Source organism: Vanellus vanellus (assembly GCF_965231255.1).
Source record: "Vanellus vanellus genome assembly, chromosome: 1".
Classification (NCBI taxonomy): Eukaryota; Metazoa; Chordata; class Aves; order Charadriiformes; family Charadriidae; genus Vanellus; species Vanellus vanellus.
Genome location: NC_138905.1, coordinates 104,515,748 through 104,587,836, shown reverse-complemented (window position 1 = coordinate 104,587,836; position 72,089 = coordinate 104,515,748). Strand labels below are relative to the sequence as shown.

General features: G+C 42.3%; 3 protein-coding genes and 1 long non-coding RNA gene across 4 annotated transcripts; 1 reads left to right on the top strand and 3 right to left on the bottom strand.

The window, feature by feature from the left end:
• Nucleotides 1–4,385: 4,385 nt before the first annotated feature.
• On the bottom strand, nucleotides 4,386–7,294 carry LOC309673182. The gene is made up of 3 exons (XR_014269297.1): nucleotides 7,229–7,294; nucleotides 5,755–5,801; nucleotides 4,386–4,504 (listed from the first exon to the last, which is right to left on the bottom strand). It is a non-coding gene; the product is annotated as an uncharacterized lncRNA (long non-coding RNA).
• A 25-nt stretch (nucleotides 7,295–7,319) lies between these two features.
• LOC309676355 (cell surface glycoprotein CD200 receptor 1-A-like) lies at nucleotides 7,320–12,058 on the bottom strand (the record flags this gene model as incomplete). Its single annotated transcript, XM_082488893.1, has 4 exons — nucleotides 7,320–7,324; nucleotides 9,217–9,465; nucleotides 10,863–11,171; nucleotides 11,992–12,058. Coding segments are annotated over 4 exons (630 nt in total), but the record flags the coding sequence as incomplete, so codon positions are not given.
• A 32,410-nt stretch (nucleotides 12,059–44,468) lies between these two features.
• Nucleotides 44,469–51,503, top strand: PDZK1 (PDZ domain containing 1; the record flags this gene model as incomplete). Its single annotated transcript, XM_082498415.1, has 8 exons — nucleotides 44,469–44,678; nucleotides 44,989–45,241; nucleotides 46,204–46,340; nucleotides 47,639–47,834; nucleotides 48,088–48,284; nucleotides 48,796–48,990; nucleotides 49,798–50,097; nucleotides 51,096–51,503. The coding sequence occupies 8 exons, from the start codon at nucleotides 44,469–44,471 to the stop codon at nucleotides 51,171–51,173; spliced, it is 1,566 nt and encodes a 521-aa protein (XP_082354541.1). The 3' UTR covers nucleotides 51,174–51,503.
• Nucleotides 51,504–52,085: 582 nt separating this feature from the next.
• GPR89B (G protein-coupled receptor 89B) lies at nucleotides 52,086–71,368 on the bottom strand. The gene is made up of 14 exons (XM_082492385.1): nucleotides 71,283–71,368; nucleotides 67,687–67,746; nucleotides 66,702–66,805; nucleotides 65,096–65,202; nucleotides 64,048–64,149; nucleotides 60,758–60,878; nucleotides 60,423–60,503; nucleotides 57,008–57,117; nucleotides 55,633–55,721; nucleotides 55,147–55,239; nucleotides 54,706–54,801; nucleotides 54,042–54,131; nucleotides 53,331–53,396; nucleotides 52,086–53,168 (listed from the first exon to the last, which is right to left on the bottom strand). The coding sequence occupies exons 1-14, from the start codon at nucleotides 71,322–71,324 to the stop codon at nucleotides 52,962–52,964; spliced, it is 1,368 nt and encodes a 455-aa protein (XP_082348511.1). The 5' UTR covers nucleotides 71,325–71,368; the 3' UTR covers nucleotides 52,086–52,961.
• Between the last annotated feature and the right edge of the window lie 721 nt (nucleotides 71,369–72,089).

The window sequence follows — 72,089 nt, the reverse complement described above, 5'->3', positions numbered from 1 at the left end:
AGACGTCATGACTATTGCCAAGAGTGCCCTATAAACATTACGAGCGAAAGTTCACACAGTAAAAGAGGAGCGTTTTCATCTATAATCACATCTAGTGCTAAAAAGCACAAGTGACATGCAATCAACTGTGGATTTGACTAAATAGTCAGTCTGAAACAGCAGTGGCAAGGCAGAGATGTGGCAACAGCCCTGGAGCAGGAGCTCGACCTCTCAGCCTTTTTTTTTTTTATTTTTTTGTCAGTGTACACAAATAGCTCACACCAACACCCATCCCCTTCCAGTAACTCTCTCCCAACAATTATTCAATCCACAGTCAGCATTTTCCTATCCATTTTGACAAGGCCACAGAAGAATCTGTGGAGGTTTGCAATCCAAAATATTTGCCTTGCTTAAATTTGCTTTCGGTGCAAATAAAATCACCAAAAGTGTTCTTGCAATTAAGGAAAAAAGCATGGCAATATACTCATAAAAACATCCTCAAGTTGGTTATTTTCCAAGAGACAAAATGCACAATTTGGGTCATTCTTGGGATTACACCAAGATGCCTATCCCGTTACAAAATCAGCATGACGGAAAATATTTAAGCGATTTTCATCTCATTCTCAAAACACTCAACAGATCAAGTGCAAAATTAAATCCAGGTGGGAAACGGGCACTTTCTCAGCCGGCAGCCCAGGAGAACACAGCTCAGGCAGGAGCCAGCAGCTACCAGCCCCTGTGGGCAGCTCTCAGGCAGCGTGGGGAGGGCTCCCGCACCCACCCCGCGCCGCTGGCCCAGCGGCCGGGCACTGCCGCCCACTGGTCCCTGCTGCTGGGTGGGAGGAGGGAGTAGGCAGAGGTGGAGCAGGCTGCAAGCCCAGGTCCAGCCTTTCTGACAGAGGAGGAGATAAACCCCTGGTGAGCCAACTCAAGCAGTGCCAGGCCCTTCCCTCCTCCCCCTCGTTCCCCTGAGGTGTGTGTCTCATGGCTTTTAGCCCTTCGGTGTGCAGGTCATCAGACCAAGAAGCGCGATGCTTCTTACAGACTGCCCAGAGAGGTTGTGGAGTCTCCCACACATTCAAAACCCGCTTGTGCAACCTGCTGTAGGTGAACCTGCTCCAGCAGGGGGCTTGAACTAGATGATCTCCAGAGGTCCCTTCCAACCCTAACCATTCTGTGATGCACACCGCTCTTTAGTGATGGCAGGCAGAGAGGGCACCATCCAAGCCCATGCCTAGTTTTCCACCCTGAAAGAGTGCAGAGAGCTTCCCATAAGACCAAAGCCTGTCCCTCATCACTCACGATCAGCAGTGTAAACGGAAAAAGTAATTAATCACACTATTAAGTATTAAGCTGCAATGACCCAACAATCATGCTCACTCTCTTAAGTCTTATCGTTCTCCTCTGTCAACCCCCTTCTCCAGTCTCCCATTTTCCTCTCTCTGTTTCCATACAAAACCATTCAACTCGCAGATCTCTGTGTCTTATCCCAAGCACCAGCTTCCTCTCTCAGCATACGCAGGGGCCCACTGCTTGGCTAACCTCATCTTCCTCCTTTCAAAGACGATGCTATTAGCAGAGCTGACAGGCCCACTAGAACAGTTATCACCTCTCGGCAGCTTGGATGTAATACACACTCCCGTGGTCAAAAGCTCCGGTGAATTGCAGAGAGCTAAAAAAGAAGCAAACTCTGTGTCTGAAACTACCTACCACTTGTGCCGGTATTATAACGCATACAAAAGATGAGCAGAAAATGAACTGAGCTTGTTCAATTATTATGTTCTGCCTGGAAGCATTATTCACGTCCCGGCCTTTCTTACAATCACCCCCACTGGCCACATTATTCTCTTTGGCCTAATAAGTTTTATTAATCATACACAACGAGCTTGAAGAGCATAAGGACCAATTTTATTGCAGAAGGAAGATACAACAATTAGGCAGCAGAGGCCTTTTAGTGCCTGCAACACGTGGGTTTGCCGGAGCCGGGGGTTGATAACTCAAGGTTTTTGTTGGCAGTAAACAGGTGATGATCAAAGCCTGATCAGGCTACAATGCTGTAAGCTAATTTTCTGAGAGGTTGCAGCAGGACTTGCTCTTTAAATGAGAAATCAGGCAAACCATAGTCCACGTGGTTGTTAAGAGCTGCGGAACTGCCAGGAGAGCCCATTTCACTGAGTACCTGCAGCACAAAGGGACCTATCTCATTGCCAGAGCACCTTGTTCCAGCACATCAAACAGTCTCAAAATTTCTAGGAAATGCGGACACACTGCGGGTGACTGGACCAATTCCACCAAATACAAATTAAAGGGGAAAATAAAATCACAAGCACAGAAGCCAGGCTTTTCACCCAGGGCTAATTATCACAGTGATGTTTCTCCAGAGGGTTTTACCCCCTGCACTATCATCTCCCTGTCTGTCTGCATTTCATCTTACTTTTCAACATTTCATTTGGTGCAAAGGAATTATAAAAAGTTCTTGCTTTGCACCCTAAAAATCACAACACAGGTGCACCATGACCACCAAAAACAGACTGCTCCACAGCCTAACTCTCTTCATTTTGACAGCCACATCATCCTTCAGTCTGGCTTCAATGGTCCAGCTTCCGAATAAGACAGACCCAAATTGCTGTAGTGGTCCACGGGAACGATCCACGCTCACTTTCACACTGAGCATCACCAGCCTAGGAGCCCAGGATTAGACGGAACTGGGCAGTTCCCTAAGAAACAAGAGATTTTTTCCCTATTTCAGAGGCTTCCAGTCACAACCAACTCCTTGACAGCACTGTGACTGAGAAAGGTCCTGCTGACAGAACAAAAAAAAAGGATGCTGGATGGTGCCCACCACACACTGCCAGCTGCAGGCCAGCAGAACTGGGAAACCACTTCTTGACACTAAGGTGCTGCTGCGGATTTCACTAGAGCTACAAAACACCTTTCCTAGCCAGCATCACTGAAAACCTGTTTTCACTAATTCTGAGCTATCCGTCACTTATTTCTCCCAGAGGCTGTATACGTGGAATGGTGCATCTCCTTCCCTACAGATGACATGAAGAAGCTGTACATAGGTGTGAGATAGTGACCCATCATTGACATTGAACACCACAAGAAAGGCTCTGCTCAGTTACCTGCCAGGCGTGACGGACTGCCTTTTGTAGGCACTTTTCACTAAGGCAGAGTCGCTCTTCATGCCTTTCTGACTAAAATGAAAGGCTGGAGAGATGTCAGTAGATGCCCACCACCCATGTCTATTTAGAAGTGCTAGAGTGAAGTGCAATTAGAAGGCACTGGGAGATCCTCATGCCTAAGAACACTGAAGGAGCAGAGATTAATTCCTCCAGCAACAAGCAGGCAAAGGCTGTTCAATACACACATTTGAGTACACCCATTGCTGCATGAGTGTTTGGAGGGTTTGAGAAATCTGACAAATGAAAACAGAAATGAACAACCAGTCGGGGGTGGGGGTGGGGTGGGAGTTCAGCTTGGGGGCATGAGCATGAGAAGAAATAAATGATTTGGTTAGAGGTTTTTTTTGTTTGTTTGTTTTAAACAAGCACACCACCTGCATTTTTCACAACTTAACACTTCTGTTCTCAGTAAAACCATGCTGTGATCTCAGCTTCTAAAAAATTAGTCAATAAACACTTACCCAAATAGCCCCAGAAATCATTTAGGTAAATATTTGCATATTTGCACATTTACTTTAAAATGAATCTTAGAAAAATGCCCATTGCTATTTCTCATTTCCATATCAAGTACGATTTCAAATTGGCTTTTTTCTTCTTCCATTATCAATGCAAACAGAAAGTTTAATTGAAAAAGAAATACATTAAAAAATAAAAAATACACAAAGATGACAAATACCAGATTATCATTTGCCACATGTAATTATCTACCCAGAAAGAAAAACCTCTTTTATTTCTTCATTTCTGCTGGATGCATTTCTTTGACCTTCTATGTTTTGGGTCCCCTGTGTCACTTCCTGGCTTCCACCACAAAATTGCAAAGAAAATGCAGCTGTGAAAATGGAGAAAAGTGCTACATATTCACCAACAGTCTGTTGCTGTGGCACAGAAATATGTCAATTGTTGATTTGAGGGAAGACAGCACATACATCTGGGTCCACTTTCAAACAAAATTCAGATATGTATTTCCCCAGCTCGGTCTTTAAAAATGTCAAATGTTTCAAGAGCTGATCTTTAGAGAAAGAGAGAAATAATTTACTAAAAGAGGTTGCTCTCCCCCACTGTCTTCAGGTCAGGAAGGACAAAGGCTTTCGTGGGGCAGTTTTGAGTGTTCTTTTGGCCTGCTATGCCGTAAAGTCTGAGATTTGCTAGTTGAAGTATAAGTTCAAGTAACTGAGTATCATTAGTAGCTGAGCTGGTATTAGACTGCTTGTGCCTACACTGTTAATAGTTCATATATATATCATTCTTGGATTGTAATTCTGATAGATACTCTCTGATAGCACAGGAGGCTTGACCGCTCCTGTCTTCTCACATGATGGTGTGGACCTGAAGTTCTTAGTCTGCAATATAAAGAAAAACATGTACCATTATATTAGATTGTAGAGTTTCGTGGAACCATACCTACATAGTCCAAACAAAAAACAAGACCAGAAGAAACCGGGTAGGTAACATTACTTTTGCAAAAGAACTGTTATTTCTCTAAATTCTGCAAGCACAGAGGGTGAAACCTGAACTGACAGAGATGCAACAACCGCCTTCACAAAGCCTAAACAGGACGGCCTTGGCATATTTTTTTCTTAACGTGATTGAAAACAAATTTTGAAATGTTGGTATTTTCAGCAAAATAGATAATAATGAACAATGTTAACTTCTCTGAAAAAAACAGGCGGGCCACAGGCAATCCAATTTAGGCACCTAAAATTACTGGAAGCTTTTGACTTCGATCTCTGCAACTCCCACTCCCGTCAGTCAAATCTTCCTGAATGCCATAGAACAGCATATCAGGAAATTAATCATTCCAACTTCAGAGCATTGTTTGACTGGTTTGCAACAAACAAGACACACGGCTATAAATTTAAGCGTGAGCAGAAAACAAATTATGAAATAATTGCTCTTTCAATGTACATTAAATGACGCAGAAGCCCTGAGAAAAGAGCAGTATATTATCATGCTGTTAAATATGTATCACGACACACTGGAATTAGAGAGGAAGTAAAAGTTGCGGTGGCAAATTTATCACTGCTCTTTTCTAACTTCTGAGTGTTTGAACCGCAACTTAAAAAATAAAAGTTTCATAGCTGTGTTTGTCTCTAAGGATGTGCACACTTTCCCCTCATTGTAAAATGTGTGCCTGTTTTCATCCGATCTCTAATCAGGCAGGTTTCTGCCATCAAGTGCAATACACATTCTTAAGCAAAAGATCAGAGTTAGGATTACTCTGTGAAGCAGAAATGTGAAAACATTAACTTTTGGAAGATTTAAAATTCAGCTTAACCACTGGCATTTTAAATATAATTTATAGTATTCTTGGGCAGGAAATGCACTACACCACTCTCAAGCTAGTGCTTAAGCAATGTCTCGGATACTCTGAATATACATGAAGATAGGGCCATCCAAACAAGAGGCACCCTCCCAGACACACTGTTCCTCATTCCCCCCTCCAAGAAAACACAGAGGTAAATGGGAGTTTTGTCAGAGCAGACACACTGCAATGAAATCGCATGTTTTAGTGAAGAATACACACACACACACACACACACACACACACACAAAAATGCAAAGCACGCACACACAAAAAAAGCCCACTTACTGCAAATGGTACTGCCACCCCACGTGCTGATTTACGTAACCTGAAAGCTAAAAGTAGGATGTCAGGAAATTAAAATGGTTTGACAGGGCAAGGTGCTGTTATGTCTACAGTCCTCCTCTAGCTGCCCTCAGCTGTTGAAAGATTCTCTTCAAAATACAGTTACATTCATAGGTTAAGTTCTTATTTTTTATGACCTGCTCTTGAACACACTGTTGTTTTATTTTTCCCTTCGTTGGCAATTTTGGTCAACTTGGGAGACGTGACTGAATTGACTCAGGTGCATATTTTGTCAGTTCTGCAGAGACACGCTGGGCCAAGGAACCCGTCTGAGCACATTTTCTCTTCTCCTCACCTGTCCCAAAGACGCACATCACACTGTGACAGGGACAGGCTACCCTCAGAGTGCTGCAAGCACTGGTCGGTACTGCCACCACCAATGACAACTGTCCTTCTGTTTTCTTCTCCTGTCTTTTTTTTTTTCTTCTTACCCTGCCTTCTCTGCTCTTCTAGTGCACACCTGGCCTCATTGTCACCTCTTGCCAACCCTCTTTCACCCCTTTTGTTCAGATGTGGTTCATGAAATACATCTGCAATGTAATGTGCCCAGTGCGGGGGAGGATAATCTGAAAGCCACTGAGCACAAAGAAGAAACCCAGAGAAGCAATAAAGCTAGAGCAGCACCAAGGCAATGGAGGGGAGTAAATAAGGCACTCCGATTCTCTGCAAATTCCCTCCATTTACAGTTCACCCGCCTTTACGTTGCCTTCTCCCGGTGCTTCAACTCCTGCTCTCCTGAAAACACTTTTGCCTTCAGCCTGTTATTCTCTCTTCCTCCCATTTTAAGACTCCACTTGGGCTTCTACTACCTTCATACCCCATCACAGCCATCTTACTCGACTCCAAGAATAGCAAACCATCATCTGAGTTCTCAGTATCAAATTCTTCAGTAAGAGGCTGGCCCAGTGTCAGTGAACTCTATAAGGCCTGAGAAACTGAGAGTGTACCAGAGGGAAGTATGTACATTTGCCCTATTCTTACACATGCTCAAGGGAAAACTTATGATTCCTGATAGAAATGGGGAGCTTGTTTGTGTCTAGTCATTTGACTAATTTGTGAGCTGTCATTATTATGTATAGAATATTATGTCGGTAAATGCAGAACAAGCAAATTAGTCCTAAAAACTCAAAACCTACCCTACTCTCAGAAAGAATCTGTTTCATCCTGGATGACTCTCTGCCATATATATAATGCATTAATATAATAATAACTATGGCTCATACAAAACTCCAGACTTGTTTTAATGTTCCACCCCTTATTTTTTTAGGACTTTTCCAAAAGGGCAATGCATCATATATGGACATTTTCCTCAATCTTTGCCTCCCACCCCACTCTCGGCAATAAAGTACACGTCCTTGTACATGCACGTGGTCAGCAATGGAATTGTAATACATTTCAGGCTTATCGAATGACTTACCCCTGCACCCGAAAATCAAACATATAGTCACACCACTGACAGCAGCAACACTTGCAGAGCCTCCTATCATGAGATAGGGAAGGCTGGGGGAAGTGTCTGAAAGACGAGAAAAGAAAGCTAGTTACAGAGCTAGACGTCAGTGTGCACTGACTACATGATGTTACTACCTGCCTTAACCAGAGGAGAGAGCTAATCCACCACCCCCGCAGCTCAAAAGAGCTGAGAGACACAGATGAGATGTCTGGGGACCAACCAGCAGTAGGAAACCGCCTCTGCCACCCAGTCAATTCTGTGTACAAACACGCTTTCATTTTCAATTCGGCTGCCTGCACGATCTCCTTTTCTTCCAATGCTATTAGCCCTGCAACAACAGAACTGACCAGCCAGCCCTGCAAAATGCTGTTATTAATGACTGGTCTACGCCAACTTGTGTCCTTCATGCCTCTACTGAGATATTTTGGTGATATGAGCACTTGTTTAGCTGTTCTTACAAATGCTACTGGAACAGACTTCTAACAGGTCTGGCACAGTCAGCTGAGAAGCTGAATTTTACCCTTTACTACCTTTGAGCCTGGGAAAGATCACTTTAAAGACACAGACAGACATTTTCCAAGGAATTTTTCTCCAGACCATCACCACTGTGGGCAGCTGGACAAAATTCAACCTCTGGGGTTCAAAACTTGACATCAAAAATTAGTATTAGCTGCTGTATCACAGCAGCTGCTGAAAGCAACTTTTCTGTCATCGGTGACTAAAAAGGTCACTGAAGCAGTGTATCAGGTTTGCATGGCAAGGTTTTGGTAGCAGGGGGGCTGCAGGGGTGGCTTTTGTGAGAAGAAGCCAGCACTTCTGTGGTAACATATTTAAGAAAGGGTAAAAACTGCTGTGCAAGAGCAGCTGGGAGAGAGGAGTGATAACATGGGAGAGAAACAGCCCTGCAGACACCAAGGTCAGTGAAGAAGGAAGACCGTGGTGAGGCAGGCTGTCCCCCTGCAGCCCATGGAGGACCACAGTGGAGCAGATATCCACCTGCAGCCCATGGAGGTCCACGCCAGAGCCAGTGGATGTGCCCTGAAGGAAACTGTGACCCAGAGGAGAGCCCCTGCGCTGAAGCAGGCTCCTGACAGGACCTGTCACCCTGTGGAGAGGAGTCCATGCATAAGCAGGATTTCTGGCAGGAATTGTGACCCCGTGAGGGACCCATGCTGGAGTAGTCTGTTCCTGAAGGACGGCATCCCAGGGAAGGGATCCATGTTAGAGCAGTTCATGAAGAACAGCAGCCCATGGGAAGGATGCACATTGGAGAAGTTCATGAAGGACTGTCTCCCATGAGTGGGACCACACGCTGGAACAGGGGAAGCGGTGAAGAGGAAGGAGCAGCACAGACAAAGTGTTATGAACTGACCACATACCCCATTCCCCTGCGCCACTCAGGGGGCCGAGGTAGAGAAGCTGGGAGTGAAGCCAAGCCCAGGAAGAAGGGAGGGGTGGAGGGAAGGTGCTTTTAGATTTGTTCGCATTTCTCACTATCCTACTCTGATTTTATTGGCAATAAATTAAATTAATCTCCCCAAGTTGAGTCTGTTTTGCTCACGACAGCCCATGTCCTTTTGTTGACCCATGAACTTTTTGTCATAGTTTTCTCCCTTTGTCTTGTTGGGGAGAGGGAGCGATAGAGCGGCTTGGTGGGCACCTGGCAGCCAGCCAAGGTCAACCCACCAAAAGCAGAATGAGGAACTCTTGTAAAACAGATCGGGGATAGAGAGAAGTGTACATTGAAAGTTTCTCCATACAATGCCAAGAAACATTTGGTTTCAACTGACTAACTCAAAATTATTAATTTCTCAGTCAACATGCACTAGGACTTTGCCTTATAACCCCACTAAACAATCTGCAGAGCCCTGGCATTCAGTGGGAACAGCTGCACAGAACAGCACAAAGAAGCCCAAGAGCACGATGAAGAGCAATTACAGAACAATGTTATTTACATGACAGGTTTAGGGACAGAGTCTGATTTGTAGCTGGGTGGGTAACCAGGCAGGTGGCAGTGGGAAGCATGCTGTTGACCCAGCCTAGGTAGCTCACTCTGGTCACTGTTCCGTTGGGGTGATGGACTTCTTCCTCGATGCTGTGATTACTTGCAGGGATCCAGGAGATGTCAGCAGCTGGCTTTCCAGCAGACGCTTGACAGGCAGCCACCCTGTTCTCATCACAGGTCAGAGTCACTGTAGGAGGGACTACAGAAGGAAAAATAAACAAGGCCACAACCATAATTTCTAGTTCAGTATAAAATCACCAACTGCAAAACAGGTGGCATTTTTTAGTTTGCCTGACCAATTCAAGAGATTTTTAAATAATTTGGAATATTAGCATCAACGACCTTTTAAAAAAAAAAAAAAAAAAAAAATCAAAAGTCCAAAGTGAATATCTCCAAAACTAGCTAGCTGCATCTAAAAATACTGTTTCTTCATGTTTCCGAAAGATGACTCCAGTAGTAACAGGAGATGATGAGATGACAGAGAAGGGTGGATTAAACGAAGACTTATAAGTACGGAAGTGCACATACTGAAGAAAACACATCTTGCTGAAATTCCAGCTAAAATATTAAGGAGATTGGGTAGGTAGAATCAAAAATTTGCTAGTTGGGAAGTAAAGGAGGAATCGGACAATACTGTTCTGCATAAAGACCCACAACTCATATTCTGCGTTTGACAAAACAGGCAAAGGCTCAGACAACACCTAAGCCATTGTCAGAAAGGCAAGACCCTGCAGGGAAGAACAAAAAAGATAAAATGACAAAAATTAATAATAGCAATTATAGAGTTCCAAAATTGATTTCCCATAATTTTTATTTATATTCAGAAGGCTTAACTAGTATGTCCAGAACACAAAATCTTCTCCTATGTTTGGTTTGGTTTTTTTTTTTTTTAATTTATGGAAACCTTGAGATAGTTTACCTGACTATCTGAAAAAGATGATTTGATGTATCCCTTATATTCTTTTGTTCCTGCCTATGTTGAAAATAAAGTAATTTCACTTTTATTTTAGAGATGCAGTCTTATAGACAGCTTTCAGTATTTCTGGAATAGTGAAATATTTCCAGATAGTGTCTGAAACTTTTGCTTCCTTCCTATTCAGCTTTTACCCAGAAAAAACACACATTGACCTCATTGTGAATTTTGGTTCAGCACCTTTTGCTCAGCTTATAGTGGCAATATTTATTTGATATCTTCTGTATGCATTAACTTAACCTAGAATGTATACTCCTGGTTGTATGAAAATTCACACAACATTCAAACCCCATGTTACACCCAAAGAACTCTCTCAGAAACTGTGCAGACTGTTGGATTTGTGTATTTAAAACCCGGCTCATGAGTCAGAAGTTAAAACACAAACACAAAACCCCCAGTTTATTTCTCCATAGAACCACCAAGTCCTATTGCATAACTCTTTTTCCCCCTCTCCAAATAGCGACACTAAATCAGCTTACCTCTTTATTTTCAATTTCAGCATGCATCCAAAATTAAGCTGGTCTTTCACCACCAAATCAAATCATTTTGATCTACACAAACAGAGAAAAAAACAAACCAAACAAACAAAAAACCCACAAACAAAACCACAAGGTGTGTCTTACCTATCACAGTCAGAGAATAGAAAAAAAGAAAATTCCCTTCACTGCTGACAATTTCACACGTGTAATTTCCCTCATCACAAAGGCTGACAGGGTAGATACGAAGAGCAGGGTCGCTGTCAGGTGAATATTTCCACGTCACCATCTCACTGCAGTTTAACTTCCTTGTCTCATTGTGATCACTTCTATAGGCCAACAAGCAGCAACTGCTGCATTCCATCTTCCATGTCACCATTAGCAAAGACATCTTGGAGACGTAAGGGCAACTCAACACAGCCTCATGACCAACCTCCACACTCACCATTTTGTAAGCTACATAAGAAGAAAAAAAAAAAAGACATTAAAAATGATGCTACAGCCACCAAAGTATAGGAAACTCTTGGCTTCATCACACTTAAAAATTTCTACTTCCTACTGTACTGACAGCCTTGGGGACACATTGCCCTGTACAGACACAAGTAAGCAGTATTCAATTTCCAGGTCCAGCATCCTGCTGTCACTTTTTGAAGTCTGGAAATGTGGTGGAGATAGTGTGTTTCCACTGTGGATGCTGTGCAGGTATGCACGCTGATGCGCTGCAACTCCTCCATCTTTTTTTTATGCAAAAGATGTCTATCACTTTAATATGGGCTTTGAAAAACTGATGGGAAGGGCAAGATTCATCCTTAAGGGAAAGGAAACTACTTTAAAAAAAAAAAAATATATTGTGTTATTGAATTAGGTGCCTTGGTTAAAGTGCAAGTAAAACCAGAGACAGCAGTGGAACATGCACCTGTAACAAGGTTAAAACCCAAGATCACTTGGTGCAGTAGTTCACCAGGCATATTTAGTAAGGGGCATACGGAGATCCCTTTTCTACCAGAAATCATAGCTCTCCTGATATTGTCCCAGTTGAAGAGGAGATGGGTCTTCAGGTGATCTGCATTGGATTCTGATCAGATATATCATCCTGTGCCACTCTGAAAGGCACACGATTATTTTGCCAGCTGAGGCAACATCATCACTCTTTGCATTCACGTTCAACAATATGCAAAATTTCCCCTGGCCAACAGCAAAGTTTCAATGTACTGGTCAGTTGGAAATATAGAGTACCAAAGAGTGCTGCATGTAGTTCTAGATCTTTCTCACTTACCTGTCCCTTCAGCCAGATTGATTAGCAAGAAAAGGAGTGCAGCCAGAACCACCCACGTCTGAGCCATCTTTACCAAAAGGAATCAGCACTGCAGAAAGTGAAGGCAAAGAAAATGGTATGTCACAAATTTTTGTGCAAATTCCTTCAAAGAGAACACGTAGTAAAACCTCTGTCTCCTTTGAAAACAGAAGTTCTAAACAAGACCCCAGGTCAAGTATCATTCTCGTACTGAAGAAAGTAAAGCAAAAAGGGGGTTGAAAATAAATAAAACACACTACTGTTTACAAAACAAGTTTTAAAAATCCAGGATCTCTGATACCATTTTACTGGCATCTCTGGCTGCTCACTATTCATGCCCAACTAGCTAGCGCAAAGATAGCTACAGACCTCTTATCGCCACTTCATAAACTTACCTGCAGCATATGAAAGCAAAAAATGTTTTTGCAGGAGCAAACACGCACGCATTACAACTCTTTCTGAAAAATCAAGGTACCAGCATTTACAGAAAAATTCAGGATCTAGACTTTATCAACTATTTGAGAAAGAAATTATTCCTAACCCTTGCGTGCTTTTAATTTCTTGAAGGGTAACTCCACTTCTGTAGTGGAACAAAAAGAGCAACCGTCCAACTGCAAGAGATCAAAAGCATGTGAGTTTGTTTCCTGCTTTCATAGACACAGTGAACTAAAAAGGCCTCTAGTAATTTATGCTATTCTACAGCTATATATACTTTATGACAAACCATACCTTATAAATTGCTAGCTCCTTTTTGGCAAAAGGGCAGTGGTAAGATTGAGACAGTGCTGTCATCCCAACACATTGTTTTCTGGTTCACAGGAAAAAGCAGAACTCCATGCTATCCGAAAGCTTTCCAATCAAAATATATATGGTTATCAGTGGAGAATTTCGATGTAAACCCATTCAGCTCTTACTTGAACATGGATTTGGCCAAGAACTTCACTGATACTTTCCTACGGTCACATATCATGCATAAATGACCGCAATTTGGCAAGGCAAACTTGCACTACACTGTACTGCAACATATTCCTGTGTATTCTCACAGTCAAACTCCCAACCTTTTCTGCCCAGGTCTCAAGGACGAGCACCCTACTGCATGGTTCTGTCACAGCAGAAAGGTTCACAACCAATGCACTGCTGTGTCCCCAGCCAGCTGGGGGATAAAGCCCAGTGTATGCCTGTTTCCACAACACTACAGTAGCCATATCCTGACTGCAGTTTTCTGATGTTGCAGTCAGAAAACAGTGGCCGCGCTTTTGTCTTGAGCCCCCCTGCAGCCTGCCCACAAAGCTATCTCATTTTCCATCCCTCGCCTCTGCATTCCCTCAAAGCGTCTTCTTGGTAGACCTTTTGTCATCCTCTCCTTTATGCCGTCATTGGTATCTCTTTAATCTTTTACTTTCTGAATCAGTCACCCGCCGCTAGAGATGACTGGAAAATTGTTTCCATCCCATGGGAAATAGTAATGTGTTGTTTTCATTCCCAAGTCAAAACCCAATAGGCACCAGACAAGCAAATATCTTTGTGCAACGGCTAATTCAGAAATGTCGCATGTGTTGCAACAGGACTTTCCTTCTGGGCTATTTAGATCACGCACTGTTCACACCCATATTTAAATACAAGCATGCTTCTCCATACGTGCCAAGAGAAGGAGGAAATACAGACAGGGTTCACTGCGCACACAGAAACCTAAATCCTCATCTGACATCTATTACTGTAAAAGTAACAGGTTTCAATTATGCAGCATTAAAAATTTCATTTTAAATGTAAAACGTATCAAGTGAGGACACCTGGTGCCCAGAAGAAAAACCAGAACATCGCCACACTTGTGGCACAGAAAGAACAAATGCTGCCACATTCGTGAGCGGAGTGCAAGAGGCAAGAGTATTTTCTTAAACACAATGCAATACGTATGCACGTTCAGAAAACAGCCTGATGGTTTTCTTCACCGTTCTAACAAAGCACTGATGCATCTGGATGAAAAGCTTTCATTGCAACCTGGAAACAATGCCAGTGCAACCACATTGATCAGTATTCTGCTACTAACGTGCACGAGGCAATGAAACTCTTACATTAAAATAATCACAAATTTAATTTTTGTTCACTTAAAATCTTTGCCACAAATGAAATATTTTGTTTTGTTTCATGTTATTCAATGCTGTCGAAAGGTTTGGGGTTGGGTTTTCTTTGCAATTTGTATAAATTATGTATGCAAAAGTTGCTTTCAAACAAAAAGTTTGAATTTTTTTTTTAACCAAAGAATAAAAAAAGATGCTTTTTGACCAGAATTATGTACTGAATTTGACCCAATTTGCAAATAATTTTTCAGTCTCTTTCAAAAGAAAAGTAAAAAAAAAACTTCCACAATGTTTATCAGCAAATTCAGTATTCACCAATTTTGATGGATCTATAAATATTCATAACCAGAATATTGTCATATTGGAACTTGTCCCAGAGAACTATCTTATTTTAAAATGCATACAAATCTCATATATGAGGTTTATTTGCTCAAAAGAACAGGCATTAATGATTAGAAATGGTGCCTCACAGAAAGAACAGAGCATATTACTCTGTTTAAATATTCATGTATGAAACGCAGAATTTAGACTGCAATTTTTAAGGTTCACAATCCTTGAATACTTGTGCCTGTAAGTGAGAAGTAAGTCTCAAAGTAAAACTCAAAAAGGAGAAACCAAGCACAGCTGAATCAAATTCATTTAAAAGTAGCAAATGAGTATTTGTGGATTGTCTTGTGTTATTTCCTTTGATGGAATTAAAACGCCTCAATAACTACATTAAAATAAATTAAAATTTTTACTCAGCCTTGACGGCGGTGGCTGGCAAAAAAAACCCATGCGATCTGCGCGTCACTCTTCCATTAGCTTCAGCCTTCCAGCTGGAGAACGGCACCGCTCACGCTCGGATTCCTCCCAATGAATGCTGAGGCTGGAGGAAAGTTACCCGGCTGTCAGCCTGGAGAAGAGCCCTCCGGCCACGGGAGCATGGGAGACAAACAGCAGCAGTGCCAGCGTGCTTCGGTCTTCTGAGACTCGTTGTCCTGGGGATGAGCAGAGAGACGTTAGCGCACGCAGACGGTCCAACGTGGACGCCGGTCCTGGTGGCTGCTTATGGGGTGGCTCCTGCGCACCAGGGGACTGCAGAGATGCACCTGGAGCTGCTCTCCCACTCTGTCCTCACGAGGGGCCCGGAGAGAGTTACAAAGGAGTGAGAACTATCTCCGTTCAGGACTCTCCATCCCAGATAGTCCCTCTTTTCAGCTGTACAGGTCATTGATTTCTTTTCATTGATGCTCCCAAGATCTTAACAGTCAGCTGATTTGTCTCACAGACAGACACAGCCTCTTCCCTCTCGGAAAGCGCTCAGTGAAAACAAAACATTTGCTTGTGCACTCCCTTGAAGAGGATGTGACACAGTTAAGCAAACTGCTTTCTGACATGAAGAACAAACCACAACCTTAAGCTGTCTGCTTTTACACATCAAACGCAAGCTACAAGCCTTGAGCTATGCGAAGCACCAACTTAAAATCAGATAAATAGAAGTCCAACAAAATAAAAATATGTTAACACAATCTGACGGAGGAAAAGGTGCAGATGATAAAGTACCCAGTATCAATCAGTGCATCAGTCCTCACCACAACTTTTTAAAACATAACCAATATGCCGCATAGCCATTCCCATCCCGAACTCAGCAAAACATGGCTCTTCTTTGCAGTGGAAGACCCTGCCTTAAAAGCCTGTTCTCTATAACACCTGGTGTCTTTGGGCAGGGGAGGGCTGGAAGGGGCGGCAAGAAGGGTAAAGCAGTTGCACGCAGCTGTGTCAACTCTCCCACTTCTCGTACAAGGATAAGGTAAAGACTTACTATTCAAAGCAAGGCTACATTATTTAAAATCCAAATCCATGCTTTTAACGGTCAGAGCCTTCATGCAGCAGCACCATTCACTACAAGGCACTCGATGTTTCCACCTCACCACCAAGGCCTCTCCTCAAAGCCACACTCCTCTGCCATTCAGCTCTCAGGGGCGGACATGGTTCCTGCAGGTGTGAGTACTTGCACCCTGCAGAGGGCTGGCTGCCATCTCAGGCACCAGGAAACCTTACGCTGAATACTCGCCAACCACACAGCAACCTGCTCAGAAGCCTGCAGGCAGCCAACACCTTTTCTGAAGCGAGCGATGCTGGTTATCTTCAACATCCCCAGGTCAGCCTCCACTTTTCGCTGTCCTTTTGAGTGCGGGAAACTCTGGAAGCTGGGCTTATCTACTGGTAAGGCATTTGCGATAAATAACTGGAGCAATTCAAATGGCAGTTTGAGAGGCTCTCCCATTTCTCCCTAAAGTTTTAACATGAGCCACTAGACACCTGAGTGCAAGAGGGACCTGAAGAAACGTAGCAGCAGATGTGTCCATGGGTCTGCATTCCCCGTGCACCTCAGGGGCCAGGCTCCGGGGCTGCTGTTGTGCAGCCTGTTCACTGCTTGCAAAGAGTTTTGCACCCAAGTCCGGGAGCATCCTGCAGTCCCCATGCAGGAGACGGATTTGTCTCGACTGCTGCCCCTGGTTCCTCCCGAGCAATAGCCCTCTCCTGGGAATTCCTCAAGTGGAAATGAAGTTACAAAATATAGAAAGACATTTAATGCCCCGGGAGGAAGGATGAATCACATCAAAAGGGGCAGCAGGTAGATATACCCAAAACTGTTCATTCTCAGAAATGGAAAAGTTTTGGGGGGAGAGGAGTGGTTGTGCTTGCTCTGTTCTTAGCCATCTTCCTTAACCATCTGCAGCTGGCCACTGCAAATGCTACTGGGCTAATGGACCTTTGGTTGGACTCTATAGCCTCCTGGTATTTTTATTCTCTGAAAGATGCCCTAGCCTTGAAAACACATCCATGAAGCCCTGTACTAGCACAGCAGAAGACTGTTAGCACTGTTAGCGACTGGAGGAGCTGTACCTCCATAGCGCATTTTCTTCTCAGGCTCCCTATTTGTCCTACACTTGCTGGCATCTGTGGAAGCCAAAGGTGGTTTGTAGCTGCAAAATTCAACCCATCCAGTTCGTGAGCCAGTTTCTTTCAGATCCAAATATGTAAAACTGTAAAGCTTTCTCTGCAAACTGGGAAATAGAGGGTAGATGGCTTTCTGAAAGGGAGAGGACATTTGCTTTACATTTTCCATTGCATGGGTATGGGGGGGGAACAACTGGTCCATGTAGCTAACAGCTTGAATTTCCTGGGTATAAGCCACCTGCAGCTCTCACCAATGTCAGCAAACATGGGGGAAGCACTGCTGATAATGAAGCCTTTAAACCTTGATGCTTCCAGGTTAAAATGTCCAGAGGCAATTACATTGCGATTTCCAGAAACCAAGAAAAAGGATTTCTTTTTTAACTGCAGATAGTTTTCCCCTAATTGCACAGTCACTGGACTCAGCAACTTCTGCTCCTGGCCCTACAGAATCCCCTTACCACTTGTGGGTCATTAACCTCAGGGGCTTCTCACTTATCCCAATATTCCAGCAACCAAATCTATCACAACAGGGACGTTTGTGATCCCAACTGCTTTAATTCCTGCCTCTTGTGGACCTACTGCACCTTGTTGACGGTTTCCCAGGAAGACCCAGGGAACCAACAACCCGCAAGTACAATTACTGCCTTCGGAGTTGTGGATAATCCAAGAAAAAGTCCACCATACAAGTACTCAAAGATGAACAGAAAAGAGATGGTTTATAGGTGGACACTTACCACCACTTCAGTAAGGATCGGTACGTATCTCAGAGTCCCCGGATGGAAGCTTCCTCCCCGTCTTTCAGCCAGAGGTATTGGCCTCCCACTCCACAGCCAAATGTGATGGAATTGCACCACACATCCCAAAATGCATGTAAAGAAGCTGCAAATCTCAAATAACTCCCACTTTAAAAAGAACAGAAACAACAGAAGAACTGGTGTATAGCAGAAATAAAACCTCAGGTCATCCTTCCTCACCCATGAGTCAATCGTAGGCGTAACAACTGCTAACCATAGTTTAGGCAGTGCCAAGCAGGGTAGAGATACAGTACTACCAGGCTGCTCTCCTTCGGCTGTTCAATGCTTATCCTACTCCACACCCCATGGAAGATGTTCTTTGAAAGCTGCATCTCCATCCTCCCATGGAGAGCTGTGAACATCCTGCAAGAAGTCCCAGGAACCCCCAACAGACCTAGATAGGAGTCAGCTACTCCAGCCTCAAGGAGTTACATATTCGGTCCTCCCCAAACTCATCACATAGAAGTTGATTAATTTCTTATTTTATTTTATTTTTTAGGAAGGAAAAACCTTGTCTCCTCTCCTGTGTTTATAGAGCAACTAGATCAACACTTCCAAATATGAAATCCATACTGTTATCACATGGCAAAGGAGAAAGCTCAATAATTTTTTTAGGGCTTCCATTTCTGTGATTTTTACATCAAGTGGAACAAATCAGTTGTATAACAAAGCATACCTGAAATCGAAACCTGTGTCTATATTGGAAAAAACTACACATCCCACCACTCAAATGCAAACTAAAGCCGTGACACCAGTGTCAGGATGGCATTTATCACTGCCTACAATCTTTTGGTGCAGTGTAATAAACCAAAGGGGATGCTTCTGCTTTACCTGTTTCCTTCCTCACCATACAGGCTTCTTTGCTGTCAAAAACTCCCTTCCTTATGAGCCAGCTTAACACCTATAGCTCTGCGTCACATAGCGGTTTAGAAAAATTCTCCATAGTGGTTTCCAGTCAAACCTCTCGCCCCATTTCTTTCCTGCGTTGCAGCTGGTTAGCAGCATTTCTGGCAGGTTTTATGTTCAATGCAAGGGAGTATGATGCAGAAGGGTAGACTTGCCGGGGGAAGTCCAGTCCTATGGCATGTCCTTATTCAGGTTTGTGCTGCCTAAACTGCCTGCTCTTTTTGTAGACCAGTGATCTGCAGGTGAAAAATGTGGCATGAAGTCAGATAAGCTCTCACAAACATTGATGTTGTCATGGGATTGTGGGCATTGCTGGTAAAAGGTCTTCATTTCCTTATCTTCCCAGAGTGGCTTAAAATACAGCCCTGAGGGAAGCTCCTGAGGACAGGGTGGCAGAGCAGTGCTCCAGGCTGGGAGAACATGGACATCAGGACTTTTGGCTCCTTATTCCATGCCCTCAGGTGCTGTGTGAAAAGTTGAGAACAAGGCACTACAAAACAAGTAAGAGAGAGGGAAATAAGATGCAAAAAAAAAGTCAACTAGCACAGAGTGTGCAGGATGTGTCAGAAGCGAGCTCAGGAAGCCTCCTGCTCCCACCACGAGGTCTTTGCTGCATGCATTGATGCCACAGACCACAGCCTTCTTCCCACCCCCTGCCCTCAGGCCTGTACAGCCCACGCCAGAGTGCACAGCTATGGACCCACTTAAAATACATGTAAGACATCTCAATTTGCTAAAAGTATCTGTGCTGTGGCTGTGCCTACGTGTGCATGTTGCGACATATATGTATATTTATAAAAATCAATATATAGAGCTACAACATTATGCGTACAGTTTTAGAGCTGTTGCACTTAAGTGGCAAGGTATCTAGGGATGCTCAGCTAATGAAGTTGCGTCACTGATTATATACCATTTTCCATACAACTCTTGTTAAAGTGGACCCTTTCAGTAGAGCAGCTGCCAGGGGCGACACTCCCGAAGAGTCCAGCTTGCACAGGCAGACGCAGCCCTCCCTCACCCTTGGCAGCCCCCCCACAACATGACATCCAGCCCCATGGTGTAGCCCAGGTGCAGCCCCATCACCGCCTTCCTCCCCTCTCAAAGAGATGATGCTTCCAGCCCCGGCACCCAGAGTCAAGCAGCTGTCTTCAAAATGGAGATGGGAGAGCAAACCAGGTGCTGGCAGCCCTGCCTCACCAGTTTTCCTCACTTCTTTTCCTCCTCAGCTCCCTGCTTGGAGAGCCAAGAGCTACGTACCTCACAGCCCTCCTACACAGCAGGAAAAGTTATTTGGCCTGTTTGCAAAGTCTCCATCACTAGAAATCTGGGTTGCATATTGCTTCTACGTGGTTTATTGTCAAAGCTAGTTTACGACTTCTGTAATGATAAATAGCCTCAACTAAAGCAATTAAAAAATGCATCTAAAGGGATACACCAGAGGCACTTTCAAACTATATAGGCTTCCAACAAACCCCTTTGAAGAAGATGATTTTCCTGAGTGAGGCAATGCGCCATGTAAAAGAAGATAAGCTGAGGATGCTGACTGCAATTTACACAGGAGTCCCTGCAACTGAACAACAAAGAAAATGACCTTATTCAAAGTCCAAAGTCAATACTCTGAAGTCCAGCACCTCTACTCAACCAGGCTTATGTAGATGTCTTACAAAACTTTGCCAAACTAGCTCTAATGCAGTTAACAAGGGTACAAGGAACAGTGACTTCATTATGCCTGTACAGGATGTTGGCTGAATGCACACTTGGACAACTAGCTTGAAAATCAGTTTTCACTGAAAAAGACATTTTCATCGGGAAGTTTTGGTCTAGCAGTCTATATTTCTTTATAAGTTCTGGAAATATGTATTTCACTATCTACTCAAACTTGTCATTTTTCTGTTCACACAGGGCAGTTCTGAGACGGCTACCAAAAAGACTTTTGGTCTTTTGTGTGAAATAGGGAGATGGCATTGACCTGACAAAGGGCACTTACCTCACAGGATGCCTACAGTCTTGACTACGTGTCTTCTGTAACCGTATGTACCTCTGTAACAACTGTTGTCTTTAATAGACACAACGTATGGGCATTTTAGAGACTGGAGTTTCACCAGGTGTGTTCATGTCCTCATTTACCACGGATATGCACCCATGCTCCCTCCCTCAATATAAAATGTCTGTCTGGTGTCTTATTACTTACAGTCCTGCTGCAAGCACCTTGTATTTATGACCTTTCAGCTCAAGCACTCATTTTCACAGTAGTTACAAAGCAAACTATTTGGAAACAGCTTCTATGTTTATACATAGTATAGAATACCGAACTTTGAAGAGTTAAAAAATCTCTTTGAGCTCAAGAGAAATGTCTCTGTAAAATTCCTACTTCGTCTTCTGCTGCCTCACAAAAATAAAAACATAATTCTCCTTAGTCTCTTTTCAGCTATTCCTTATAGTTGCCAGGAGGTGGAAACATAGCTACACCGACCTACAAGAGAAGCATCATGTTGATGTGTAATTGTACAGCACGCTGCCTGCTGAAGAAGAGTGCTAAAAATATCTGCAGTCTGAATTGGCCCAAAACATAGGATCATACAATGCCCTTCCTGGGTTCCCCCCAGCTAGCAGGACATCTATACTGCTTGTTACTGCTTCTCAGCATCAAGGACGCCCTTTAAGCAGCTGGTTCTGTCAGATGTGACATATACGTTTATTTCAACAAGCATCCGAAATCAGGCTGCCTTTGATGGAAAGGCTCACAAAGCAGCAGCAATTGCAGCCCTTCAGAGCTGATAAACAATCAGAGACCTGGCCAAGTGATGAGGAGATAAATGATCACTTATTTATTTAGAAGATGTCTGCTTTGACATTCAAAAACATTACACACATGCCCAAGTATGAAAAACATGGCAGAGGTCAGAAGCACTCATCAGACAAGCTTTAGTAACCACAGAAACAGATGCAGATGTAACCATCTTTGCTTCATCATTTGGTACCAAATTTTAAGTCTCAAGAGAGAACTCCGTACACAAAAGGCAAATTTACATAAATACTTGGAAAAGGGGAGAGGGACACAACACAGTTAAAAGACTGTTCACAAAACAGCCTTCCAAAACATCCCACATTAGGGTAAAACACTGAGCCTGGGTTTTGTTTCTGTTTGCAGAACAGTGAGTTTGACACTGACTTTGTGTCTGCTTCCTGTGCATCCCACCACTTGAGCTCATACTGCTGAGCATTGAATAATGGCCTCAAGCTTTCTCAGAGGAAATTGGAGAGCACAGAGAATAAACTAGAAATATGTCAGAAGACATTTCAGAGGAGAGAAGAACCCAGGAAATCCTTCTTTACATGGAAAACCATAGCAGAAAGGGAAAACCTCCCCGCATAGGAGGCAGGTCCCAGAAAGTACAGCTGGAAAGAAGCCATCTCTTCATTTCAAAGAAAACAACACTAAGAAATCTGTTGCCTCAATGAAGACAAAACCTGGAAGAACTGACATTAGATGTGAGAGACTTTAAATTCTAGGACTAGAAAAGGCATGAAGAAATACTTCTCTACTTAGGAGGTAGATGGGGTTAACAGGTAAAGTGAATAATGCCAATGAACCAGTACCAAGAAGTCCAGAAATCAGTCCCCGAAACCTTGAAGTGTGCCACGAAACACATTGTGAATCCCAGATGTTCATGATGCACAATAAAATGAAGTTGTTCTTACAGCATCTCAGGAATATGATTTTGTATTAAGGAAAGCAGCTCAGATTTCACAGTGTCTTCATGGTATGAGTCCTTGGGTGGAAAAAAAGATGAACACACACACACACACAAACAAAAAAAAAAAAGAAAGAAAAAAATCTGCTGGTGTTCAGGAGCAAAATGTACCAATCCAAATTAATAAAACACAAGCTTATTGAAAAAGTGACTAATGCAAGACCACATCTCAGAGGTTATATTGACAGGTCATCTGGCCACGAAGAGAGACTTTCACACATCTAAATCAACTGCCTGAGCTCAGGCTCAGCATTTAATTTGCAAGATACCTTACGTCTGATTAGCACACAACTATATATTCCCAAAAGGCCATACAGGAGGCATCTGAAGTCCATAAAACAATGGTCCTGTGCTCATTCAGTGCACTCTGGTTTGGCACGACCAGGAATTGGATACTGAGCCAGGTGACTTCTGTGGATGTTGGCCAGAATCCAGCTCAGTTGCACCTTCTGCAAAATTGCTTAAACCCAAAACCAATGCAAGTTAGTTGGGATCATTTCACTTCCTGCCTGGGGAGTTATAGCCTGCTAACCTCTATGGAATTATTACAATAGGAAAGGGAGAGTCATTAAATATATGGGTCATGCCAGAAATCCACCTGCGAAACTCGTGATTTTATAGAATCAATCATAAGCTCTATCTTCGGAAAAGAGAGCAAGAGAGAGAGATCATCTTACCTTTGACATACACAATTATCCAGGATATCATGAGCACAGCCCACATCTGCTCCAGCCCAGAATCCACCCTCAGAGCTCTGTTCTGTTCCAGGTCACTCTGTCTTCTCTGTGGTATTGACAATGCTCACACGTGATATAACGATGACCAAGATGCAAATAAAAGTCTGCAGAACTGCATCTTTCCTTACCTAAAATTTAGTGGAAAAAAGGTGACTGAAGGTGTAATTTTTATTTTATTTTTAGTCAAAATACGTTGCAGAAAACTTTAAGAAGGCAAAAGATTAATATAATCCCTATATCTTAACAAAGCTGAGAGAACAGCTTGGAAGGAATATGGGCTGGTTTCTCAGCCTGCCCCTGATCAGAACCAACCTACAAAGCTCTAGTAGCTCATCGCCACCACCACAACCACCAGATGAGAACCTTGGTTAGTTAGGCCAAATAGATATTCCTTTCTGCTGGAGGCTTGGAGCTGAAGTCACTTGGCACAAGTAGAGGACACAATACCATACGATCAGTTAAGACCTGTAGAGAAATGATTGCACAGGGGCACTGCCACTGTTATGTTTCAGCCCTCCCAGTCTTTCCACACAATATTTTTTCTCTTCTAAGTAGTGAAGCAAGAGAAAAGCAATTCACTTCAATAATAATCAAAATATCAAAAATATCAAAATAATTCACAGTGGTGGCTGCCATATCTCAACTCCCACTCCCTCTAAGTGCCCGGCCTCCCCAGGGTCTACGTACATTACAATGAATTCAAGAGGCGATAAGGCTAGACTGTTTGCACACACAAAGGTCTCCATTTAAGAAAATACACAGATCTCCATTTTAGAGAAAATAACTTTACTGCCTGTGAATGTAGCTATGGCTATAAACCCAGAACAGATGCTAGGTGAACTGGGGCAGGCCTGCATCTAACTCGAGACAAACATACATTTTCCCACACTGCTTTTTCCACCCAGTTCCTTTCAGCTGTAGTAACAGGCCTCAGAGTAGAAATCCCATGGGAAACTATCCCCACTAGCTCACAGAGATCTGCAGCCAATCTAAAACAAATCCCCAAAATTTTCACGTGTCAGTCTTGCATTTAGCGTGCACAGACAAAGAGACAGAGGAGTATGAAACTTATTCCATGCGGCATAGTGTGGCAGCAGTAATTTTCGGTTTCACACCCTAGGAGGAGATGATACATCTTCACAAACACAGTTTCTATCATGCAGAAATTTCGCTTCAGAGACAACCATGTGATCTCCCGACTCCCTCTGCAAGAAAGCTCCTGGACACACAGGGCTTAGCTGTTACATTCACTCTAATGAAGTGGCCCACAGCAGTAAGGACAGTATTCTTTATTTTGGCCCTGCACTGATAACGGCCACTGTTTGACTGGTTGACTTCCTGAATTTTCAGAAGCAGAGAGGACATGACTTTCACCTTGGGGTCTGAGCTTTGTGAGAGGTGCAAGCTTTCCATCTCCTTTCCAAACCCAGTCTCGTTTTGCTTCTGTGCTTTTTTATACCAGTGAGCCTCAATTTGTGACGACTGATTCTATTGATGCCTGATGAGGCAATGCAAATTCAGGTGGTTCTTCCAGGTATTTTGTGGTAGATGGATAAATGATTTCCAGCATACAGCATTCCGTGGTGGATGAGAGCAGACATTAACTGAACTGACCTTTGCGCCAAGCCGACTCCCCCTCCCCTCACAAGACTCCATTTGTTTGTGCACTGTAAAATCAGGGGCTATCTGATGCTCCAGACATGCACAGAGCACCCAGGGTAACAGGTACTACAATAAAAACAATACTTTTTCCCTCATGTGAGAGGAAGAAAAATCTCTGTTTCCTATCATAGATCTTGCAAAGGCATTGTGCAAACAGATTATTCTCTACAAGCTTTGCTGTTTTCATCAAAATGTAAGATGAGAAGAGCGTCCTTTCTTCAAAAAAGAAAGCAAAAGCAGCAGGGGAGAGGGATATTGGGGGGTGGGGGTGTTTGTTTTTTTCTCTTCAACTTTGTCCTTAAAGGTTTTTGCTTTCAAACATTGAAATATTCCATGGGAAGATAATATAAAAATACTGATTGTCTCAAAATACTGCTCCTTTGGGATCGCATTTCACCTCCCTAGCTCCCTGGGCAAAATTCAGCATGGAGAAAACAAAAGGCTGAAAAACATCATGCAGAGCATGCCCTGCTGGAAGTTTATTGCAATATTCTTTTTTTCCCATCTCTCGGACACACCAAGTAACCCCTACACAGGATTTGAAAAAAAAGTGTCAACAGCATGCTTTTCCTTACCAGGGACATTCTTACCTGATACCAACATTGCCAGAGCTGCCATTTGGAACACCAGAAGGGGGCTGCTGCCTCCAGCCCCAGCGAAGACCTCTGTGATCAGAGTCATCTTCTGTACTAAAAAAGGAAAGAGAAGAAGAAAAACATCATAGGCAGTTATGCATGAGTTCTTCTCATGGTACAGAGGAGAGCTACTATCACTTAGCTTGGTACTGCACGCCTGTCCTAGGGCTTACAGCGCAGTCAAAAGTGCACAGACCTTCTGAAACGACGAGCTTGTAAATGACAAAGTAACATTCTGCATTCAAATAAGACAGAGACATGAAATCACATATCTCCTTAAAAAAAAAAATAATAAAAAACACCAAATGACAAACCGACAAGATGACAGATGTCGCAAACCAGAACACCCACACCTGTACTATCTGTAAACTCAAATTGCAGGCAATAGGCTTGTTGAGGCTCAGAGTGCACTAAAACAGCTGAAAGTTAGGACTTAGACCACAATCACACAATTATTGCTGCAGTCTACAGTGAATTGAACAACTGTCAACAAATTCCTAAAAGCTAGCAGAATTTCTTTGTAATTGTTTCTCCTCCTCAAGAGGGCACCTGCATCAAATTATTTGTCTAGCACAGGCAAGAGCCCGGCTCCCAGTAAACTGTCTCAGGACATTAAAATAAATGTACAGAACAACAGACTACTGGCATCTCTTTTGCAATGGTGAAAAAAAGAAAGAAAAATCAATTCTTGTTATTAACGTTACTGTGTTTGTGCTCTGAGTAGGAGAATTTTGATGTGGGCATCAGGAAAAAAAGAGAGAAATTCTGAAGAAAAAAAAAATAATACTTACCACAACATCCTCCTGTTTCAGACTAGTGTTAAGAGGCAGAGCTTCTTTCTTTACCTCAGAATATAGATTTTCCTTTTCCCTAGAAAAACAAAGCTGTCTTTTAGAAACGTCTCTAAGTGCCAGACCAGCATGTGGAGCTTGGCACACTGCTGGGAAGGAGGAAACAGAGTGGTTTGCTTGGCCTCCATTTTCCAAATGGGTAGGTGCCTTGAAAGATTCTGAGGTTAAATAAGTAACCCAAAATCAAAAGCTTTGGTTTTGTTTGCTTGGGGTTTGGTTTCTTTCCCCTCTCACCTACCACCTTGGGCCAAGACATGGAAGAAAGCCATGGCAGGACTTACAGTTGTTTCACATTGTCCAGTGCTTGTTGTAATCTGTGTACTTGTGAGTTAAATCAGTTCTTTTGGGTATGCTCTGATCTTCTTGTTGGTAGGGGAGGACAACAAAACGATGGGAGTGGAAACGACACCCAAGCATTTATCTGCACTTTTCTATACTGCAAAGAAATTCCTATGTGGGCTTTACTTGCAAGAAGTTGAATGTCTTGTTGGTTTCTGTGTTATTTTAACTGCAATATATATTCTTCACTGGTTATCTTTCAGGTCTTCACTGGCTTTCTAAAAGGGTCCCCAGACACTTTCTGGCATCAAGCTTTCAGTTATGGGGCAGCTACCCAGGACCACGAGATTTTACTGGCTTTTTCAGCAAAGGCCAGCTTAGCTAACATTTCCTCTCTTAGATGAGCCAGTAATTTTTGGACACTGAAAAGACTGAGAAGAGGTTTCATTTTCAGAGTGCAGACAAGAAGCATAAGTTCAGTTGCTATTTTAACAGCTTTTGAGATGCTTAGAGCACAGTGGTTAATATAAGGGGAGCTCCCAGTTCACCAGCTTCTGCAACTCATTAGAGCAATCAAAATCCTTGCTATTAGCAGAAAGCAGTTCAGTGTCCCAGACACATTTACTGAAAATGTGCGCTCTGTGTGCAAAGTCACTAGTTTCCAGAGTTGCTTCCAAACTTCCTTAGGAAGACACCACATCCATGAAAGGTGCTGACTTGAGAGGTCACACACAAACATCAGCCATTCACAAAGCATGCACAATTCAGAGAACAAAGCAAGATACTTTTTTTTCCTCTTCTCCTTCCACTTTGTCTCATATCTCAGGCCAATCCCAAAGCAATCACTTCTCCTGCAGAGCAAGCAATGTGCTCTTTGAAGTCCATTCAGCATCAGGTCTGTCAGTGGAGCGTAATCCTCATTACTCAGCCTTCACGGGGGGGCCTGTGGATACATATTCACGAGCAAACAAGACTGAAAGTCTCTGAGGTTTCTCCTCAGAAATAGGGCAGTGAACAGCCATTTTATTTAAGAAAGGCTTTGGGAGGCTTTAAGCCAGCACCATGAGCTGTGCCTACATTCTCAACTGACATTTGAGATGAGTAATATAGGAAAATACTGAGGGTGCAATGGAACACCCATGAGCACTCCCACCATGTTACTACAAACAGGGCTTAAAAAAGGAAAAAATCCCCTGTTTCAACCATACAAAAAAAAAAAAAAAGGCAAGTAGCAAAGTTCTACATGCTGAGTAAATCTGAATAGGTGCCCATTTGTTTTAAGGCAAGTGAGATCTCCTCAGATGTCTCAGCGTTAGTAAATCCATCAAATCCAATACAACGGTTAACAAATTTCCATTACAAGATTGCAAGGCAAGAATATATCAGGGCTGGGAAAAACATAGATCACAAGATAAGACAATATATTCTACAGTGTCCTCATGTATCCTATGTATTTCCAGCTTTAGGAAAGAAGCTTTCATGAAGCTTAGCTTCATGAAAGAAGAAAAAAAATAAATACACGTTCAGCTCTTGAGTGTGTTTATATTGAATCAAAAGATAAAACCAATGATTGATTTTAGCTATTGAAAGCCTGATATTTTCATCCTACTTTGTTTAACTGAAAAAAAAAAAAAAAAAAAAAAAAAAGGCAGCATCAGATAAATACATACCCTAAAAAAAATGTGTCCTGAAGCTGCTTTGGACTATCACCTTCATATATACATACCCATGATAATGAAAGAAAAATTTCAAATAAGGCAAATTCCAGGATTTGTCTTAGTAGTATGCAAATCATATTCAGATAGCAAGAGAGAAAGTAAAGTTCAGTTTCACCTAAATCATCTGTTACAAATTAAAAAGTATAGTCATGAGGAAAAACATACACAGGAGATAACAAAGTCAGATTAAGCAGTTCACAGCAACTGATATTTAACAAGGTAACACCATATTCTGTATTTGCAACACAGGTTCCAAAAATGCATTTCAGAGGATGTACCAAGTTTTCCTAGAACCAAATCCTGACAGGTGCAGCTTTCAGCTCTGTAAATGACATGGTGGGAATCACAGAATGGTGGGGGTTAGAAGGGACCTTTGGAGATCATCTAGTCCAACCCCCCTGCCAAAGCAGGGTCACGTAGAGCAGGTTGCACAGGACAGTGTCCAGGAGGGTTTTGAATATCTCCAGAGAAGGAGACTCCACCACCTCTTTGGGCAGCCTGTTCCAGTGCTCTGTCATCCTCAAAGTAAAAAAGTTTTTCCTCATGTTCAGATGGAATTTCCTGCGTTCCAGTTTGTTCAACTTGTCTCTTGTCCTGTCACTGGGCACCACTGAAAAGAGTCTGGCCCCATCGCCTTGACACCCACCCTTCAGATACTTATAAGCATTGATGAGATCCCCTCTCAGTCTTCTCTTCTCCAGGATAAACATACCCAAGTTTCTCAGCCTTTCCTCATAAGAGAGGTGCTCCATTCTCTTGATCATCTGTAGCCCTCTGCTGGACTCTCTTCAGTAGTTCCCTGTCTTTCTTGAACTGGGGAGCCCAGAAGTAGACACAATACTCCAGATGTGGCCTCATCAGGGCAGAGTAGAGTGGAAGGATGACCTCCCTTGACCTGCTGGCCATATTCTTTTTCATGCACCCCAGGATACTATTGGCCCTCTTGGCCACAAGGGCGCTTAGGAGTTAGACCTCAAAAGACTTGGGACCACTAGGACTTAGACCACCGGAAAGCCTCGTCCGAATCAAATCTGTGAAGAAGGATATATATATATATATCCTCTAGGTGGTCTGGAACTGCTCTTTCACCACTTTGGACACAAGCGCACCAGGAACCCGCACGACAAAGCTGTGCACCAGATGCTCTGGATTGCTAATAGTCCTGCTTGTAATCTGTACTAGATAACTTGTCTTTGTTATGATCATATGGCAGGATTGCTTTTTGGATGCATTGGTCTACAACTCAATGATGACCAAAAGGAACCCTTTTACCCTCCTGCTTTACCTCAGTTTAAGACCTAGTTTGTTGGGTTTGCTTTTGTAGAATACCACTTCATCATTATGTATCATACATTGGCTTCTATAAACAACAAATGGGCTGTCATTTTTACTTTCTTATGTCTAGAATAAACAAAACCCAACCAACCTGGAGAAGAGAAGGCTCCGGGGAGATCTTATTGTGGCATTCCAGTACCTAAAGGGGGACTACAGGAGAGCTGGGGAAGGACTTTTTACTAGGGCATGTAGCAATAGGTTGAGGGGGAATGGCTTTAAACTAGAAGAGGGCAGGTTCAGATTGAACATTAGGAAGAAGTTTTTCACTTTAAGGGTGGTAAGGCACTGGAACAGGTTGCCCAGAGAGGTTGTTGAGGCCCCATCCCTGGAGGTGTTCAAAGGCCAGGCTGGACGCGGCCTTGGGCAACCTGGTCTAGTGAGAGGTGTCCCTGCCTACAGCAGGGGGGTTGGAACTAGATGATCTTCAAGATCCTTTCCAACCTAAACCATTCTATGATTCTATGAACCAAAAAAACCCCAAATCATCAAAACCTAAGACTTCTATATTGAATTAAAACATAAGGCTTTTTTCATTATTTTCATTAATCATGCTGTGAAGCAATTTAGAACTAATTTTGAAGAGAACACAAAGACCTCACACATTTTGTACCTCAAGATATACAAATTCTGTAACTGTAAAGATAATAGGTCCAGGTAACAATTAGTGAAAAGATGCACCTTCTTTTTTAGTATTTTGAAAGTCAAAATAATAAATTGAATAAGCTCAATCAAGTAACACAAAAGCAAGCAAACCTTGAGAAATTAACACTCCGCTGTTATCTAAGCTGATTAAATATGCAACCTCACAGTACTACAGTGAATCAACAGACTAACATAGTCAAGTGATCATACCCTCAAACTAATATAACAGATTATCACCTCTCACAAAGTTAACCCTATGAGAATTTAAGGCAATGACAACATCCTTCAGTTTCAATTCTTTTACTTAATATAAATGCCTACCTGATTTAAGTGTCCATTGGCTACTTTTTCCTTACACCTTACTGTCACTAAACACAGTTATGGAGGGTTCCTATTCCATCATCCTTTTCTTCAAAAGGATACAGTGAGCTTTAAAGAAGGTATGACAGTTAAATCACATAGCAGCAGATTAAAATACAACCATTAACACACGAGAATCCGGCTCAGTGACAAGTTGCCATTTTAGTTTAGGAAATCATTGAAGGACTCTGTTGGGCATATCTCGTGCACAGACAAATGAAAAAATCCAAGAGACTGAACAGTACAACTCCCCCTCCTTCCCTCCTCACAAAAGGTGAAACAAAAAGCGAAAGAGAGTAGAAGAAACTACTTCTGCTTGACTGCTTGGGATCTTGTCATTTGCTATATGGACTCAAATTACTGCCACACACGAGTTTCATTCAGGCCTCTGCTGGCTTCCCCAGTGACATAAATCTTTAAATTCTTCCTCCTCTGAATGACCTGATCAAGGAAACAGCTTAATATAACTTCAGCTATGTCTGTGGATAACAGATTTTTCTTTTTCCTTCTCTGGTCTTTGCTTCTTGAGAAGGCACGTCCCACTTGCTCAAGCTCTGAAGCCAGTTCAGCATTTCAGGATCACTTGGTTTTTTAGGCCCAGATATAGTCATGTCACTCAGGATGATCTTCAAGATAAGCAATAAGCTAAGATGTAGGTGAGTATTTCCTACAAAGTTTGAGTGTTATCTTCCAGCTGAAATCAGGAAGACAAGCTCTGCTGCCACTAAAACCAGTTTTACTCTTACAACCAAGCCAACCTTATTTCTGTGTGTGCATTTTATGGATATTTATTCTGTCCTTAGTACTTAGCCATGGATTTCTGGTAGGATCCATGTTTGGATCCATGTCAGGCTTGTTTGGAGGGGATTTTAAATGACTAAATATAAGCTCATAACCAACTCTACTGGCTTTTACACCATATGAAAATAATATATTTTATACTAATTTTTTTCCTCATATTAAAGTAATCTTGGGTTCAAATAGTGTCTACATTTATATTCCTCCCAAAGCTTATAATAAGTTTTCAATAGTCACGCAGGAAAAGGGCTGCATTCTGCATTTCTGCAGTGCCAAGCATAGCAGAAGCCATTTCCTTTTTGTGATAACAGATAACAAGCCTTTCAAAGCCACAAAGTGACAAGAACTAATAAAGAGCAGGTATTATCCACCCCCACATTTCTATTAACAGTTCTATAAGCATCATATAAGCCTCATCAGAGCAGAACACAATAGTTCCCCCAACACAAAAGCAAGTATACAGTGACCGAGAAGATGGAAACTACTACAGGAAGTTTGTATTTCTCTTTGCCTTCAGGGCTGCATTCAGACTTTCCATTATGATCACTGATCTCAGAAAGACAGGTAAATGAATGCTATTCCAATTTAAATCCTTCTTGTAGCAAGAGTGGATGCACCCAGTAAGAAATCTGAAGGAAAAGTTAGGTCCTTGGCATACAGAAGAGGCAAAATCATCCTCCTGGACTCCGTGAAGCAACATCACTTGTATTTGCTGAGGCTAATGCACCTTACCCCTCCAGGCAGCAGTTCAGCCTGAGCTTAGGGTAATGAAAGGTCAGAATAGTATCTTTACTGACAAAGTGAAATTAAATACTCAATAATATAGAGGTTAATACAGAAATTAGGGACGCTTCCTGGATGGATAACAGACTTGGGCGGGGGCGGGAACGACAGGTAGCAGGAAGAGGAATGGAAGACGGGAAAAGAAAGAGATTCACACTTGCTGCTGTCAAAGCATTAGGCCTGGATACTTCCTGTCTCACAGAGCTGGATTTTTGGAGGAAGAGTACGTGCTTTCTACAGAGATTGAGATCTTCCTCATGCTCCTTGAAGAAAATAGTGAAGTACTTCTTATTTATACATTTCAAAAGCTCAAAAGCAAAGGAACAGAGTCTACTGCCAAACTTGGAAATCCATCTCCAAGAGGGCGAGAAATGCACATGCAACTGCGATCTAAGTAACTTATTCTGTTCTTTCATAAATCAGAAAAAAAAAAAAAAAAAAAAACAGTTTTAGAAGGGTACATACCCTAGGAAAAACAAAGGCCCATGTACTGAATGGAAAAAGCCAGAGTAGTAGATTTATAATGTTATTTCTTATGTCTCAGCATCTTGCATATCCAAAGACTACTGAATGATACAGCAATTAAAAGGCAGAACCAAAGAAATACATGTCCAGAAAATGCCCAACAGAAGGAGCTGGAAAGAAGAGTCTTCCCGCATTTTACAAGTGCCAGAGGGAAGACAGGAAATCCAAAGGCTTTGCCATCTGAGAAGCATTAACCAAACCAACTTCAGTTGCTGTTATCCAAACAGTCCTGCAGACAGCCTGATTGCTCTGCATGCATGCGAATATATATACATGCATACGGCCATTTACTAAGAACAAACACATCACTCCACTGAACAGTCTACTTAGCTCACATAATTCCTCATTTTTAAGACCTTCAATTTTTTGCATCAATAGAAATTTCCAGGTTTTAACACTTATTTCAGCCTGACATGACAGAAAAAGAAGCTGCACAGACACACCACACTTAACTCCATAAAAAATTCTGCATCTAAAAGCCCAAATTTATGATCAATACAGAATATTTGTTGAATAGCTAAAGAAGAAAACATTGTTTATAGTTTATATTCTCCAGTGAAAAGGTCACTAGGGAAGATAATTCAATATTTAAAGCACAAAGAGCAAAGCCTGGGGGAACACGTCTGCCACTGTAATTCCTCACTGACAGGTCCAGAGAATAACAGAATACCTTTCTCTGCTGCAACCACAGGGACAGCTAATGATTTTCTTTTTCCTCCCCCATTTTTTAGGAAGACATAAGCCCAAAACTCTAGAAGGAGGGGTATTCTCCCCTTCCTCTGCAACCCTGCAAACCAGCGGGATTGCAATGTCATTGCTCTTTGCTTCCCCATTTTTCCCCCCCCCGACTCTCTTTACCATATCAGGAGCATGTGGTCACCAGAAGAGAAAGAATTAATTACCACTTGGCTGTGTGCAGGATGACTGATGAATATTCATTTGGTAGCTCAAATGGACTTTGCCTCATGATTAAGGAGGACTTCAGTGAACCAAACATTCCTATTACCAAATCACATGGTGCTTTATATAATACTTGCCAAACTAGAGTGGAAAAAACGTCACTGGCAAAATAAGGGGCAAAGGGAAAGGGCTGTACTGATTTTGAACAGCTTAAATACAAGAACAAATAAAATATGCATTCACATTACTCTACTGAATGAGACCTTAAAACAGTCCAAAGCTCTGATTGACAATCCCTGTCAGATTTAGCTGTGGAAGGAAAGACTTAGCTGAAGAGGCGGCTGGCCTCTCGGATGGGAACAGCAGCTTCTTCAGGGAGCATATCTCTACCTGAGAGTGGTTGCAAATCAGTCTTCAGCCATCACAGTTCACAGCCTTGCGCATTAATATAAATTGAGAGCGATGTTGCCTCTTGTTAATGCATTGGGTTGCGGTGGCTTAGACCAGGAGTACCACCTTTCCAGAACTCAGCTGCAGAGGCATGATTTTCTGCAGGGAGTAGGGCACAGCTTTACAATTGTCCCAGCTGGAGTCAGCAGAGGACATGAATAAGCCTGTGTTCTCCCAACACGCTGCATCTGAAAATGAATTTTCATGAACTAGTTTGTTATGAATCCAAGAAAAGGATGGCACTGCAAGGACACTAGTGAGCTTGTGGTCAGCAAGCATACAGTAAGCAATATAGGTAAGCAAGCACTATTAGAAATCCTCATTACATCAATTTTTAAGGGATGTACATGCTCCCAGGTAAGAAAGTTCAGCTGTGATTGGTATAGTCACCATCATAAAGATTTAAGAGAGGGAATATTTTTACAGTAAAATATCCACATAAGCCTTTTGTCAATAGAACAATGCTGGCAGTGACACATATCATTTGAGCACTTTATTTTCAGAACCAAATATATGAACTATATACAATCAAATGTAAGGTTGGAGTCCTTGTACAACTGTGTTAATAACAAAAGGCACCTTTCAGTCAACTAACCTTTGTAACTTTATGCTTGTATTATCAACATTAAAGATCTACTTCACCAATCTTTCATTAACAGCTCTGTTTTCTACTCCTCTCATCCAGTAGAACAGTCATGAAAGCAGTTTCTTCACTATCTCTTAACACAAACTTGGTGAGTCACAATTTAAAAAAAAAAACTCTTATAAAAAAGCTAGCTACATCTTCTCCCTTTTTTTTTTTTTTTTTTTTTTTAATTCAGGAATAAATCTGTATAAACAGATTTTGGTAAATATAATTTACTGAAACTGCACCCTGGCACAATACCAACTGCACCAGATTTGGCTCTCTCCACTCTGCAGCACTCTGCCAGAACTGTGAGAATCTGGAACAAGACACAAGTACCCTCAGTTTCAGGCTACTAGAACACGTGCAGCACAAATCTCATCTTATTTCAGACGCTAAGTAGGAAAAATACCATTACTTTTATTGTCACCATTTGCCAGCAGAGGACACGCTCGCCCTTCCTTGAAGTTAGGCAACTCTTCAGGTTATGAAGAAGGCATGGACAAGGATGCTGAGGCACTTCCTGTCACTGCTATGCGCTCAAGTCAAGTTCTTGGAAAGCCTTCCTGAAGATCAAAATAAGGTGCCTCAGACATTCAATACCAAAAGATCTCTACAGTCAGTGCTATTATTCCAGATGGCCTCCTGGCAGCACCAGAAAGTGAGAATTTTTTGCTTTGGGGGAAGGATGCTAGGACTTAACAAAACCTGTGAATTTACTAATGCCAGAGATCCTAGCAAGTACCACAGTTAAGAACACAGCTACTTCTCTCAATTTAGCAACATGCTGAGGAAACCATGGGATCACTTACAACTACTAGACAAAAGTTTATTTCTGATTATTTTTGGTAACACAGGTAAGTATCACAGAATTTCTTCTAACCAAACATTAATAAAACTTTGGCAAAAAGAACGATTGAAAATATTTAGTAAATGTTAACCCACAGAATAATGCAATGAGGATAAGAACAAAGGTCCTTATACTACTATATAGGATATAGATGAAAAAGGACATACCTTGGAGAATGCGGATGCCACTTAAGTCTAGCCCCTGTGCAAACAGAACCACACCACCTAAGTCATTGTGGCCAACTCCTGCAATACAAGAATACTATGAATTCAGAGGTTTTCCCAGGTTTTATCACTTTTTCCAAAGTGTTAAAAGGTAAAATACCTTTTTTTTCTTTTAGTTATGTTCCTTATTTTTGTAACTGTATGAATATGCTTGAGAACATTCTTCCAAAAGGCTCAAGAACCAGAAGAGAAGATATTGCAGGCTGCCTTTTCTCTGATCCGTTCTTAAATAATTTTCATTCTACTGGTGGAAAGGTAGGAGAGTTTTTGAATTCTTGGCCTCAAGGGCTTGTCAGCATTGGATGCATTAGCACACCTTCCATACAATTTACACCTCAGCCCCATAGAGGCAAAGATCAGCTCTAAGAAATGCAGGGTCCTGTTCTTGAGCACACATGGAGATACAACCTCCTTGCACCTTGTCATCAGCATCCCATTCAACCTCCTGTCATGGCCCTAGGGCTAATCTTCCCCTTGCCATTCATATTTACTAACGTTTCATAATTCACCACACCACAAGCTTAAGTAGCCTGTTGACTGCTAGACCTTTCTCCCTCCAATTTCCTTTCAAAGCCTTTGAAACTGTTGCACAGCCTCCACCTCCTTCCGATTTGGAACAGGACCGTACTTTCCCTTCTAGAAACACAGAGTTTTTCTATGTTTTACTAGCATTTTACATTTGTGTAGCACCTTATTCTTGAAAAAACTCGTTTGGACCCCAAATGACCTCAAGTGACTATTACAGTGGCACTACAATAAAAAGGCACATCTTGCTTCAAATGCTCTGTTGTTTCCTTGTATGCTGACCTGAGATCCTTGTAAACGTTCCCATCTGCACCATGCTTAGCTGCAAAATTATAAGCCGCTGTGATTCCCCTTCTCTGTGTCCCTCCTCACTCAGTCTTTGCCTTACTTGTCTGAAAGACTGCAAGCAGAGGACAGGGCAGGGTCGGACTTCTTTGGTGCTTACAACATTGGGGCTCACTCACTTAGGTTTTCAGATTGTATGTTATACAAAGAGAATCATAGAATCATAGAATCATAGAATCAGTGAGGTTGGAAGGGACCTTTAAGATCATCAAGTCCAACCATTAACCTACCCTGATAAAAACACCACCACTCCTAAACCATGTCCCTAAGCAGCTCATCTACCCTTTTCTTAAACACCTCCAGGGATGGTGAATCCACCACCTCTCTGGGCAGCCTATTCCAATGTTTAATAACCCTTTCAGTGAAAAAATGCTTCCTAATATCCAATCTAAACCTGCCCTGACATAACTTGAACCCATTTCCTCTTGTCCTATCACTTGTCACCAGGGAGAAGAGGTCAGCTCCCATCTCTCTAAAACCTCCTTTCAGGTAGTTGTAGAGGGTGATAAGGTCTCCCCTCAGCCTCCTCTTCTCCAGGCTAAACAACCCCAGATCCCTCAGTCGTTCCTCATAAGGTTTGTCCTCCAGACCCTTCACCAGCTTTGTAGCCCTTCTCTGGACACGCTCCAACACCTCAATGTCCTTCTTGTAGTGAGGGGCCCAAAACTGAACACAGTACTCGAGGTGAGGCCTCACCAGTGCCGAGTACAGGGGGATGATTACTTCCCTAGTCTGGCTCACCACACTATTCCTGATGCAGGCCAGGATGGTGTTGGCCTTCTTGGCTGCCTGGGCACACTGCTGGCTCATGCTCAGCTGGCTGTCCACCAACACCCCCAGGTCCTTTTCTGCCAGGCAGCTTTCGAGCCACTCCGCCCCCAGTCTGTAGCACTGCATGGGGTTGTTGTGACCCAAGTGCAGGACCCGACACTTGGCCTTGTTGAACCTCAGTTGTTCAGAGGAACAACTCCTAGTCACAACAGGCTTGCAAATCCACTTAGAGTAAGTGGCTTACAGTAAGGCTTTTATAACATCAGTGACTGTTCTCATGCAGCACATTTAGGTGATGCTTATTTCTATTACCTTTCCTTTGAATTAAACAGTTGAAGCAGACAGACAAGGAAATCACAGGTATTATTTCTAATAATCCAATTCCACAGCAAGTTAATGAGGGAAATAAGTCATTTAAAAGCTTTCTAAAATTGAATGAGATTTTTTAACAAGGACTTCACATGATCAATTCATTAGGTATCTTGGTATACCAAGACCCAAATTTGGAGTCTTCCCCCTACATTAGAAACACCATCAGTTCAGTACATGTCTATAAGCATATCCTGCAGATGCTTATGGCCAGTGGATAAGATACACTCTTGTGGTGGGTTGACCCCAACCAGTAGCCAAACACCCACCCTGACTCCTGCTCATTCCTCTCCTGCAGGATAGTGAAAAAATAGAAGGAAGGCAAGACGACTCATGGATTCAGATAATAACAGTTTGACAGGTAAAGCAAAGTTGTGCATTCAAGCAAAACAAAAAGAGGAATTCATTCACTACTTTTTATTGGCAGGCAGATCTTTATCTACTTCATGGAAAGCAGCACCTTGACATGCACAACAGTTGCTTAGGAAGACTGCCATAACCACAAACATTTGCCCTTCCTCCTCCTTTTTAATGCTGAGCATGACATCAAATGGTATGACATATCCATTTGGTCAGTTCAGGTCAGCTGTCTTGGCTCTGTCCCCTCCCAACCTTTTGCTCACCCCCAGTCTACTCACTTGGGAGCGCTTTGCAAACACTGTTAAACAACAGCGAAAAAAGTGGTGTGTTATCCACACTGTCTTAGCCACAAATATGAAGAACAGCACCATGCAGGCTGCCATGAAGAAAGTTAATTCCATCTCAGCCAGACCCAGTACAATCTCAACCCCTTATTCCATACTATTCACATCATGCTCAGGTCACGCATTATTGGATACATCCAAGTATGCTCTGTCCCATTCATACATTGTTTAATTTCTATACCCTACTCAAACCTTTTCATTCTATCTATTTCTCATTCCTGAAATTCCTTCTTACCAGTGCTTACAACTTATACTACATTCTTAAACTATCTTTACATCCAATAGTCAGGCTTATACATTCTCATTAACCGTCAATGACTTTGGTCCTATCTGTCAAGGAGATCACTCAGGACAGGAGAAGCAGTGTGTTGGATTGTTGAGCATCAGGATTGCTTGGGCTGGGTCAGCACTGCACTCACATGGTTCCTTGTGAGGCTCATTCTCTGTTGGTTCAGGTGATCACTGCTGTATTACTTCCTATGTCATACAAGTCAAATCATGGATCATTTTCCCCCAAGAATCAATCTCCTTGAGGTACACACCAGACTTCCACTTCCTTCTGCACTAGCCACCAAGCGCACCTGAGTCCTTGAGCAAAGCCAATCCCACATATGGGCTTTCCTTTTCCCAAGGAGGAGCAACCCATACTGCCTTTCCCAGCCGCTTACCTACATGTACTATGGGGACCTCATGTCCTCCCACAGTATGTATGGACTTTGTATGGGCAGAACCAGGGCAGTTAGTAGATCATTTGATGTTAACCAGCCAAGTGGTTTCTGCTAGATTTATGTCCCCCTGCTTCCATTCCCCAGCACCCTATGCTCTCAGCATAGTCTTTAACAGTCCAGTGTATCACTCAATCTTTCCAGAGGCTTGTGGGTGATAGAGAACGGGATGCACCAAATCAATGCCCTGTTTCTGGGCCCAGGAGTATATGAGGTTATTTCAGAAATGGGTTGCACTGTTTGACTCAGTTCTTTAAAGGCTCAGGATGGCATTTCAAGCAATGGCATTGTTTACAGGGTACGTGTCCAGTCACCCAGTAGGCCCTTCCACAATGGTAAACACATAGCGCTTGCCTTGGCAGGTTCAGAGCAGTGGACCAGTACAGCCAATTTGCCAGGCCTCACCATATTGGTATCCCAGCCACCTCCCTCCCTCTATTCCAGGGAGACTTTACTCACATGGGTTGCTTGATTGCAGTGCATGTTTCACATGTGTGATGGCCCCAACAGTCAAGGCCACCTCTCTATCATGAGGCCATCTTTTAGTTGTATCTCTCCCAGTTAGTCCTTATCTTGAATTCCTCAAGCTTTTTCATCCTATTTTTTCCCCCTGTCCTGTAGAGGAGGGGAGTAAGAACAGCTCAGAGGGCATCTGGCTGCTGGCCCAGGTTAACATATCACAATTCTTTTTTTTTTTGCACCCAACATGGGGTGCACAGATTTGAACCGGTAACCTCTTGATCTGCAGTCAAATGCTGCTGACCCAGGTCAACCCACCATGATCCAAACCTGCTCCCTTTAAGACATTCCTTATAGCTGGACAAGGCTCTTGCCCAGACCAAAGATCAGGCTTGCCTTGGATGACCTCCTTGACTGAGTTTTTGAGTATAATTATCCGTAGAACAAAATTCAAAGCTGCTGAGAAATGCACGTGATTAGCACTTCTGCAGGCAAGGACAAGGCAGCTTATCAAGGTGTTGAACATATTCAGTGAAACTTGGTTAAATAAATAATCTTTTAAATCAACCTTTGCCCAATCAAAGTCCAGCCTTACTTATAGGTACAGCCACAGGAGGGACAGCAAAAAGAGAATTCCTGTGAAGGCTGCTCCACACAGACATACAGGTAAGACATTCCTTTTTTGCTATTCCCTCTTTCCTTAGAAAACTCATTTTTACGATCCAAATAATTTTGCATGTAAAGCTTTCAGGGATTAAAAGGAGTAGTATGCAGTGCACTGTAACCTTCCTTTCATTTCTAAATACAAATAAATAATCTTTCCTATAAAAGCCTACTGCTTCTTCAGCTTTGTGTACCACTGGTTTTGCATGTTAACTTCAGGAATTAGCACAGATTCCCAGTGTTTGTTGAAAAAAACTGCTTTGAGTTGTAGTTGTGATCTGTACAGTCTGATATGTTCCGAAAAATGTCCAAATAATAAGGTAGTCCATCCCTATATGGAGCCAGTCCCAGCGCAACTACACGGAGACTCAAAAAAGCACGAGGCACCTGACCAAGGGGAACAAGTGAATTATGGTCTGCAGGCTTCCCATCCCTGCATGCTGGAATTCCCCATATTCTCCGGCGTCAGTGACATCTGGGCCAAACCCCACACCACAGCATGTTCTATATGCTGCCCAACTAACCACAACAGTGCACTTTCAGCTTCAAGAGCAGTCTGTAACATGGGTAACCACAGAGGTGGTTCTGCAGTAAGCTGCCGTCATGGAAGGATGCTTCTAAAAAAAGGAAGAGAAAAAAAGGCCAGTTCACACATACACTAGTCACACAGGTGATATAAAGAGAAGAAAACCCACAGAGCTGCAAAGAAATCTTGACATGCAAACAGATGACTTTTCTTAGTATTTATTAGGCTGTGATTAACGGCTAATCTCTGCAACACAACTTTGGCCTTTTGACAGACTTCTGTCAGTAGACAGAGGCAGGAAAAAAAAAAAAAATCTTTCCAGTAAAATACAAATCAAGTTTGCTAATTACCTGGACTTTCCAATTGGAGGAAGCTGTCTTCATTCATCTTGTTGCTCTAACATCATGGATCTTCGGCAGCAGTTCCCAAGACAGCTGTCTTTGCAGTTGTTCCCTGGTCACAACTATTGCTTACTTTCAGTACATAGTATTCCTGCTAATGATATGCAGCACCCAAACCAGAGTTTCATTTCATCATAAAAGCATAGAAGAGTTTAGGTTGAAAGGAACTTCTGGAGGTCATCTGGTCCAATGCCCCATCCAGGTAAGTATCTCCAAGGATGGAGATTCCACAGCCTCTCTGGGCACCTGTTGTAGTATCTGACAGCCCCCAAGATGAAAAACTGTCCTTATGGCTGTCTAATTGGAATTTCCGTTGCTGCTGCCTGTGTCTGTTGCCTCTCGTCATACCACTGTTAACTTCCAAGAAGAGTCAGGCTCTGTGTTCTCTACACAACCCAATTAAGCAGTTGATTACACCAATAAGATCTTCCCTTTACTTTCTCTTCCCAAGATTGAAGAAATCAGCCTCCTTAAACATTATGCCTTCCAAAACCTAAACCACCTCAGTGGACTAGCTCCAGTATGTCAGTTACTTGGGGAGCTCAAAACTGGAAACAGTACTCACATGTGGTCTCACAAGTGCCAAAGAGAGGGGAACAATCCCTTCCATTGACTTGCAGGCTACATTCTGGTACCATTCACCACAAAGCTACACCACTGACTCATGTTCAACTTGGGCATTTGAGTGCTGCCCAGCAGTGCTGCCTTCTGGCCAGCCAGCAGTCAGCCTGTATTGTTGTGTATGGTCTAGCCACAGATTTTGTTTTTTCACTTTACTTTGTTGAACTTCATGAGGTTCCTGTCAGCCTATTTCTCCAGCCTGCTGAGGTCCCTCTAAATAGCAACCCTAACCTCCAGCCTATTGACTACTCCCCATCAATTTGGTATCTTCTGTCAGCTTGTTGAGGATGTATTCTGTCTCACTGTCCATATCATAAATGAAGATGTTAAATGGTATCAGCCCCAGTACCAGCTCTAAAGAATGCCACTAATAACCAGCCAACAGCTGGATTATATACCACTCATCAAACCCCTCTGAACCGAGTGGCTCAGCCAATTTTCTGCATCATCTGCTTATTCAGTGCGTGTCACTAAATTGACTACACTGTACCAGAGACAGTATCAAAGTCAGCGAAAAAGGTGAACAGCATCCACTGCTCTCTGCCCATCACAGAGCCAGTCCACTCATCACATAAAGTTATCAAGTCCATCAGGTATCATAAAAATCAGTAAATCCATACTGTCTGATCCCAAACATCTTCCTGCCCTTAGAATATGTGCCTTGACACAGCTTGTAGGAGGATTTGCTCCAAAACCTCCAGAGGACAAAGGCAACTGCCTAATAGCAATCTGACAACAATCCCCAGCATCAAGTATACTCTTTAACCAGCTGGCCTCAAATTCTCTGGGGAAGTAACACAGCACCCTGGAGACACCGACTCAAAATTCTGCTCCGGTTGTCACAAAATCATTGAGAAATCATTTGAACCAAACTACTGCAGTTACTTCTGCAGCCTGTCATTTCTAAACCAAATTTAATTTCTTTCCTTTCTTGCACAACGTCACATTTTTATGTTGATTACATCTCATGTCATTGTTAAAGTCATCAGGGTTGGAGACAAAGTTTTAGTCAAGCGGCAAGTTGAGGCTTTATAGTCATTTCAGGATTCACATGAGAATTGCAAGATAAACATACTCTCTCAAGTCCTCTGTTTTGTTCCACGCAGACCAAGCAGTATTAAATTCTCTTTCCTGCAAGTGATTACCTGATGGCACATTCACATTATCAGTAGGTGTATGCCTGAATATCCCATACTTTTGTTAGACCTCATAATACCTGCATTCATATTTTACCAAGTTTCATAATGATATACAGAAGTGAAATAGCTCTATCAGATCCTCTTCATAACAGAATCAGTCTTTAATTAGGATTCAGAGGCAGAGGGAAACATGGACGACTCCAAGAATTTTGACTCTGCCAGTAACTTCTAAAGGACACAGAAATAAAGCAAGTGCACCATTTTATATGAAAACTGAGACAGAGATATTGAACCCAGCTAGAAGAAAAAAAAAAAAGCTTTGTAAGTGGAAACAAGGGTCTTCCTAGTTCCTTTATAGTCCTTGCTTTCCACCCTCCAATGCAAACCCTGCACTCACTAACAATAACACTCCAGTTACAATGTCTTTTCCTTAAAATTAATTTTATTTAACTAAAACAACTAAGAACAGGGAAGCCTGGTTAGGACAATGAGGTTCTTCCTTGATCCCACCTGCTGGTCCATCTGCATAGGTCGCCCAGAGAAGCTGTAGACTCTCCATCCTTGGAGATATTCAAAAGGCTGAGAGAGCTGGGACTGTTCAGCCTGGAGAAGTGAGGGCTCAGGGGAAACTTAGCAATGTATAAAAATATCTGAATGGAGGGCGCACAGCAGATGGAGCCAGGCTATTTTCAGCAGTGCACGGTGACAGGACAAGAGGCAGTGGGCACAAACTCAAACACATGAAGCTCCATCTGAACGTAAGGACACTTTCTTATTAGGAGAGTGACTGAGCACCGGCATAGGTTGCCCAGAGGGGTAATGGAGCCTCCCTCTTTGGAGGTATTCAAAAGCGATCTGGACTCAGTCCTGGGGAACTGGTCCTAGGTGGCCCTGCTTAAGCAGAGAGGTTGGATGAGATGAACTCCACAGGTCCCTTCCAATCTTAACGATTCTGCGATTCTGTGAAATCCCATTTTGTCACGTAAATTTCCTATAGTGTTCCAATATTTTTGTGCTGCCATTATTTTTCATCTGTAAGACTCAATACTGGTATTAAATCCTTACCTCAATTTTCACTGTGTTATCCCAGGCAGACAACTTCTGTCTTCCAGTTCTGCATCTTACTTAACTTTATTTGAGATAGGGAGACAAGAAAAGCAGGGAGGGAGAGGGAAAAGGGATTGGTTTCTTCTCCCTGGCCTTGTTAACTAGCTTCAACTTTGCACAGGTGGATTTCCTGGGAAACAAAATCCCAAGAATTCTGAAGCAAACTGTCTCAATATGTATTTAGAGGGAACATATCTAGGTAAGCTTACTGTTTTTACTCACACATACCTTTTCCTTCCTGTCTGGTAGAGATGACTTCTGTTCTCCAGCCCCGAGAATGTAAAGTGACTAAAAAGCCCCAAAAGAGCTACGGATTCTACCTGCGTATTGAGAAAGACACAGCAGGGCATCTCATCCGGAATGTGGAAAAGAACAGTCCAGCTGAAAAGGCTGGCTTGAAGGATGGAGACAGAGTCCTCAGGGTTAATGGTGTGTTTGTAGACAAGGAGGAACATGCACAGGTACATCTCTGTTTAGTCTGGGATCCATACTACTCCCCTATTAGCCAGAGCCACTGCACTACGTGAAGCTTTCTTTTCCAGTTTTTATCGCATCTTTGGCTAGGAAATCCAAGAGTTGCGTCAACTGCTCTGAGTATCTCCGTGTACCATTCATTACCCACCACTGGCATTAAATGTCTTTGAAGTGGCTCCATAGTGCGTAAGCAGAGGGATAAGACAACAAAAGCAGTAGACAGCACAACCCTTCTGAGGACAGCTTTTAAGTCAATCACTCTAGCACCTACTTGCCATTTCACCTTGTCCACTACAGGTGGTGGAGATTGTCAAAAACAGTGGGAATTCTGTTGTACTTCTTGTTCTGGATGACACATCCTATCAAAAGGCAGAAAAGGAAGGAGTGAACTTGGAAGACCTGGGTCAAAAGGTGTCAACAGGACAGCAGCAGGAGCAACAGTCACCACTACCCATGGCCAATGGAGCAATCACTGCCGTCCCACAACCCCGGCTCTGCTACTTAGTGAAGGAGGACAAAGGCTATGGCTTCTCTCTGAAAACCACAGAAGGTGAGAGCCTGGGGAGAAAAGATGGTTTATAGACACATATGGCAGCAGGGAGACAGGCAACCACAGTTAATGTGGAGGCCAATGGGGACACACAAACTGCTCTTGCTAACAGAAAGAAAGCGAGAAGCAGCAAGATGAATTCAGATCCATCTCCAGTCCATTTCTAGACAGCATATGCAGTGCACAGTTTTCTGAAGACCGCATTTCTTATGGGGTGGAGAAAACATGGGGGGGGAGGGGAAGAGGTAAAAAGAATAAGCAATTTTCTGCTTGTTATTTAAGCCCACTTACCAAAACTAAATTTGCAGTCCCTGCTCAAATACCAGATATACACTCAAGATGCTACATTAAGTCCTGTTCCATTCCTCACCTCAGGAATCAGCACACAAGGTTCTACACAGCTGTAATAAACACTTTTCCTGATTTGTAAGTTATTTCGTTTAGAAAGCAAAGGATTCAGAACCTCTTCCACATATGCATTTCTTCCAAGGCCAGTCAACAAAATAGGGAAATCTTCTGGAAAAAAATCACCTGTAAAGAGGGTATTTTGGAATGCCATGTAACTGACAGACCAAACATGGAAGACTTCCAAACACAGGAGATTATGGAATGTACAAAACAATAAAAACAGCTCCTCGCATCAGACTGGGAGGGGAGGGGGGCAGGAATCAAATCCCTTTCAGCTATCTTAATCAGCCCCTTTGGCACTCTTGGTAGAGAAATAAAAGATTGTTTGAGCTGTAGAGAGTGAACAAATGCCTCCCTTCCCCACAGAAGTGATTTTTCCAGGACAGAGTAAGAGACAGAGGTGTGTTTATGTGGAAGGTTTGTGGTGCCACTGTAATCTGCACGTAAGCAAAGACCACAAGTCTCTAAGGACATCAGTCCTGAGCTTCCTTAACCATTAAATTCTGGCACGTTTCAGTGACTTACCCCGTTTAATGAGTTTTCGTTTATTTCAGGACATAAGGGGTTGTTCATAGTAGAGGTTTCATCAGAAGGAGCAGCTGCAAAGGCTGGTGTCCAAAATAACGATCGCCTGATTGAAATCAATGGAAAAAATGTGGAAAGCGACACACATGAGGAAGTGGTGGAAAAGGTATTAGTTTGCATACTGATTCATCTTCTGTTCTGGTGCACTTTTACAGCGACCTATCAGGGTTACTGAGGAGGCAGGTCTGGCTGATTTGAATGCTTCACAGTAAATCTCAGAAGCTACTGTTCATATATCATCACCACAGCAGAGTACCCCTCTGCTTTGGCTCTGTTGTCAAGCAGCCTCTTAAACTGACTCTGAAGAAGTAGTGCCATCAAGACTGCCCAAAGAATTTTAAATAACAGAAGCATACTGCTGCCAGGAACCCTATTAAATAAATCATGCTCTGTTCCTAGAAGTCCTGGAAATACTCCTAATGGTAAGAGGGCAAATCATCAAATGTGGTTTTCAGGGCAGGAAGAGGGGGAACTCTCTGATGATACAGTTAACGTGGAACAGGGAAAATTCATGGGTTTAGACAGTAGTTCATTTTTCCTGTTAAGAAGTCCAAAACTAATGAAAATTACTGTGGAAGTAATTTCAGTACTTGGCCTCAGCTGCAAAGAACACTGTTAATGAGGCTTCCAGCTTTCCACCACTGGCACTGCTAAAACACAGCTGAAGCTGAAGAGATTTCAGAGAGGCATGAAACAGGCAGTATGTGCTCTGGCATTCCAGAATCACAATTCAGTGCGCGCTACTAACTACGGAACCCTGCAACACCTGTGTTTTGTTGAGCTGCTGTAATATCAGCAGCAGAGTGACGTTGGTCAAGATGGGTAAAGAGGGCACCCATTAGACTAGAAATGAATAAGAGAAGGATGGACTCAGAGAGATTGAACAGACAAAAAAAAAAAAAAAAAAAACACACAACAAAAAAAACATCAGAATTAGTAATACAGGAAGATGGAAGATGACCAAGAGTGACAGAACTTGACTCTTCTCACTGTAATCTGAAATAGTGGTACGGATGGCATGATACGTCTATATTGTAGAGTTCTACATCTAGATAAGCCAAGCACTCTCTGCCGAGGGTCAGTAGATCCTACTGGCACTGTATGCCACCCTCACGGCACCCTACAGCTAATTCCCTAGAGGTCAGGAACACAGTATGAAATACAGAAAACTTCCTCATATATGTGCTGGATCTTACATGCCCAAGATCTTGTCATGGTCCAAATTTCTGACTGGAGAAAAGAAAACAAAAAATCAACTTGTAGTAGCATGGCCTACACCTTATGGCTCGTTCACCAACAGCACCCACACACCACTATGTACCAGCACGCCAGTTACCAAAGTATCTACAATTCCCACATGTTGTTGAAGGGGTGACATCTGAGATTGTACATGTACTGTCACAGGTAAAGAAGTCTGAAAATCATGTTATGTTTCTACTTTCAAATGAAGAAACGGACCACTATTACAGAAGTCAGAAGATGGTACTGAACAAAGAGAGCGCCAACCTAAGACTGCTTCCCCTCAAACCGCGACTTATTGAGATCCAGAAAGGAGAAAACGGTTATGGCTTTTATCTACGGATGGAACAAACTACCGGTGGTAAGAACCAAGTTAACACACAGACCATGACATTCGCTACAGTTTCTTCCTGTATAAGTTTTGCAGACTTCATTCTCTTTGGCTTCTTACCGGTCATCTAGGAGAAGCCCTCTATAGACATGTTGCAAACATCAGAGAAATAGTCTCAACCTGAAGCGCAATTCTGACAATTAGCCTTTGCTATGCATTTTAATGTCTTTAAACTTACCAAGCATATGCGTTCACATCAATCTTTTTTCCCTTCTGATCTTAGATCATGTAATCAAGGATGTTGATTCTGGGAGCCCAGCAAACAAGGCGGGCCTCAAAGACAATGACATCTTAGTAGCTGTCAATGGCGAGCAAGTGGATGGTCTGGATCATGACAGTGTGGTGGGAAAAATTAAGCAGACTGAGGCAAAAACCACACTCTTAGTAGTGGATCAGGAGACTGATGCCATGTATAAACTGGTAAGAAAATGCAAATTACTGCTAAGAATTCATAACTTATTATGAAGGGACATATGCAGCAATGAAACAGCCAGTCTGCTCTGACAGACACCTCTTCAACTTGCAGAAAATGTCTAAGTACACCCATATTTCAGCAACTCTCCTTGCATTTGTATAGCAAGTCACTAAACACCCAAATTTTTGGCCTCTTCCAGATTTTTTATAGGCACTATTGGAACAATTCTAAATTTAAACACACCATAAGAAAGGTTAGAAGTTTAAGACAGCAAATTCAGAGCTACGCGGCTGTGTAACCATTTATGAACAAAACGAATAACAAAATTCCCTTTTCACAGATCAACACTGTAGTTTGCCACTCAGTCAGAAATTAATAGCAAAAAGTTCTTCATTGCAGCTCAAGTCTGAGTCATTAAAAAAGTTTCAAACAGAACATGTTGAGCATGAAAGCCTAATACAGATTTCACAACAGAAGTTTCTATGTTAACAAAGTTTTGTTTGTCACTTCTTTCAGGCTCAAATTTCCCCCTTCTCATACTACTACAAAGCACAAGATCCAACTCCAGCTAAAATGGACGAAAGAGTGGAGTTGCACACTGAGCAGAAAGTGAACCACAAGCCAAGAATCTGCAAGATGGTGAAAGGGCCTAGTGGATTTGGCTTCAGTTTAAACATGATCAAGAACAAGCCTGGACTGTTCATCAATGAGGTACTAATGTAAAATGAGGAACAAGGAAAAGCTCAGGTAGTCTGTCGGACAGCCTCCTCCCTTCCCCTACAAATACATACAAGAAAAGCCACAAAAGACAAGTCTCTTCTCCAGCGCTCTCAGATGAGCTGTAACTGTTAACCTCAGACTGACATCCTAGGACCAAGACAAAAAATAAGCACCAGAAAACATTCCTCATTCTGTTAGACATCTAAAGGGATAGGGAACCCAGCTTTTGCATAATTTTTGCTTTTATTCATGAGGCTGGCATGCTAAAAGTAGTATTTTAAATACTTTTTTTGACTGTTGAACATCCTAAATGTAAGAGAGACTTTCACCCCACTCTACTCCCCCCGCCCTTTCTCTGAATTCCACAGCTGGCAAAAGTCAAACCTCTACTGGCTCCAATTATGTCTGTGCCTTTAGCTTTCTCGAGAAGAGGGCTTCCACTCATTACGAAGGAATGTGTGAAATGTAGTAAACTTTAAACCTACTGGACAGGGACACGCAAATAAGAATTGTTTTTCCCCATCTTCATGATTCTACCATGCCACGTTTCTATAATGAAGCTTATCAATACCAAGATGCATCTTAAATCTCAAACTGATAGGTTCCATGTTTATTATGTCTGGGCCTATTGCCTCTCCTAATTCATTTCTGCCCCACAAATCTCTCCCCTTCCCCATGTTTTTTTTTTTTTTTTTGATGTTTTGTAAGGAAAGCAGTCAACGGTCTAGCTTACCATCCGTAGCTAATGCATCTTTCCAAGTTTTATGCTAATATCACAGTTTGAACTTGCCTTTGCAGGTACAAAACCATGGGCCAGCTGACACAGCCGGTGTAGAAAATAACGACTTTTTAGTGGAAGTGAACGGGGTGAATGTGATCAATGAATCCTATGACAAAGTGGTGGCAAGAATCCAAGACAGTGGTGACAGACTAACGCTACTGGTGTGCAGCAAAGATGCTTACAAATACTTCCAGGGCCAGAACATTCCCATCACAGCCTCTATGGCAGATCCAGTCCACGACACTTCTGAACCTCCTGCTTATAAAGGAAACCACCTGTCAGAGCCAGAGAGAAACTCACCTGAACCAAGGGAAAGGGTGAGTAACACCACATTAAGTAGATGTTGAGGGATCATCTAAGGGACAGGAAAAGAACTTTTTTCAGCTAGTACATACTCTTGAGCTAGGATTTTTAACCTGAGCCTGGATTTTTACAAGTCAGTCTGTGTTATTAAAGGGGAAGCTGTGGTCCAATTATCATAAACAACTCTTCCTTTCCCCACACATAATACAGGTGAGTATCTTTAATGCCAGATTAAATCACAGAAAAGATAGACATACAAGAGATTTTATGGAACAAGATAATCCAAATACAGTAGTCCTTAATGAAGATGGGAAACAGGCAATACAATCCTGAAAGTACAGGGGAAAAAGTGCTGAAATACACCAAAAAGCATAAACTACTTTTGGGGAAATCAGGTGAAATATTTCAAAACAGATCATTTTGTAGAAGGAAAAAGCAACTGACAGGTTATTATGACATTTTCTAGGAAATGTACTGATTTGAAAATATTTTACACACTTCATGTTATTAGAAAGAATCTGAACCATGACCAAAGTCAGAAAAGCACAAAGGTATTTCTTCTTGAAACAGTCATTGTGAACCCTCTGTGTGGTCAGCCTTAAATATTTAAATGCTACTTTTCTGATCATGCAAGAGAGACCAACACTGAAAAGTAAGACCAATACAGTATCCTATTCATTTTTCATTAGCATGGTCTGCAAATATCCAGCTGCAAGTTTTTTCAAAAGTTTCTTAGTCACTAAGCTGCATTTTGCAGATCTGAAGTTAGCACCACTTTTGTGTGCAAATTCAGCAGGTACGGGAATTAAACAATAGGAAACCTCTATTGAACAAATTTCTCTCTAAATGTACGTAACCAAAAAGCACTTGAACAACAAAAATCACATTCGTTGGCTCATTCTGCCATTCAAACAAGTACATGATTAGTGCAGATGAGTCCTTCATAACACTGCAGACTATCACACGTTTACAAACTAAAAATAATCAGAATCTATTTGTTACTCCTCTGCAGGCAAGCTCATCCTCCTCTTCGCAATCAGCTGCCTCTACAAAAGCAGACAGTGACAACAATGACGACACGAAGTTGTGAGGAGACAAACTACGCCAACAAAGAAACTTTCCAAATCCTCTTTCTTCAATCACTCTTTGCTACTAAACCTCCCAGAACTTGACTGTTCCTAAGACTGCCATACCTGTAAGGGACTGCAATCTCTTGCTGAAACGCAGCTGCCTGAAATAAACACTTCAGTGTAACCTGCATTCATTTAACACACTGCAACTGTACTTCATTGGCTTTCTGCCTTATAAATCAGGCAGCTAGTTGCTTACTTCTGTAAAGGCTTAAATAACTAGAGGTATATAATTAAGTATACTGCAGCAGAAAGCAGAAACGTTTTATAGATTTGTAAGCATTTTAGCCTTTTAAGGATAAGCTCTTAATAAAGAGCAACTGATTTCTCCCCATTGCCCAGGAGAGACAGTTCTCCCCCTAAACCAAGTCCATCAACTCAATCTCTGTGGCGACTCTTCTATGCTATACTTACAGCAGTACAACTGCTGTGAAATGGCGTAGGCCAATGTACTCTGTGCATTGCGCTCCCTTCTCCCACTAACATTGCGGAAATTTCTTTCACACATTAAGCTAACTTCATAATTCATAACTCAAGATGTTTAAGCACTATTCTCTCCCCTCTGCATACAGTTGTGGATCATGGTAGTTAGAATAGCATACATAATTCAGCCATGCAGGTTTGTCTAACTCCAAGTCAACACCACATGGTCTTGAATGTGACATAAATGGCTGTGTAATACTGCTGCTGTACACTTTGCCTCCTTGCTGTACACTGAAGACAACACAGAAATAAATTCTTTAGAGTGGCTATTTCCCCGTCGCCGGATCTTCCTCTTACCACCTATGATTTATGTTCCAGAACAATTTTAAAACAAAGCAAGCCTAGGAGAGTGGCTATGGGAAGCTACAAGTTTAAGTCACATGAATAAAATTCACTTTTATGTCTTGAATTGCATCAAGAAGGGGAAATGGGTTACTGTAGAAGAATACACAAGTTGTGAGGAACAGCAAATTTACAGCATATAAGGTAAACAAATTTGTAATATATAAGGTGAACAAGGCATAGCTGCGGTCTTTGACTTCACACCAAAACTGAGGAAAGAGGAATCGAAAACCTCAGTTCCATTTATGCAGGGAGAGAAAAAAAAGTTGAGACTCAATAACAGAAAGCTAATCTCCAGCTCCTAAGGACAGTAGGTACTAGTGATACACACTAGCACACACTTCAATACAGAAATGGAGTGAAATTCTCTCCACTTCACTTCTGCGAGGCAGCAAATTGTAGCCATTTTCTAGCTCACTTCCAGCCAAATCTTTTGGGCTGACAAAAAACAACTGTGATGCTTGCATGAGATATTACAAAAGCTTATTTAATTTCACAGGCTCAAACATTCAACTCCAGAACTGCCATCCTCTGAATCACAATTACGAGTTGATTTTCAACGGAAAAATCGCATTTCCTTGGTGCCTTCTCTGAAGATGTTCTTCTAACAGTACGAGGTTTTACCTCAGACAGCCGACTATGCAAGTTCCAATGCCCTCAGATATTGGCGTACCAAGGAGTGCCCTTATTCCTTGGCAATGAACTATCCCACATTCAATACATGCATCCCTTTTCTTTCAAGCTGTGGCACCCTAACAAAATGAGCCACAGAGCTTGATGATGACACACGTGGAAGTTCAAAGAGCCAGTTACACTGCTGGAACACACAGAATAGTCCCGGCTCTCTTCAAGTTTTGCAGTCCACAGGAGTCACAGCAGTGCAGCTGAAAGGACAGAGAGCAGTGCGTAACTGCAGTCCTTACTTAGAGGGCCATATGCTTTTCTGGGGCTTGTTTGTGTGCTAAATAGAGAAAGAGGATACTAGACAGCGCACTAACTAGGAATATCACATCGAACCAACGATGATAAAAGTTGAACTGGAGCTCTCCCAGGACTTCTGTAATAATAGTGCGATACTCTAGAGGCATACTCATCCGTATCAGAAGCACTGATGACACAAAGTACATACCCTGTAAATTAAAAAACAGAGAAAGTAGTTATTGTATCACAATTGGCTATGTGGCTAACATGGGTCAGCATACAAACATTCTAGTGTGTGTATATGTATACACACACAAATAAGTATGTATGCATAAATGCACATACATGGGCCCACGGTTCCACATACTCACCATTATTTGTGCTAAAAGCAGAACAATAACATTGGAGGACTTGCTGCTGGAAATGGCATAGAAGAACTAGGAAAAAAAAAAAAAAAAAGCAGTGGGAACAAGCAGTCGGATACATCTGATGTGCCTTAGGACTGCATGGAAGGTGCACACCTTTCAATAGTTTTTAATTTAAAAATGCATACTTTCCAGAGGGGTGTCCGTACCCTACCTTCAGAAGCTTGCAGTCTTACTCTTAAACATGAATCTCCCTAAGCCCGTGGCGCCATGTGGTAAAAGTCATATAATGATATATATTTAAGTATAAGCTTAGGTAGCAAAAGCCAGGTAAAGACAATGAGTCACACGTCTCTTGAGTTAATGCCTTTCCAATCCTACCAGCAGCTCAAATTAAGCAATCTAAATTGTTTCAATCACCATCTCATCAACCTTACTACTAAGCCCTGGCTACAGCATCATTTTGAACCCTTGCTTACATTTAACATCTCATTTAACACCTACATCTCTTCCCAACAGTAGTAACAATAGAGACTGAGTGGAGAAATACACTGCAGAAGGTATTTTTCCTCCCTTCCTCCCTCTGCAAGCATTTATATTGAGATATTTAAAACACAAATATGCACTGAAAGTTTATACAGTATTTGTCCCATCTAAAGTTAAAGATCTGATAACAGCTTTCCTAGTCCAAAACCACATAAGACTCCTGGCTCTTACCTTTGTAAGTGTGATTAACAATCCTCTGATAGAGGTAACTATGATTATTCCAACAAGAATAAAGGAAATGTGCTGAGACCAGAATTTTACCTGTATCAACAAGAAGAATACAGTCAAATCTCTAATGCTAACCCCATTTACACCACATTGTATTAGCTGCCAATTCTTCAGGGTTTTTTTATTTCCTAATTGTACAGATATCCATTGTAGACAGGTTTAAATAACAGTAATTTTCACAACTATATTAGCAATTGTTTACTACAAACACATGAGAAAAACTTTTATTTAGCTTACATCAATCATAAAAAAAACCCTTATTCACAGGGATATATTTAAAAAGCGTAAATGACAGAACACCTATGTGCACAAGCATATATTATCACTCTGCAGTTAAATGTATTCATCTAAGCAAGTTGACTAACATGCTTCTATTTTCCCAAAACAAACAAGCAAATCACTGTCTCTCTGGCAAGACCACAGTACCATCCCAGCATAAAATCAGTGTAAAAGCAAAGTTCATGGTGCATTTTCCTGTCCTCCTCAATAAGTCAGAAGTCAAAGACACATTCTCAGGGCTCTATCACTCTCTCCCTATGAGCAGTATGATTTTACTTAGATAAGACAGGAATTGCTGAAAAGGCTGTAAGAATTAATAAAGCCTCACATCAAACTGGATTCCCAGATAGTTTACAGTGATCTCAATTCCTCTTGTGACTGGATCAGTCTTCCCCACACGGTCAAATACAATATTGATGGTTGCCTGCAAGAGAGAGATGGATTTTCATTCAAACAAGAAAACAAAAGCATACCTCACTGTTCCACATGAGATACACGCATGACTTACTTTGTATCACCAAGGAAAGGTGCAGGGGGCAGTCAGACTGTCTAAGAAGGTGCAAAATGCACACTTGTAAGAATTGCTTGTCTAATGCTCTACACAAAAAGACAGATCCAGAACTTTATTTCAACCAAGAGCCAGTTTCTTTCAGAACTTCCAGAAGCAGGATTTTAAGGAAACTGGAGCATTACTAGATGAACTGCGTGTACAGCATAATCTAAGACATTTGCATATGTCCACATAAAATGTATTAAAACATTTACGTACCATGAAGATTTTCCAGACACAATAGATGGAGAAAAAATAACCCAGAAAATTGAAGTATTTTCCCTGGAAAGTTTTGGAGTACTCTATTCTCTCCTGGAAATACAAAAGGAGGGAAGGGGAACAGAACACAAAAAACATATATATCATTTCCACAACCACCCAGAACACAAAATTTTAATAAAGCACCAAAAGTAGCAAACAGCTTTATCCTTCTACACCTCTTAATTCAAATGTTTCTGGACTCAAAAGGTTTAATTCAAAAGTTTCTGAATGGCTTTAGGGACCTAGGCCATGCACCAGTATGTATCTGAACTGGAAGGAAACTGCCATCTAGACCCCAAATTAAAAAAACAGATCCTCACTCCACCACATCACAACATTTCAACATTTACCTGCTGAACAGCTTTCAATTTCTTGCAACACACATTCTCTTTCAAACTACTCTGGTGTCCCAACACCCACCTGGGCAGTTACTTTGCTATGTACCTTTGTTGCATGCAAGTCAGCAGTTTCCAGAAAAAGCTGCCGACTCAGCTCTTCTAGAGCATCCACTTCTTGCTGGATAAGGGACAGATCTGGCAAACCAGCACAGTCAAGGCTAGAATATGTCACAAATTCTTAATCAAAACCAAAACATTCCCCACCTTCAGCCCAAGGGTCACATCTAATGGTTTGGACACTTCTTTGATCCAGATCAGTTTTTTGATTCAGTCTTAATGCTCCTTGTTAATACTGCACCCAAAGAAATCTCAAGGATACATGTATCGCACACTACTCCATTTTAAGAAGGTAGGCAGTGCACAGTATTTAGGCAGTCATGCAACAAGCTCTTTATTCCTCTCCCTGCAGAACATATCACAGAATAGAACCAGAGCTCTCAAAGGCTGCTGCTCCACTTTGATCAGTGTCCCTTGTCACTGAAGTGCATCTCACGATATGTCACTCATCTTCATTAAAAAAAAACTGCTGAGTAACTGCTCCAAGAGATTAGTGATTATTATGAAGAGTCTTGTCAAATACGCAAATTCTGATTTGGCTATTCCCACAGCTAGTGGGAAAGGAGAGGAAGAACTGCCCTCAGCCTTAAATATGCAAACTGCACACTGTAGGTGGCCTGGCAGATATTGTTGGTAGGCAACTGTAAGTTACAGAAATACAGACCCTTGTCATTCCAGATTCCTTTTACCCATTTCATATGGGCAGAACAACTTCTATTCACCTGTTCCCGTCCACCTTTTCGTCACACTGCTGTAAACATCAGTGACCAGCCCATATCATGAGAACAATTTATTTGGTCAACAAGTTGCTTCCTGCCCTTCTTTTTCTCATGGCTTTCCAACATGGCCAGAAAGCCAACTATAGGCTAGGTAAACTGCTCCAGCAACCCATTGTTTTGCTTAAGTACGCCACAGGTTCTCCATCCTGGAAAAGCATATTTCATGTTATGAGAAAAATACACATGCAGTTCAGTCATATGAGCAGAGGACAGAAAGTTGCCTCCCACATCAGTGATGTGATAGGGTAGACATCTGCAAGTGACACCAAAAGTGTGCACAACTGTCCTGTGATCTGCTGTACACCTCAACCATGGTGATGCAACAGCACATTTACAGTTCAGGGCAGCAGCATACAGCTCCTGACTGTCACAGTAAAGCTATGTGTCCAAACCCTGGGCAAAGGTCAGACAGTACAGCGCTAGAAAGCAAACTTCCCAGGAGACATTAAGTCTTTTCCTCAGACTGCTGAAACATGTTGAAACACAAATGGTTTGTAAACGGCCCAAGTAACACTCTTCCTTTCAAAACAGAAGAAAGTAGGAGCCACCTCCCAAGGCAGGTGCCAGCATGCAGACGAAGGATACTTTCACTGCCTGCAACAGATGTTGTAACACTTTTGATCATTCCCCAGAAGCCAGTGGGTTTGTTATGCACTTCTCCTCTCTGGAACATTGTCCTGTGAGCCACTGCGATCCTGAAAGAACAGAAAACACAAGTCCTTAGGAATAAAGTATTTTTATAAAAAATAATTTAAAAAAAAAACAAACAAAAAAACCCCACCAGTTCCTTAGAAGACAATGTTAAAGTATATTCACTGCAAACAGATGCCCCTCTTTTTTTTTTCCCCCTAAGCATCAATCTTGCTTCATAACATTATCTTGATTAGCTCTGGAGTACAGCCCAGATCTAATCAAGCGAGATTCAATGAGACACTTCACAAGACTTCCATTCAGGATTCTGCTTCAATCCTTAAAGGGATTTAAACTCAACTAAAAATAAAAATTCAAATGGTTTTCTCAGTCATATGATTAGTTGCTTTCCTTTCCTCAAACACATTACTGTGCTATCTCAAGTTCAGGAATTGGAAGACTTCTCATGCTCCTCTCTCCCCTTGAACACCTCTTCTTTATCACTGCACATCCGCCTCCTCCACAGAACTATGAGCGCTGGATGGTATGCAGCAGCGCTCTGATATGCTGTCACTCACTACTGGGCTGCATGACAAGCTGTTATGAAGCAGAAACACATAAATCCATTACTGGACTGAACCACTGGATGCTTCAGGCGATCTGAACGTGACTCCTAAAGCTAATTCCAACACTACAGCAGCAGCTGCGTATTGTCCCTCACACTCCCATGTGCACTGCAGCATAATCCCCAAGAGCAGTGCTGGCTTCTGGCCTCATTCCCTCACATTTCTCCCCATTGAAATTTGTGAGCCAGTTATCCACTTCTAAGCTGAAAACTATCCATAGGATTGTCAAGGCGATCCATGATTCGACAGTGTTTAGGCCCTTTCTTGTAGCTGCAGTGAGTATTGCTACATTTGGCACAGAGCCCTCTTCAAGGTTGTTGATAAGCAGTGTAATAAAAAAAAAAAAAAAAAAAAAAAGAATCACTCCTCCTTCACATCCAGCAAAAGAAACACCCTTGGGGCACCCGACACAACACACATAAAAGCACATATGGCCACAGACTACAAATAACAGAGATCTTAGAACAATTCAATTCATCCTGATAGCTGCCAAATATAAGAATTGCATTTTTAATCCTTGCTTTCTTCCCAGTACCCGATTCACACATCCCATCCCAAATGATCTACAGCATTGCAGCAAAAATGCAGCTATGTCAAGGCAAAGAACAAGGCTATAAGCATACAAAGGCAAATCTTTTCTTTTGAAAGGTGACAAGGATCTCTGTACCCACTTAGTAATAAGGAGTTTTGGAAACCTCATAGAAAGGATCCACAGGCAAAAACCACACACTTTGTCTGTGTAAATATGTGATCTATGTGATATGTGATCAGATAGGCTGATGTGACTCTAACATGAAGCAAAATGAAGCAATGGTGTCACAGAATCTAGCATTTCAAACCTGAGGCTTAGTCATGTCATACCTGCAAGGATGAGTATAAAGAACCTGCCAACCTTAGAGGCAAGTTTCCATATGGTTTTACTTGATTACACTCAGGAAGGAGAGAACAATAATTCCTGTGCATCAGGGAAAACAGATTTCAACAACTATCTCCTCCTCACAAGGAAGCCAGTATGAATAAGGGCTGGTATGAGAAGAAATGTCAGATCAGCAAAGAAACCAAAAAAGCTTTATGTTCTATTGCCTTACAATCCTTGTCTGCATTGATAAGTTCTGAGTTATCAGCAGTACTGAAAAGATGACCAGCAAGTAACTGACAATTAATGGAACTGTAGCATTTACCCTACACTGTAAAATACTGCTATTCCTGCTTGTTCTGCCAAATGATTTGGATTGTGTTTGGGCTGATACAAATCTAAATTTTTAAGCTCTGCTTCATATGAGCAAATAGTCCAATTATGCAACCTACTGTTCCCTGTCAAAGCAAAAAGAGAACAAAATCTACAGAACTCAAGCTTCTGCTTTTTCTTGCACATTTCTGAGACTACACAGTTGTGGGTTTGTTTTTTTTTGGGGGGGGGGTTGTTTGTTTGTTTTAAACACAAATACATGAACTTCAATATAATTCCCAAACCATTAACACTCTTTATGTGGCTCTTCATAATGGTTAGAAAGTTGCTATATTCAGAAGGTTTCCTGGCAATAGGAAAGCAAGAAAGTGCTATTCAGTTACAAGTCCCAGACATCCTTACTTTTACCCCAACATCACTCTCCCTGGACCAGAGGTCCAAAAAAGCTGTACAAAACAAAAGAGCACAAAGTCAGAAACAGCATTATACAATATCTTTTAACTCCAAAGCCAGTATTTTTGTATGCTCCTAATCAATTAAACCTGAGTAATTAAATTCTCTCACTACTTAGTCTCACACATGACCACAAATACTGAGTTAACATTTGTTCACCACTTAAGATTTTCAAAGGGGAAAAAAAAATGTTATGCTTTAACCACACTTTCATAGGCCAATACCAACCAGCAGATACATGCTGGTGACTAATTCAGCAAGGCTACGCTATATAAAAGGTCCTTCATCACACATTAAAAGGTTCCATTAAAACATTAGTGCATCAAAAGTAAAGTTTGGGGGACTGCTGTGAGAATTCAGTGTCAGACAATCAAACTTTTGAAGTGACTATGGTGATTTTATTTATTCTACACAACTAGTAAGGCATGTAATATGTAATTTTTAACAGGACACAAAAAAACTTTTATGTGTAAATAAATTACATTGTTTCCAAAAGTAGGTTTTTCGCTTGGGGTACATAGAATAAGCTAAACCAACAGAAGCAGAGTTCTGATAGCACGCTTGTGCACTATACTACATTCACATTATCAATGTTTTGCAGTTCTGCAAAACTGAACTAAGGTAAACCTTGCCATTTCCAAGAATATAGCTGTGTCCACACCAGCTCACTAGCCTGCTTCAGCTTTGACCAGGAAATACCAGATCCACAGAGCAGGAGAGCGCTCAATACATATGAGCCAACTGTTGTACTGAAACTGCCAGTGAGCACCAGCTGCGGAGGCTTACGGATCAGGAGAGAAAGGTGCCCATCTTACAGACTAGTCAAGCTGCCATCAGAGAGTCACAGTTTGTCTTGGAAGCCTAATCTGTGCCACTGCAGTAAGAAAGGGTGCTATTTAGCACACGTGTCTGGGGAAAAAAACAAAGTTGTGTATCAGGCCAGAATGAAACACCACACAAACCAAGCCAATTCAGCGATCTGTTCACTGGAACACGCAACCCTGACAGGACTAATAATCTTGGTAATTTCAAGAACCATCTTGTACCATACTGACTGAAAACACTTTAAATAAATAATTTCATGCTACTGCTGCCTTCTCACCTTTTTTTCTTGCTAACAATCATATCCATAGTCTGAAGGAGTCGTCGCTCCAAAGCCAGAATATCTGCATCTGTCACATTCCTGCAAAATGAAGATACCCAATTAGGCCAGCTATCCCATTTCAGAGGAAATAGGCACATGCCCATGAAATAAAGAGAAGCTTGTATAAGGAGAATATGCTCCAGCAATAGAAATGGTTCTAGTATGTAGATGTGGCAGTAGTTAGTTTCAGGAAAAAAAAGCTATGAAAAAACTTGAATCGATGCCACAGGTAAAGCAGAAAAAAAAAAAAATCTCAAAAAGGTGGACAAAATATTTCACAAGGCTCCAATTACCTGAGAAAGTAGGACATGTAAGTGTATGGACAGTTGACAGCCCCAAATCCTGACAGCAAAGCCATGAGTGTCACCCCAATCACACCCACGCGGCTGATGAGCTGTTCTATAGAAAGGATTCCTGAGAGAGGAAAAACATGGCATTAATAACCTTGCTCTCTTCACTCTGCTCCGCACTTGGTGCTTTCACAACATAACACACATACAGAGCTGCTTAATGAATCTGACTGCATTCCCACTGCAATGTCCAAAAGTAAGATGAAGTACAGTCAGGGACTGTGAAAAGAACGGGGTAGAAAGTCTCCCTCAGAAAGCACATTACCATGCTTAGAAACAGGGATGGGAAACTAGCTATGAAGAAGCATAAGACACCTAGAGAGGACTAACAGTCAGCATTTTGGTTGTAAATTAATAAGACATTAGTGATCACACTTTGCTGAGGTAGGACCACAGATCATCCACCAGAGACTATAAAGAAGGCATCTTCTGCAAAGCCACTTCTGCAATAACCAGGAATAGAGTTACCAAACCAGTTAGTCCTAGCAAACTGGCCCAAAAATGTCCAAACCATAGAGAGGAAGCTCTATCCTGTCAGCTGTCATTAGAATTGACCCCTCCAGATCACACACAATTTGTGCTTGTAGGACAATGGGGTGATGACAGCATGGGAAGCTTATGCTGCTCCTGGCTGTTCAGTATTCATCTTGGGGGTACGTACACATTGTTGAGGTGAGCACCAACAAGGCATTCCGCCCGAGCACCAAGTGAACTCTAAAACATATTTTCACATAATACAGCATGAACATCAAGGCTGTGCTGTAACCAACATCAAGCACTGAAGCTGCATTTATTCTTCTCAGCCATTAAACACAGACCTCAACCCGTCTTCTCAGGATACAAAGCCATGTGCTACTAAACATCACTCACTTTTTAGGGAGCCAGTTATAGAGCAGCTGCCACACACAGCACATTTGGAGCTTACATGATTGCAAAGCTGAGATGGCCAAGCGCCAAGCCACATTTCATGCTTCAGAGAAGGGGAATAAATGATGAAAACACGGCAAAAAGACTTCACAAAGGGAGACTGAGACACCCAGTCATGTGCAGCTGCGTAGAGATTTACACGAGCTACAGAATGTGCTACAATACACTGGCCTTTCACCCCACACACTGTCAGACAGCAGCAGCTAAAACAGAGGTGCCTTCAAAATGACATGACATTCCACTGGTTAAAGCAATGCTTCCCCATAACACTCACAGCAACCCTACTCTTGTGATCAGGTCAGATAAAATGAATGCTTTATCAAGGCAGATAAAGATACAAGTTTTATTAGAATACTAGTATGTAATTGAGTAAAGCATAACCTTCCTTCTACTATGAGCTCCCACACTCGGGTCTATTAAACAAGCTGCAGATCAACAAGGGCTCCTGACTCTGACCTCAGACTGATGGTGCATTTCCCAGCTGCAGGACGCTGCCATCACCATCCCCAGGCAAGGCAGCCTCTGGCACAGGATGCCACCGCAGGTACTTGAAAGAGTCCCACTAGTCAGCACAATTCCCCAGCTGCAGCACACCAGTACACACACAGGTGAGCAAAGTGGGGCACACCGAGGAAGACACCACTGGTAATGTACTGCAGTGTGAGGGGCTCTTTAAGCATAGTCTCCTGTCACGTCTCCCTCCACAACAGGATCCTACCTGTCTGAACTGGGCCACCACCACACAACAAAGCCCTGCAGAAGCCTTGTCAGTACATGCAGGACAGCAGCACCCTGGAAGTACAGCAGGGAAAAAAAAAAAGCCTAGAATCCCTTGCTCTAACCTTATGTCTAGACCTGGTAGGATAAGGCACTGTACAACTGTTAAGTGGAGATCTCATCCTGTAAAGCGGAAGATAAAAATAGAAAACACCCCACTACCAGTTCAGGAAATCTGCAGTTGTTACGCAGCCTCACAGAAGCTTTTCAGTGATCTGAAGAGGATTACCTAAACCCCATGGCTAAGTTCCCATTGGGTTATTATGATCTGCCATCTCAAGTGCCTTTTGCAACTCAAAGTGGATACACATTTTTCTTGGCAATGAAACACTGGGCAGAGGGATCTGCACTATATAATAGCTGTGGTATTTCAGTGGCAAATGACACAATTACAAAACACAGATACACACTTTCTATTAGGAAAGTTTTAGGATCACAGATGAAAGGGTGAGCAGACTCTACAGCATTTGATATCCTTCAATTTTTCTCCTACAGATTAGTACAGAGTAAAGTAGCCTCCTAGAGAACAGAAAGATTAAGCTGATAGTTATCTATGCAGGCAGACATATTAACCAATTTGAGTGGAACTGACTGTATTTCACCTGTTGAGAACAATATACAAACAATTTCCCAGTGCAGGGGAAAGGCAACATAAGTTACACAGTAAACCCGGGTGACAAATAGTCTGGTTCTACAGTATTACAATCCTTCGGCACACTTAGGTGCCTGCAGGGTTCAGTACAGTTAGGCACATGCTAACAATCTCTGTTGGACACAAACTAGCCCAAATGCACATAGTATCTTCACACTATAAATACTCTTGCTTCCATGACTGCAAGGCACAGATACCCAAGTTAATTCTGCACATAAATAGCTCTGGCGTTCAGCAGAACTTACCAACTCACACTCTAGTACCATGCAACTGTACTGCCTCTGGACTCAGGCAGTGTACAAAGCTGTACCAAAGCCAGCACGCACTGCCAGACGCGTTGCTGGCTACAGTCTATATAGCTAGGGTGTTCAGGCACCCTGCCATGTTTTGTCAACTGGACAGCCACCTGTGTTAAACTGATCTGATTTCAGTCACAAGAAACAATAATCTGACTGAAAAAAGTCAGATGAAAGATTGATTGCCAATTCTCTTCTTACATAAATTAGTTTTAGTCTCCACAAGACAAGAAACCACTTAATCAAAATTGCAATCAACTTTTTGTGAAGATGAAGGTAAATCCTCAAAGAGCACTGTGTTCTTACATACACTAGGTTCAATTAGGACTCATTCACTTCCCTAAAGTTTTCCTGTGGTATTGGAAAAAAACTTACACAAATAATTCAAGGTATATCCATCCATATCTGTCAGTCTGACAACCTTCAGATTGCAGATTTCAAAGCAGAACAGACCCTCAGCTGTAAGAACTACTTTCTACAGTCCCAGCTGTAGAGCTAACATAATAATAGCTCCAAGATAAAAGCGAGATAACAAAGCCTATTTTCAGGAGGGAAGGCATGAGCAAGGATATGAAACTCACCATGTTTTGGGCTGAGGATAGGAAATGGATCCCCCAGCTTCCAGAAGAAATACATGAATGTCAACCACAGAACACATGCAAAAAGCAGTTTCTGTCTGTGCACTAATGGAGAGAAAAAAAAAAAAAAAAACAAACAAAACACACCACAACAGTATTTTAAAGAAGTTCTTCCTTCAGGGCTTCTTCAAGCTTGCAAAATTGCTACATTGATCCAAAGGCTACTTTTGAGCACAGGTAGCCAAAACAGGTGCCAAATGACAGAGCTACAGCTAGCAGTATGCACCCCTTCACTTCCTACAGAACCAGCTATTTGAGACACAATTGTTTGCAAGTGCTAATGCAGCAACACATCACTTTGGCTTTTCCCCAGAGACATATGAGGAGGTGAGGAGGGCTGCACTATGAACTGGGGATCACTTAGCTGTGTCTTTCTTGTGTGACCCTGAACATGAAATCTGAAAACTTCATCTTCATACCAAAACTACACATTTAACACTACATGCCTAAGCTTAATACAAAAGAGCAATGAGTATCAATAGCTCATGGGTAAGTGTCCATTAGAGCATGCAAGAGGCCTCATCCAGACAGTAGTAAGCAAAAAAAAAAAAAAAAAAAAAAGAAGCAAAAGCAATTTACTGAACTTCTCTGTCTCATTTCTTTTACCCCCTAGCAGAACAACACAGCCTTGCCAAGGGTTCCAGGATTTGGCTGCAAGCTTAAAATTGTAAAGGAACAAATTCCAGTAACATTAGTCTAAAGTGTTCAACTTTGTCAAAACCCATGAAGAAAAGCTACATTTGTTGGGTAAAGTATCACCTCACTGGTCAATACCTGGTCAAATACTGGTCAATGCTTCACGCTAAAGCATTAAGTTCCAAAGAGAAGTTATCTAGCCAGAACAAAGCCAGCAGAAGGAGGGAGCTATGGGCATAGGGACCAACACATCTCTTTCTCTCTCTCTCTCTCTCCCCCCCTCTCAGAAAAGTTATTTCTCATTTGCATACATAGTCTCAAGTTAGCAGCCCACTGCCATAAACCAAGTACTCACATAATCTGATATTGCTCACAACAAAGTAACCAATGTAGAAGGGTACCATGAAGACTAGGATGAGCAAAATGACACACAGGTTCAGCTTCCAGTGAAAATACCGAGAGCTAAAATAAAGTCAAAATACTGATTAGCATACTATCATAATACAACAAATTTCTCAAAGACAATCACATGTCAGTGCAATGCTTTCAACTACATCAAACATTGGATAATATTGGCCTAGTATATAGAATATTCTGGATTTTGTTTGTTCTTTGGGTAGGAGGAGAGGTTGTTTGTTTTGTTGTTTTGTTTTTTTAATATAGAGCTCAAGAATGTGTATTTCAAAATTAACAACTATCCAGAAAAACACACAGGGTTATTTTATAAAATACTGTATTTTCTACCGTGAGTAATACCAGTTGCAGCATGAGTCATTTGATTTACTGCTCATCTAGTTGAACAGTAAACCAAAAGTAAGTATAAGCAGTAATTAATTTCATAGTGAGTGACTGAGTCAAAAAAAGGCTAATTCAAATTGAAAAGATTAAAAATATTTAATGTTCATAATTCAACGTGTTTCACTTCAAAGCAAGTTTTCTCATGTGCAAGACACTGTGAAGCAGGAATTTAAAAATATACATATATACCAAAATGACCAATACTCCTCTGACTAAAGGAGATTAGTCAAATGCAGATGAGATTCATCTTGGCTGAACTGACTTTTCACTTAGCTTGAATAGAAAAATACATGTCCTATTCCCAATATTACCTCATATCCTCTTTAAGCCCGGGGGAAGGAGAAATTATGAGGATCCTTGTCTTTTTTTCCTAGTTAATTCAGAGGCATTTTCATCTATATTGATGTCCAGCCCTTTATCAAAGCTTATAAAAGCATTCTCCTCAGTGATCTCTCTGGCTGCAAGCTCTACCAATTAATGACACACGGTCAGAACTAACATTACCTCTTACCATTTTTGTATTTCTTGCCCTTCAACTCCTTTGACTGCTCTCTTATACTGGTATGACGAGAGAGAATAAATAGGAAACCCAGCTAGCCTCTACATGTTACTGTTTTATCTTCTCTTTCCTACTGACTTCTGAAGTAGACAGTTTTTAACATCCCCTTTATGTAGAAGTCCTCACCCTATGTCAAGGGAGGATGTGCCTTTGATTCACAAATACCGTATTATTACAGAAGTAATTTCCACTCCATAATTACCTTCACATCTTATTCGCTGCTCTGACCAAATCAGAAAAACTAGCGCTTATAGTTTCTATAGTGCTTAACATCTGAAAAGTGCTCTTCAGCACGATCTGAAGCTTCGCAACACTCCCATAAAAGAAACCATTTCTTTTAACTTCACAAATGGAGAAAGTCAAAGTCTAAAGCCTTGCCCTAAGGACCTAGACCACACTAATAGCAACTGCATGAAAAATCACGAGCTTATGACTCCTAAACTCATGTCCTGTCAAATAAGTAAATCCTGCTGCTCAAACATCTTTGTTGAGAAGTTGACAATTTTCTCACACAATTTCCCCCACCCAATCCATTCATTTAGAAGTTGGACTGAAGCTGCTGAACAGAAGACAGGCTAGTCCTTGAGTGAGCTTCTAGACTCACCTGCTGTTCAGCACCCCCAAAATCTCAAAGATGATGAGTTCAAACATGGTACAAGAGAAGGCAAAAGTCACAGAGAAGATCACCTGGACCACATACTGTCGCACCTGCAACAGAGAAAAGCCAGAGACATCAGGCATTTCCATTCCTAGAATGACATCCTGATATCCCTCAGGTAACAAAAAACAAATCACAAGGTACAATGGCACACAACTGGGTCTCTTGCTTCAAGGTACCTTGCCCTTTATCTAAATGGGAAGAAACCAACAGTCTGTTAGAAAGCAGAGAGCAAACTCAAACTCCTAAGTTGCTCAGAATAACACTGTTTGCAGCTACTGGCACATTTAACAGAGATGCCTTACACAGAAAGGATGTCAAGCATGCAAAGCCCTATGTCAACTTGAGTAATGATAGACCCTTGCTAACAGAGCTCTTGGATCTTAACCTTAGATTTAAAAGTAAGATCCATATCTGGAAAACTTTTTGGATCTGAATTTGGCTTGCACTTAAGGCATCTCTGACCTAGACTATAATCTCTCATACCCCTCTAGGGATAGGAGAATTCAACAGTTTTATCCCATCCAATCCTCACAAACAATTCAGCCATAATGAACACACATCACTGAGTTTGAAGTTAACCACTGAATTTGATTTTGTCACAAAAATTTTACAATTACATAAGGCAGGGTTACTCAAGCAAAAGGCAAAAGTTTCCCATTACCCCTGCACCTCCTCCACCTTTTTTCATTCAACAGTGGCCAATATGGAAACTCTCACTGGCCCCAGAAGAACCCATTTCCTCAGATATCTAGGAGTCTTCCAAACAGAAACACAAGAGGGAATTAAAGCTAAAGTAACTGTAGAGACAAATAAAAATAAGATAAGAGAGCTTAAAGAGAGGAAGAAGGCCAAATACAGTTTCAAAAATATTTCTATAATGGGGAGTAATTTTTAAGGTATAGAATTGTTATGAAATGCTGCTTCTCACCTCATAATCCTTGAAGAGCTTACGCATGAAGAATAGCCAGCCAAATCCAAAGAACAGCACCTGCAGAAGAGATGAAGCACTTAACATTTGTAACCATCAACTTGCAAAATACAAAGCTACTTCACTGTTGACCGTAGATGAAAGAAATGGAAGGAAAAGAGCTGGCCCAAAGTACCGAAGATCCACAAAAGATTAACACTTGTCACAGTACCATGGAGAGAACAGTATTTTTAATATTCAAGTGTAGCAGACACAGAAGGCTACGACCTTATGAAATATCCAGTCAAGACAGCCCATTTGTGTGTTCCCAAGTTCTCAGAATTCCTCAGTTCCTGGCCTGCCAGAATCCTTGGCACTGTTGTCTCTTGTTTCACTCTTCTAATCTACAGAATTAAAGTTTATAGTTTTTACAGGAAACACAATAATGGAGGCAAAGTGAACACCTGAATGTCCACAACATACACATCTTTCAGGGATAAGCAAATTTTACAAAAATATCTGCTGTTTCTTTAAGACTAGAAGTACATTTGATTTTTATGGAGAGGTCTTAACACTAGATCTGGTTACACACCGACACAATGTGGAACAAAGGTGCTAAAAGCATCTCTAAGGTAGAGAAAAGGCAGTGTTGGATGCCTCAAACCACTACCCGGAGTTGCAAAAAGCCACATAGAAAAGGTGGGTAAAGCAGGACTAGCCAATAATGCTTTGCATTTCAATGGCTCTCAGAGCACTTCACAAAATTTAGTTAAGTTTCAACACACACACAAGGAGATGGACTTAATATCACAGCTATTTTGCAGATGAGTTACATGAAATAAATACAAATTAAGCAATATGGTCAAAACTGAAATTACCAATCTTCAGCCAGAAAAAGAAGATTGGGTTGTCAGGCCTCTCATGGGTAGCCCAGTCTATTCCACAGAAGACTGAAAACAAGTGTAATGATTTAAAAGAATCCAAGCTAAAGGAGAATTCAGAAGATAAATAAATATGTCTTCAAACTGGAAGATTTAAAATAGATATTAGGAAAAAAAAATTCACTATGAGGGTGGTGAGGCACTGGAACAAATTGCCCAGGGAAGCTGTGGAGGCCCCATCCCTGGAAGCGTTTAAAGCAAGGTTGGATGGGGCTTTGAGAAACTTGGTCTAGTGGAAGGTGTCCCTGCCCATGGCAGGGGGATTGGAACTAGATGATCTTTAAGGTCACTTCCAACCTAAACAATTCTATGATTTTTTACAAGGGTAGTTTTGACCAAAGCAAAGAGAAAAATCAATGTATGTCAGAAAGCATGGGACAACGACAGTATTTCTTCTCAAGAGCGCATGGAAAAGGCCAGACCATTCTGGCCCCTGTGGAGACAGGAAACTTTCAAAGGCAAAAATGCAGGAATCATTGTGGATGATTCCACTGTGCATCAGGAGCAACTGGATGCCAGCAGCAGCAAAGGTAACAGAAGAACATGATTTACAGACAAAGAACACCTGAAAAGTTGGGCAAGGAAGATGAACTGCATTTGCATTGAAAGAAGAACTGAAATAGGAATGAGGTCTAGTGATTAGTAACAGCTGGCAAAACTTGTTTGAGGAGGACTTCAGACTTTAAAGTAAATGGTAGCAAAAAGGAAAAGGTAAGATATTTCACAAGCCTCCTACCTACAGGTCATAAGTCAAAGAAGTATGATAAGCAAGTGATACTTACATAAAGTAATTCCACATTTAACAGTGCAAGAGGAAAAAGGTAGAGACAAATGCTTCAAAAAAAAAGTAAATAAAGTAAAAAAAAGAAATGAGGAGATAATCAAGTACAATAATAACAGAGGAAGTTTATTTATAAAGATTAGATTTCCCTTGTGTTCAGGACTGTACAAAAGCATAGAAAGATGTTATCTTAAGAGAGCACACTCTAAGACACCGCAGGTGAACATGACATGTTAAGTCAGAAAATTCTTGAGCCTTTGACAATTACATGCAGCAATTTAAATATCTAACTTGATACTTTTGAAGATGATAGGAAGATGAAAAGCTGCCATCACAAATGAAAGAAGAGCAATTAGGTAAGCTAGAACTTAGAATGGAAATGATAGGAGCAAAAATCAAAGAATTATCAAGTAGGAGGACGTTGTAGCTCTAAGAAATGCCCAAAAGCTGTCCTAAAAACTGTCAAGAAAACTAGAGTTGTGCATGACAGACTATATAAGACAACCAACTGCTCCTGAGAAGAGAAAGGTCCTCTTTTCTCAGCTCATCCTTCTTCATTACAGAACAAAAATTTCACACCAGCTCTGAAGCTCATCAGATCCCTCTGTGATCCAGTTAAACTTATTTAAACCAAATACTGGAGAGAGAGCACAAATAAGAGATTATGACTGTGCAGCAAAGTGGAAGTGAAGAGGGAGCAGAACCTTCCCCTTTTGGCAGAAGCAAACAGTTGGACCACCTCAGACAGGAGGAAAGGATTGGTTATTGAGGAAAGGAATGGTTATTGAGGAGACAGTGAGGTAGCAAGTACTGGAAGGTCAAAGAGAACACAATGGCAAGATAAGTTACTAGCAAAGGAAGCTAATAAAGAAGGAGAGGGTATTTCCTCCCACAAAACAATTAGACAGTTTTAAGTATGTCAAGACCACAACCCACTTTGTAATGATAAAGACAGGATGACATGAAATGTTTTAAAGGGGTCCTAGGTGAATTCAGCTGGTGTAAAGCCAAGACTACTTGACAGATGATGTTGATGGCAGCAGAAAAAAAAAAGCTGAAGGAAGTGCTGAATCACAGATGGATCAATGGAGGAGTCTTTTAGTGGTGTCTTTTTCAATTCCTCAAAGCAGATCATGAAAAATCTTCCAAAGTTGTAAACAAGCAAACTCCTCAGCAGACACAAATGATTAACCTTCTTGAAGAGTATCGGAAACAAAGTACTACAAAGAGAATAGCACGATTAACTTTCCTGTCTGTCCCAACAAAGAAAATTTAAATTTATAGAAGTGATGCAGTACTACAAGAAGAGCTGCATTCTCCACAACCTTATTTACTGAACCTCTTTACGCATTATATTCTGACTTGACAATTGCAGGAGGGCAATGGTCACCCTGACAGGTAACAAAGCAGTCCAAAGATGCATGCACCTTATCTTCTCCCGCAATAGGAACTTGGGCGATAGAAAAGGGCGGGCGGCCATAACGAGACAAACTGGCAGCCTCACACACCCCTAAGCGTGCAGCGAGGAGGTGGGCTTTTTTTCCCCGCCTCTGCTGCCGAGCAGCGGACGGCCAAACGCATGCAGGCGGCGGAGCCGTTCCCTCCGCTCAGCCAGGCGAGGCCAAGGGGGCCCAGGGAGCGGGGCGAGGGCGACAGCAACGCCGTTGCTGTCGATAGCGCTCCGCGTCCCCCATCGCCGCCGCTCCCTCAGCCCGCCCGAGGGCTCCGCGCATGCGCGCCGGCAGGCACCGCCCTCACGCACTCCCAACGGCCGCTTCCGGAGGGGTGACGAGCGGGGCAGGCCGCGGCGAGACCCACCTCACACTCCCCCGTCCCCGCTTCCCTCCTCACCCCTCCAGGGCGTGGGGAAGCCGCGCCGCGCAGCGGCGGAGTACCTGGGAGGTGACCATGATGCCGGAGTCGATGAGGAAGCTCATGGCGGCCACCGGCGCCGCGACCGCCGCCACCCGCCCCACTTCCGGCCCCGCGCTTGCCCCGGCGGCTAGAAGTGCGCAGGCGCGCGGGCGTCTGCCCTCAGCCCGGCGCACCGCACGCCTCGCGGCGGGGCTAGGGGGCGGGGCTAGGGGGCGGGGCTAGGGGGCGGGGCTAGGGGGCGGGGCTAGGGGGCGGGGCTAGGGGGCGGGGCTAGGGGGCGGGGCTAGGGGGCGGGGCGGGGCTAGGAGGCGGGGCGAGAGGAGAAGCTCCGCCCCGTGGGGGAGGGGCAGGTGCTCTCTGCCTCGACGGGCGGCGGCGGGGGCGGGGCGTCGCCCCACCGCGGGGGTGGGGAGAACACGAGTGGGCCGGGGTTCTGCCGTTGAGTGGGAGCTCTGGAGGAAACCTGGGCCCTTCTCCTGGCCGCTGTGGAAACTCCGGGGCGAGGGGTGCCCCTCCGAGCGCGGGGGGGAATGCCGAGGGCGGGAGGGAGGGGGTGGCCGTGGGAAGGAGGTGCAAACGCCGTTGTGCCATGTTAGCACCCGCTTTGACTCCTGTGCAAGGGCAGCGGGGCATGGCCCACCTCCCCACCCAAGGGGGGGACCCATCTCCCGGGTGGGGGCCTTGCCATCCATCCTCCCTCGGCGCCGAGAACCGGGCTGGGGGCGCCTTGCGCGCCGTGCAACTGGAATGTGTCAAGGAATGGGGCCAGGAGGGAAGTCGAAGTTCAAACAGGGAATTTCCTGATGCCTATCGGTGTGAGTGGGAGC

What these genes read in the sequence shown, in the direction of transcription:
- GPR89B (XM_082492385.1), bottom strand. Translation starts at nt 71,324, where the DNA reads ATGAGCTTCCTCATCGACTCCGGCATCATGGTCACCTCCCAG. An exon ending in TTGGGGGTGCTGAACAGCAG is followed by an intron (nt 65,203 to 66,701) that starts GTGAGTCTAGAA and finishes ACTTTATTTTAG; the next exon opens with CTCTCGGTATTTTCACTGGA. An exon ending in CTGACTTGCATGCAACAAAG is followed by an intron (nt 55,240 to 55,632) that starts GTACATAGCAAA and finishes TTGTATTTCCAG; the next exon opens with GAGAGAATAGAGTACTCCAA.